The sequence below is a fragment of the Elaeis guineensis genome, chromosome 1 (genome assembly GCF_000442705.2).
Source record: "Elaeis guineensis isolate ETL-2024a chromosome 1, EG11, whole genome shotgun sequence".
Classification (NCBI taxonomy): Eukaryota; Viridiplantae; Streptophyta; class Magnoliopsida; order Arecales; family Arecaceae; genus Elaeis; species Elaeis guineensis.
Genome location: NC_025993.2, coordinates 166,337,934 through 166,398,659, shown reverse-complemented (window position 1 = coordinate 166,398,659; position 60,726 = coordinate 166,337,934). Strand labels below are relative to the sequence as shown.

Sequence of the window (60,726 nt, the reverse complement as noted above, 5' to 3'; positions counted from 1 at the left end):
CTAGAGAACAAAGACTTTTTTGCGATCCGAAAACAAGCTTATGAAAATAGTGCCACAACAAAAATAACTTTTTATGCAATGTACAAGAAATGATTCGGTCCGTAATTAATTTTCTGACTGTTTTCTTGGGCATCACGATGACCAAAAGCAAACGGCCGATACAATGCCCGAAGTTTTTTATTCCATAATAGCAGAAATGGTTCGGTTGGTAAGTAACTTCTGAAAGAGAAGCACAAGAAACAAAAATAAATATACCGGGGTAAAGAAGGTTGAATGAAGGGATTGAGGTGGAATTTGTGGAACTTTTGGCCTTCGAACGGGTGACCAAATGGCACGAGAGTCGAATGCTAGAACGAAAATTAGATAGAATTATTGTGACAATGAAAAGCCGTGTCCGGATTGCCTTCGTCCGGGACTTGGTCATGGGGCTGGCTACCAATTTTTTTAAAACTACGCTCAAAATATCGGGATCCTCTGTGGTCACGAGCCTGTCGCATTCGCTGTGCCCGCGAAGCTACCACCCCCAACCAATCACTGCGCCGGTAGAGCGATCAGGTAAAGCATGGGCAGGATAGTCCACGAGGGGTGAACTATAAATGCAGCCATATCCGCTGCAAAAAGTAACGGATAACATCATTATTTATTTTCTCAAATAAGTCATAAATAATTTTAGTAAATTGTAAAATTTATGAATTTCTGAATTAATTTTGAGTAATTTTTGATTTCTCATGACCAATTCGAGGAATCATCTCGCCAGTGAAAACAAATATGAATAGATTAGGAAGTGGAAAGATATAATTGTGAGGTGTACATCCGCATGCTTCAGCAAAAGCAGCACCTCAAAACAATTCACATGGCTATCATCGTAATACCGATCGCCACATTAAAATAAAATATAACATGTTGGACTAGAATAAGAGTTTTATTGTGGACCTTAAGTAACTCGCATGCTATGCCACGTAAAATGACATTGACTTCCCATATTGGATGGTTCATTGGATCATGTTGGACAAACCCTCCCTGTTGGGCTAGCTGACCTCCAAGTGTTAATATATTGCATCTTACGTGATGCATGACGGCAGAGTTCCTGTTTAACCATTTCTCGGTGGACTCCATCTTACGTTGGAATCAAATCGGATATTATTATATTTATATCAATATTTATTTTATCTGATAGATATAAATATAGATATAAATATTATTTAGATAAAAAAATTTATATTTATATTTACTTTAAATAGATACAGATATAATTTAAATATTAAAAATATGGATATCATTATAAATATTACTTAGATAATTAAAATTTATAACTATATAATTAAAAATATTACTAAATAGATGATAAATTAAGTTAATAATATATTTATATAATTATATATTTTTTAAAAAAATAATAATATTATATAAAATTATATACGATTACATATAGATTCGGATACGGATCGTATATGTTGGTACAAAAATCTGCTTGCGCCGGAGAAGCTGGAGTCGGGAAAGTCGCGGTCGCCGCCGGGACCTGCAAAGGAAGTCTAAACCGGAGGTGGGGTTGCTCCGGCAAGACCCTCCGACGCTCAAGTCAGTTCTCTGCCTCAACAAGAATGGAGTGCTCGAACGGAGAATTTAGCAGAGTTTTGAGATAAGAAATAAGCTTATAGAATAACGTATCTGGATCCCCCTTTTATAGGCGGAAGAGGTAACGGATTGATGGCGACATTTGTAACCGTCTGATAGTGGGCTGCCCATGGTCAGGAAAATTTATTGTGAAGGGTAGTGGAGTAGACCCGTGGCTATTGTCATGGCCTGCCACGTAGAGCCTGTTGCAGGTAGTGGAGCGGCGTCCGTTGCCGCTAGTTGTCAGGGAGTAGTAGAGTCGCGCAGCACCTGCCGCAGGGAGCGGAGCAGAATCGTGGCCGTTGACACAGCCTGTCAGAGAGTAATGGGTCCGCCGCAGGGGGTGATGGAGCTGCGCGGAATCCGCTACAAGAAGTGGAACAGGATCATGGTTGTTATTGTGACCTGCCAGGGGGTGCGGATCTGTTGATTGAAGCTCGGCAGCGGTCGGAGTCCGGCCTCTGAAGAGGTTCGGGAGGGGTCCTCCTTGCGGTTGGGGTCGTGGGTGGAGCCCGGCTTCCGTGGGAGTCCGGGCGGAACCCTCTCGGAGCTGAAGTTGCGGGCGGAACCCGGCTCCTGTAGGAGTCCGGGCGGAGTCCTCTGCAAACAAAGTTAAAGGTGAAGTCCGGCTCCCGTAGGAGTCCGGACGGAGCTTACCAGCAGTTGATATTGAGAGCGGAGCCCGGCTCCCGTAGGAGTCCGGGCGGAGTCCTCTGCAATCAAAGTTAAAGGTGAAGTCCGGCTCCCGTAGGAGTCCGGACGGAGCTTACCAGTTGATACTGAGAGCGGAGCCCGGCTCCCGTAGGAGTTCGGGCGGAGTCCTCTGCAATCAAAGTTAAAGGTGAAGTCCGGCTCCCATAGGAGTTCGGACGGAGCTTACCAGCAGTTGATACTGAGAGCGGAGCCCGGCTCCCGTAGGAGTCCGGGCGGAGTCCTCTGCAATCAAAGTTAAAGGTGAAGTCCGGCTCCCGTAGAAGTCCGAACGGAGCTTACCAGCAATTGATACTGAGAGCGGAGCCCGGCTCCCGTAGGAGTCCGGACGGAGTCCTCTGCAATCAAAGTTAAAGGTGAAGTCCGGCTCCCGTAGGAGTCCGGACGGAGCTTACCAGTAGTTGATACTGAGAGCGGAGCCCGGCTCCCGTAGGAGTACGGACGGAGTCCTCTGCAATCAAAGTTAAAGGTGAAGTCCGGCTCCCGTAGGAGTCCGGACGGAGCTTACCAGCAGTTGATACTGAGAGCGGAGCCCGGCTCCCGTAGGAGTCCGGGCGGAGTCCTCTGCAATCAAAGTTAAAGGTGAAGTCCGGCTCCCGTAGGAGTCCGGACGGAGCTTACCAGCAGTTGATACTGAGAGCGGAGCCCGGCTCCCGTAGGAGTCCGGGCGGAGTCCTCTGTAATCAAAGTTAAAGGTGAAGTCCGGCTCCCGTAGGAGTCCGGACGGAGCTTACCAGCAGTTGATACTGAGAGCGGAGCCCGGCTCCCGTAGGAGTCCGGGCGGAGTCCTCTGCAATCAAAGTTAAAGGTGAAGTCCGGCTCCCGTAGGAGTCCGAACGGAGCTTACCAGCAATTGATACTGAGAGCGGAGCCCGGCTCCCGTAGGAGTCCGAGTGGAGTCCTCTGCAATCAAAGTTAAAGGTGAAGTCCGGCTCTCGTAGGAGTCCGGACGGAGCTTACCAGCAGTTGATACTGAGAGCGGAGCCCGGCTCCCGTAGGAGTCCGGACGGAGTCCTCTACAATCAAAGTTAAAGGTGAAGTCCGGCTCCCGTAGGAGTCCGGACGGAGCTTACCAGCAGTTGATACTGAGAGCGGAGCCCGGCTCCCGTAGGAGTCCGGGCGGAGTCCTCTGCAATCAAGGTTAAAGGTGAAGTCCGGCTCCCGTAGGAGTCCGGACGGAGCTTACCAGCAGTTGATACTGAGAGCGGAGCCCGGCTCCCGTAGGAGTCCGGGCGGAGTCCTCTGCAATCAAAGTTAAAGGTGAAGTCCGGCTCCCGTAGGAGTCCGGACGGAGCTTACCAGCAGTTGATACTGAGAGCGAAGCCCGGCTCCCGTAGGAGTCCGGGCGGAGTCCTCTTGAGGTCGAAGTTGTCGGCGGAGTCTGGCTCCCGTAGGAGTCCGGACGAAGTCTGTCTGCAGTTGTTGGAGTCATCGGCGGGGTTCGGCTCCCGTAGGAGTCCGGGCGGAGCTGTCTTGTAGCTGAAGTTGTTGGTCATAGAGGATGAAGTCCGGCTCCCGTGGGAGCCCGGGCGGAGATTTCTTTTGAGGTTGGCCTTGCTGGCGGAGCCGTTGATTCTGTGGAGGACTTCGGCTGGGGGTATTTTATACCCAACACCAGTCTCCCTACTTCCGAGTTTGAATTTCGAACGAAGGAAGTACAGAGAGATGGATACAGCCGAAGTCGCCCCTTCGAATCCTGCGTGCCGCCGCCCCTAGATATTTGGCATTTAATGTGTGTACGTCAGAGCCCGCTTTTCGGTGAAGGTGACCTGAAGAGTCTTTTCGGAACCCCCGTCGGAACGCGATCCCAAGCACCGTGCCACGGAAATTTGTGAACGGTCAACCCTCGATAGCGATGAAGGGGATAAGCGCGACACGTGGCACGCACCAGTTGGCCCAGAAATACCCGCCGCCATAACTGCGCTAGGATCCGTCGGCTATTTAAACCCTCCTAGTCCTTTCATGGCTTCATCCTGGCGCCTTTCTTTCGCCTGAGAGCCTTGCTTCCCTCGCGCCAGTCCTTGCCTTCCTCAGCCCCCCCCCCAATTCTTCTCTGAGGGTTCCTACGCCATGTCCTCTACCCCGGAGGTCGTTCTTGAGGGGATGTCTAGGGCTTGGAGGAAGGTGAGGAGGAGAACGGCGGCCGGTGAGAATCTCCGTCATTTTAAAGGGGGCTCAAGGAAGAATTCCTTCAACAACAGGGGTTTAATAACGGGGGCTGTCGGTGAAGTTATTCTGCCCGCGAATTTCAGAGTAGCAAGGCGGGGTGATACCGGTCAAGAGGGCAGAGCTGTCGTCATAAGCTATGGCGGGATCCTTGATGCCGTCAGGGCCGAGAGACCAGAGGCGGTCGGCGTCGTCGGTGGGGCAGTGGAACTTGTTGCGGGGATGGTGGAAGTAGCGCATGCCGACCTTGCCGGAGCATTTTGGGTGGCGACTGTCGTGGAGCATTCGGAGATGAGGCACATCTCTGGCATCGTTACCGCTTCCAAGGTGACTCCGGTTCTTCTTAAAACAGGTCTTCGCTACTGCCGCCGTTGTCCTTACCGCCTCCGGGGATCTATCCCACCCTTTTTTCGCTAGGGTTGGGACTTCGGAGACAGAATGAGGCGAGATGGGGCGAGAGCTGTTACACGCACTGGAGAACGCGACTGAGACGGACAGAGACGGGAAGAGGAGTTTGTAGCTCGGAGCGGCCTCCGGTTCATCCTTCCCGAACCGTGTTTGCGAGGCTTGCGATGACGTGTATCTTCTTCTTCTTTTTTTTCCTGACCCACCGGGTCCTGTAACGTATACTCTTGCTAAATGGAAAAGAGATTTTGTTACCTCGTCTGCATCTCGCATTAAATAGTTGTCTGTCGAACTTCTTCATTTTCCTTTCCTCTTTCTTCCTTCTCTTCTTCTTTTCTTTTTCACGTCGTCCCAAGGTCATCGTCGACCTCTTCTGTTCATGTGGGGTTGTCATTTGCCGAGCTCCTTTTTGGCTTTTACGTCGTTCGAAGATACCCAATTGTCATTCCGTTGATGGTTGCAGGTTCACTTGGGGCCCTTCGGGCCCGAGGTCCCTCCTAGGGCTTGAATCCGGGGGTTCGAGCTTCCGTTGCCTTCGGGCACTGTTTGCTTTCCTTTTTTGCTTGGATTTTTTCTCTGCTAAAGTCGGAGCTAAGTTCGGCTCCCTTGGGAGTCCGAACGGAGAAGCCCTCCTGAAGTTGGAGTAGCCCGGCTCTCGTAGGAGTCAGGGCGAAGTCTTCCTGCAATCAAAGTCATAGGCAAAGTCCGGCTTCCATAGAAGTCCGGACAAGGCTTATCGGCGGTTGCTGTTGTCAGCGGAGCCCGGCTCCCGTAGGAGTCCGGGCGGGGTTGTCCTGTAGTTGATGTTGGCGATTGGAGCCCGACTCCCGTAGGAGTCCGGGCTGGGCTTACCATTGGTCGAAGTAGCTTAAGTTAGGGCAAGGTTTTCCTCTTGGGGGGCACATATGGACGTTGCAGGGCCTTCCCCCACCCGGTCTAAAAGGATCGGGCCTTCGACTAGGGCGAGCGTTCTCCTCCTGTCCCTAACAGGGCTGTGGGGGCACATATGGGCGCCGTAAGGCCTCTCCCCCCATCCGGTCTAAAAGGAACCGGACCTTCGACTTTGCTCAAGTTAGGGCGAGGTTTTCCTCCTGTCCTTAACAGGGCTGTGGGGGCACATATGGGCGTTGTAGGGCCTCTCCCCCCATCCGGTCTAAAAGGAACCGGGCCTTCGACTTTGCTCAAGTTAGGGCGAGGTTTTCCTCCTGTCCCTAACAGGGCTGTGGGGGCACATATGGGCGTTGTAGGGCCTCTCCCCCCATCCGGTCTAAAAGGAACCGGACCTTCGATTTTGCTCAAGTTAGGGCGAGGTTCTCCTCCTGTCCCTAACAGGGCTGTGGGGGCACATATGGGCGTTGTAGGGCCTCTCCCCCCATCCGGTCTAAAAGGAACCGGGCCTTCGACTTTGCTCAAGTTAGGGCGAGGTTCTCCTCCTGTCCCTAACAGGGCTGTGGGGGCACATATGGGCGTTGTATGGCCTCTCCCCCCATCCGGTCTAAAAGGAACCGGGCCTTCGACTTTATGAGATTGCCCTTTTGTTTTTGACACAATTTGCTTGAATTGTCTAAAGACACATGGGTATGCGATTTTTGACTAAAACGAAGTCACTGGTAGTACATCCGTAAGTTTTCTGAGCTCCACGGCCGCGGGAGGTCGGCTCCTCCGAGCTCCTTGAGATAATAAGTTCCGGGTCGAACTACTTCTTTGACCTCATAAGGTCCCTCCCAGTTCGGGGCGAGCTTCCCCCGGTCCTGAGGTTGCGAGACAGCAGCTCGTCGAAGCACCAGATCTCCTGCTTTAAAGGCTTTGCTCTTGACCTGGGCGTTGTAATATCGGGCAACTTTCTGTCTGTAGGCTGCCATTCGAACCTGAGCAATCCCCCGTCTTTCTTCCAGCAGGTCGAGGTTGGCTCTGAGACTTTATGCATTTTGGGGCTCGTCGAATGCCACGACTCGTGCCGACGGGAGTTTAAGTTCGATCGGGATGACGGCTTCCGTACCAAAGGCTAAAGCAAAGGGAGTCTCCCCTGTAGGTAACCTCTGGGTAGTTCGATACGCCCATAGCACGTGATAAAGCTCGTCCGCCTAAGTTCCTTTTGCTTTTTCAAGCCTTGTCTTAATTTCCTGCAAAAGGGTTCTGTTAGTTACCTCAGCTTCGCCGTTCGCCTGAGGGTGGGCTACTGATGTGAAGTTGTGGGAGATGTTTAGATCTTCACAAAATTCGATGAATCTTGCTCCCGCGAATTGCCGTCCGTTATCAGTGATTAGGGTTCTAGGTAGACCGAACCTGCACACAATTGACTTCCAAATGAAATCTTGTACTTTTGCTTCCGTGATTTTTGCTAGTGGTTAGCTTCAACCCATTTGGTGAAGTAGTCGATCGCTACCAGGAGGAACTTCCTTTGCCCAGACGCCATGGGAAAGGGGCCAAGGATGTCCATCCCCCACTGTGCAAAAGGCCATGGGGCACTTAGGGGTGTGAGCTCAGTGGCGGGCTGTCTCTGGACGTTGGCGTATCTCTGGCATCGATCGTACTTTTTGACGTATTCGATCGAATCATAATGCATCGTTGGCCAGTAATACCCTTGGCGGAGTAGCTTGTGGGATAAAGATCTGGCACCCAAATGGTTTCCGCAAGCTCCCTCGTGCACTTCCCATAAAGCGTAGTCAGCTTCTGAGGGCCGGAGACACCTTAAGAGGGGCAAGGAGTATGATCTTTTGTACAATTTGCCCTCATAAAGGATGTACCGGGAGGCTTGATTTCGGAGCTTCCGAGCCTCCTTCGCATCCCGGGGAAGAACTCCATCTCTAAGATAGATTATCAGTGGGTCGACCCAGCTGGGCTCATGGTCGATCTCCATTACAGGCCGTGGTTCTTCTGTACTCGGATGTTTCAGAACTTCAAAGAGGACGCCTTTGGGCAATTCGGCCGGGGCCGACGTGGCCAGCTTGGAGAGAAGGTCGGCTCTGGTATTCTCCGACCTTGGAATTTGCCTAATGTCGAAGTTGCTAAAGGCGAGGGTAAGCTCCTTCACTTTCTCAAGGTACCTGGCCATACTGTCCTCCCGCGCTTCATAACTCCCGCAGACTTGTCCCACCACAAGTTGGGAATCACTGTGCACCCGGAGTTGACCTATTTCCAGCTCTTTGGCGATCCTTAATCCCGCAATCAGGGCCTCATATTCCGCTCCATTGTTTGTTGCGGGAAACCCGAAATGCAGAGCGTACTCCGCAATAACTCCCTCCGGGCTGACCAAGATCAGGCCCGCACCCGCGCCTGCCATGCTGGAGGATCCGTCCACATAGAGGGTCCAAAAGCAATCAGAGAGACTGGCTTCTTCGTTAGGGGAGTTCGGTTGAGATTTCAGGTCGTCCACTCTGCTTTGCTCAGGTTCGGGCTCCTCTGGGATGGTGCACTCTATGATGAAATCTGCCAGTATTTGGGCCTTTACTGTTGGTTTGGGCCTGTAGTTGATGTCGAATTCCGTGAGCTCGATCGTCCATTTTGCCATCCTTCCGGAGGTATCAGCTCGGTGCAAGACCGCCTTGATCGGTTGATCGGTGAGCAGCGTTACGGTATGCCCTTGAAAGTAAGGTCGGAGTCTCCGAGCTGCAACCAACAAGGCGTAGGTCAGTTTTTCTAATTTAGTGTACCTGGTCTCGGCGTCCCTCAATGCGCGGCTAATGTAGTAGACTGGTCGCTGGACTTTCATTTCTTCTTTGACAAGAAGAGCCGCGAGGGCCGTAGGAGAGACCGCCAGGTACAAAAATAGTTCCTCCCCAGGCTCAGGCTTCGCCAGCAGCGGGGGTGAGCTAAGGTAGCTTTTTAATTCTTCGAATGCCTGTTGGCATTCAGAGGTCCAACAGAAGTTCTTCGGCCGCTTGAGGGTTTGAAAGAAGGGCAAACATCGTTCGGCCGACCTCGCGACAAAGCGATTAAGAGCCGCTATCCTTCCCGTGAGGCACTGAACCTCCTTGATCGACCTTGGGGCGGTCATCTCCTGGATGGCGCGAATTTTCTCTGGATTGGCCTCAATCCCGCGCCCCGATACCATGAAGCCCAGGAACTTTCCCGAGGTTACCCCGAAAGCACATTTGGTCGGGTTCAGCTTCATTCTATACTTTCGAAGAGCGCCAAAGGTTTCCTCGAGGTCGGCGACATGATTTCTGGAAGACCTGCTTTTTACAAGCATATCGTCCACGTAAACCTCCATGTTTCGGCCGATCTGCTCTTTGAAGATTTTGTTCACCAGTCGTTGATAGGTTGCGCCCACGTTCTTGAGGCCGAACGGCATGACCCTGTAGTAGTAAAGTCCGCGATTAGTGATGAAAGCTGTCTTTTCTTCATCTTTCGATGCCATTCTAATCTGGTTATAGCCGGAGAACGCATCCATAAAAGTGAGGAGCTCATGGCCTGAGGTAGCGTCCATCAGTTGGTCGATCCGGGGAAGGGGGTAGCTGTCCTTTGGACAAGCCTTATTCAGCTTTTTGAAGTCGATACACATCCTCCACTTGCCGTTTGCTTTCTTGACCAAAACAACATTGGAGATCCACTCAGGATAATTGACTTCCTTAATAAATCCGGCCTTGAGAAGCTTATCCACTTCCTCGGCTATCGCCTTCTGCCTCTCCGGGGCATGACTCCGGATTTTTTCTTTCGTCGGCCGATGTTTAGGGTCGACTGCCAGATGATGTTCCATGACTTCTGTGTCGATCCCCGGCATATCCGTCGGGACCCATGCGAAAACGTCCGCATTCCTTCGGAGGAAATCCACAAGACGCGTCCGCACCTCCTCCCCCAGGTTGGAGCCAATTAACACCACATGCTCCGTGTTCCCATCATTCAAAGGGATTGGTATTAGGTCTTCGATTGGACCGCCCCTCTCTTCAGTGAGGTCATCGCGAGCATCCAATCCATCGACCGGACAGAGGTCCGCTTGATCGCTTCTTTGCAAGGCGATGTTGTAGCAATGTCTGGCCAGGGCTTGGTCTCCCCGGACCTCTCCGATCCTCTGGTTGGTGGGGAACTTCAATTTCAAATGGTAGGTTGAAACAACAGCTCTGAGGGCATTGAGGCTGGGTCGGCCAAGGATTGCATTGTAGGCAGATGGCGCCTTTACCATCAGGAAATTCACCAGAGCTCTGGACTGCTTTGGATACTGACCCGCGATCATAGTCAGAGCTATCATTCCTTCCGTCGGAACGGCGTCACCGGTAAACCCTATCAAGGGGGAGCAAATCGGTCTCAGATGACCGCCCAGAGTGGTCATTCTTGAAAAGACGTTGTAGAACAAGATGTTGGCCGAACTCCCGTTGTCGACGAGAATGCAACGGACGTCGTAATTTGCTATGTTCAAGGAAACTACGACCGCGTCGTTATGAGGGAATTGGACTCCCTGGGTGTCCACTTCAGTGAAGGTTATGGGCTCTTCAACTTTTTGTCGCTTGGGGGATGTAGCTGGTACGTTGGTTGCCTCCCGCCGGGATTCCCCCGAGACGGTATTGACGGAACCCGGCAGAGGTCGGTCACCCGGCCACTCCTCATCGGTGACCATAGCCGGAGGCAGTTGCGCAAAGACCTCGTGAGAAGGCATCAGATGAGGGGAGGAGGAGCGGGTGCCGGAAAAGATGGCCGGAAGCGGATCCGTTGAGCCCTCCTTTAAGAATAAAGGTACAGCGAAGGTTCAGCCCCTTCTTCTAGTGCCAATCCTGTTGGTACAAAAATCTGCTTGCGCCGGAGAAGCTGGAGTCGGGGAAGTCGCGGTCGCCGTCGGGACCTGCAAAGGAAGTCTAAACCGGAGGTGGGGTTGCTCCGGCAAGATCCTCCTACGCTCAAGTCAGTTCTCTGCCTCAACAAGAATGGAGTGCTCGAACGGAAAATTTAGCAGAGTTTTGAGATAAGAAATGAGCTTATAGAATAACGTATCTGGGTCCCCCTTTTATAGGCGGAGGAGCCAACAGATTGATGGCGACATTTGTAACTGTCTGGTAATGGGCTGCCCATGGTCAGGGGAATTTATTGCGAAGGGTAGTGGAGTAGACCCGTGGCTATTGTCATGGCCTGCCACGTGGAGCCTGTTGCAGGTAGTGGAGCGGCGTCCGTTGCCGCTAGTTGTCAGGAAGTAGTGGAGTCGCGCAGCACCTGCCGCAGGGAGCGGAGCAGAATCGTGGCCGTTGACACAGCCTGTCAGAGAGTAATGGGTCCGCCGCAGGGGGTGATGGAGCCGCACGGAATCCGCTACAGGAAGTGGAACAGGATCATGGTTGTTATTGTGACCTGCCAGGGGGCGCGGATCTGTTGATTGAAGCTCGGCAGCGGTCGGAGTCTGGCCTCTGTAGAGGTCCGGGAGGGGTCCTCCTTGCGGTTGGGGTCGTGGGTGGAGCCCGGCTTCCGTGGGAGTCCGGGCGGAACCCTCTCGGAGCTGAAGTTGCGGGCGGAACCCGGCTCCCGTAGGAGTCCGGGCGGAGTCCTCTGCAAACAAAGTTAAAGGTGAAGTCCGGCTCCCGTAGGAGTCCGGACGGAGCTTACCAGCAGTTGATACTGAGAGCGGAGCCCGGCTCCCATAGGAGTCCAAGCGGAGTCCTCTGCAATCCAAGTTAAAGGTGAAGTAAGGCTCCCGTAGGAGTCCGGATGGAGCTTACCAGCAGTTGATACTGAGAGCGGAGCTCGGCTCCCGTAGGAGTCCGGACGGAGTCCTCTGCAATCAAAGTTAAAGGTGAAGTCCGGCTCCTGTAGGAGTCCGGACGGAGCTTACCAGCAGTTGATACTGAGAGCGGAGCCCGGCTCCCGTAGGAGTCCGGGCGGAGTCCTCTGCAATCAAAGTTAGAGGTGAAGTCCGGCTCCCGTAGGAGTCCGGACGGAGCTTACCAGCAGTTGATACTGAGAGCGGAGCCCGGCTCCCGTAGGAGTCCGGGCGAAGTCCTCTGCAATCAAAGTTAAAGGTGAAGTCCGGCTCCCGTAGGAGTCCGGACGGAGCTTACCAGCAGTTGATACTGAGAGCGGAGCCCGGCTCCCGTAGGAGTCCGGGCGGAGTCCTCTGCAATCAAAGTTAAAGGTGAAGTCCGGCTCCCGTAGGAGTCCGGACGGAGCTTACCAGCAGTTGATACTGAGAGCGAAGCCCGGCTCCCGTAGGAGTCCGGGCGGAGTCCTCTTGAGGTCGAAGTTGTCGGCGGAGTCCGGCTTCCGTAGGAGTCCGGACGAAGTCTGTCTGCAGTCGTTGGAGTCGTCGGCGGGGCCCGGCTCCCGTAGGAGTCCGGGCGGAGCTGTCTTGTAGCTGAAGTTGTTGGTCGTCGAGGATGAAGTCCGGCTCCCGTGGGAGCCCGAGCGGAGATTTCTTTTGAGGTTGGCCTTGCTGGCGGAGCCGTTGATTCTGTGGAGGACTTCGGCTGGGGGTATTTTATACCCAACAGTATAGTTGTCTATCTATATCTATTTTTTTTTACAGATATAAATACATATACGAATATTAGTCGGATTCTCAAACTTTTATTCATATCCGGATTATTTTGGATACAGATCGTATAGTTGTCTATCTATATCTATTTTTTTTTACAGATATAAATACATATACGAATATTAGTCGGATTCTCAAACTTTTATTCATATCCGGATTGTTTCGGATACAAAAATAGATCCGAACGGATAATATCCATATCATTTTCATCTTTAACTTTACTTTTTTTTAGATAAAATAAAAGACCACACTTAGACGCACTTTTATTATCAAAAAAAAAAACTCTCTCATATTTTGAGGAAATTCGAATAATTGTACCTTTTTTATCAAAAAATAAAAGCCATACCTGGCCATCCACCGTTATTTCGAGCGGATATCCTTCTAACAAGATAACTCATATATAATTACATCAATATATTCTTCACTGTTATCTAATATTTAGTACGCACCAAAATAGAATCTGTACTAGGATCTAGTATTAGAGAAGTTCTTTATGCACCGTCTATGGTATAGAAAATATGACGTGGAGCACACCACTTCATTCTATTGAACCATGTAGCCATCATTTTTTAACATATATTTAATATTCATAATTTTATTTTTTTATTTAAAATTTTAAAAATTTTGAATGATAAAAATGCTCTGCTTAAAAATTATGACAACCTGTCTTAAAAATTATGACATCTCTTCATAAAAATTATCACACTTCTTTTCTTTCAAAAAAATTATGACATTTCTTCGTAGGATTACGATATCCTTTCATAAAAGTTATGATATCCTCCTTCACAGAAGTATCATAATTTTTATGAAGAGATGTCATAATTTTTTTTAAAAAATAAAAATATCATAATTTTTATAAAATAATATTGTAATTAAAAAATATAAAAATTTTAAATTAAAAAATAATTTATAAATATTAAATAATTTTTTTAAAATTATAATTATATAAATTAATCGGATAAGATGATGTATTCGGATTTTTTAAGACGCGTGTACAAAGAATTTTCTCCAGTATTATCTACTGTCTGCCATTTGTTTAACGCACCCTGTCATGTCATGTCAAATGGAAAAGTACCACGCACGTCATAAGACTTTTGAGGATGACAGGTAGAAGCCCTTGCCCGAAGCACGCAAGGGTCGTAGACCAAGTAGAAGGACCCTGCTTATCAAATCCCGTTCAAGCACACAAGGGTGCATATATATATATATATATATATATATATATATATATATATATATATATATATATATATATATATATATATATATATATATATAAGATTTAGAATTAAAAAAATATCATATTTTGACGCATAAAGAGTACAGCCGACCATGGCCGGATGTCGGACATAAAAGAATATCTGTTTCTAATCAAACTTCAGGCCGGACTTACTTAAAATTTGAACTTTTTCCTGTACTCAAACCCGATCCAGTTCCAATGGAAGGGTCCTTGCCATGAAACTTTTTCTGGTGCTCAAACATCTGGAAACAAACAAGATATTCCCTCTTTATTCAAAAAATATATATATATATATTCCCTACTATCTCCTAATATTATTAAAACATCATGTGCTCCAAGATAGATGGTCGTAGTAGCTTTAGACTGAAAGATACTATGAGGTGTCCGATCATGTTTATGATACTTTTTCCCCATATGGACGATGAACCAGTGCAACTTATGAGAATTGGTACGATACAGACTGAATAATAAATTACTAAGTTTGCAATATATGAGGGTATAAGTCGATTCACAATCATTGCAATTTTTTTATTTAATCATGTTAATTTTATCTTAGAGCCCAATGTTTAAGGAAAGGACGCATTTTAGTGCAAAAGTAAAATTGCTGATCTGCAAATGAGACTGTATGCATCTAATCTTTGTAGATCTTGCAATGACAGGGGCGTCACACGTGGGAGCCACGTGCGATTATTTGATGCTTGTTTTTTCTTTTAAACCTCCAAAAATGCTTAACCAACCGCTAACCCTCTTCTCGTGGCTAAATATTTAAATGTTTATTAACTTGACATCCATTACAACATTTAAAAATGGTATCCATCGCCATCGGTGTTTGGAACGACATCATTAGAGCGATAGCCGATGGAAAACCAGTTCTCCTAAATTTGTGGCTGGGATTTGCCGAGCACGACGCATGGCCCCTCCCCGGTTAAACAATTAAAGCACACATTAGGGTGCATGTACCGAGTGAAATGGAAAGTATTTACCACCAGTAAATACATTTCACAGCGTCATCTTAAAGTATTTACCATCCATAAATACCATTCAGTTCCCGTTTTTCCGATGATGGCAACTTCCGTTATTCTATCGAAACAACCACCCCGCTCCCATCTCATAACATATCGAGACCGAGACTGAGACCAAGTGGAGCTATATAAGCAGGTGAGTGGAGGCCACGCTATAGAGTCCAGGGTTTGGGATCCGATATCCGATCCCCTTCCCGACTTGTCTTGGATCGCCGTCAGAGTAGAAGAGAGGTGGAGGAGCGAATTCTCCACCCTCTCACGACTTCAACGAGCTAAAAATCCCCCAAAACGCGGCGATTTCGCCTTCCGGATAGAGACGAACATTGCTCTACCCGGAGGTGTAAGAAAAAAACTCTGCTCTTTATCGATAGCGACTGAAAACTAAAGAAATTGAGGAGTTTCGGCTTTTGTTCTCCGCGTAGGGGTCCATTTGGAGATAAGAGAGCAAGAGAGACTTCAACCATGCGGAAAACTTTTGTCTGAGGACTTTGAAGACGGGAGGTAAGGAAGAGAGGAAAGATTTCATTTTGTTATTCTTTCGGCGTTCCGTCTCTGATTAGCGTTTTGGTGTTGCGTGTCTTAGATTGGGTGATCTAAAGACTTCTCTTGATCGATTTCAAGTGTTCGATGGCTTTTGTAGCTGCTTTTTCTTGATTTTCTTGCCAAAATCTTGTTTGGATGGAACCCATTTCGCTTTTTTTTTTTAACCTATGTCCGACCGTTTCAACAATTTGAATTTGAAATTATTCGAGTGGTAAAGCTCTTGCATCCAGCTGCTTTCGAATTTAAATTCGAACTCATTGCACGTTAAAGCTCTGAATTCGAGATATCATTGTGAAAGAGTAGTTTTGTTGTAACTAGTATATTACTCTTCAGATTTTGATAGATATAAAATTGTTCTTCTAGATTTTTAGCCATGGTCAGAATCCCTGAAGTGATTTTCTCTGGCTTTAAATTGTTCGAATTCTTAGATTCTGAGAACCAAAGTTGGAAACTTCGAGTTAATCGCATCCTGTAATCCGAGCCCATAAAAACAAAATCTTCGTTTGCAAGAGTTTGAACATGGCAATTGGAAGCCTTCCACCGATCGAGAGGAAGGAAGGTGGGAAGAATGAGGAGATTCGAGATGAGACTACTCCGCTGCTACCAATCATCCAGGAGAATGGGGAATTTAGTGAATTCAATGGAGCTTCCTTTCCAGGGGCTGTTTTTAATCTATCGACAACCATTGTTGGAGCTGGCATCATGGCTCTGCCTGCCACCATGAAAGTCTTGGGGCTGGTCCCTGGGATTTTGATGATCATTTTTGTTGCTTTCCTCACCGAGTCTTCGGTCGAGATGCTGATAAGGTTTAGCCGGGCAGGGAAGGCAACTTCATATGGAGGAGTCATGGGAGATGCATTCGGGAGGTGTGGACGAATGCTGTTGCAGATTAGTGTGACTGTGAATAATATGGGCATGATGATTGTGTACATGATTATTATTGGTATGAAATCACAACTTCTCTTCTGTTTCCAAATTTCAAGTTATCATGGGTTGTTTCAGTATTTTACTAATCTGTGGGCACGATGACTGCATGATTCTTTTGATTATATTTCTAAGCATCTGGGTAGGCAATAATTTGATATCCTTACTTCTGGTAATCCCTTTAATAGTTTTTCTTGTTTTGATTCGTGAATTCTTTCCCCTGTGGATTTGAATGAGTTGCTTTAAAATGATTTTTCCGTTGTACTAAAAATATTGAGAGCAATATTAAGCTTGTGAATTCTGTCACTGCTCGTTTAAACATTTAATGTTTGAAATAGTTATGGATGTTTAAGCTGTAAAGTTATTTCTTTCGAGTGCTTGATGCCATCGTGTATAACAATTTTTTTAATAATCCGAGTGTTTACCTTCCTTTTCCGTTCCACTTTCCATCTGCTACTACTCAGCTCTTTTACAGTTCTCTCATTTGCCATGCTAATCTGGCATCCCAGAAGCTATCATATGATCATTTTTATAATTGTAAAAATGTTTTGGAAGATAAGAAGCTTGTATGTTGCTTACTAAATATATTCTGAACAACTTATATATCTTTTTCAGCAATTGTATCCATTCCTAAATTGACTACTGTTCATTATCATTTTTTATGCTATTCTGATTGCATCACGAAATACTCCTACTATGGCTTTAGAGCATTAAGGATGTTTCATTAACCTGACAATTAACCTCTGCGACCAGGTGATGTGCTATCTGGAACATCTTCTAGCAGCATTCACCACTCTGGGATTCTGGAAGGATGGTTTGGAGAACATTGGTGGAATTCCCGTGCTTTTGTTCTTCTAGCAACAACCCTCATCGTGTTCGTTCCATTGACAAGCTTTAAGCGTGTAGGTAAGTTTAATCCGACTATTTGCTTCATGTCATGCCTTTCCAAGTCAATTTTATTTTTCTTTCCCCTTGCTCTTTATTTTCACTTATTGATGCAGGATTTCTGTTCCTTTGCCTGCAGATTCATTGAGATACACTTCAGCCTTATCAGTTGCTCTAGCGGTTGTTTTTGTTGTTATAACTGCTGGAATTGCCATCATCAAGTTACTGAATGGAAGCATTCTGATGCCCAGACTGTTTCCCAAAATATCAGATTTAGCATCTGTCTGGAATCTTTTCACTGCTGTCCCCGTTGTTGTCACTGCATATATCTGCCATTTCAATGGTATGCACTCCCTATCTTGAACTTTCTTCCTTTTGATATACAAACATCCTATGAACTTACTAAAAATAGAATTAATTAGTGAACACTAGTGCTGATTTATTTTTCTTTCTTCTATTATTTGATCTCTTATTTTTTTGATGTAATTATTTGATCTCTTATAATAGTGTATACTAGGACTAATGATAAGTTTCTTTCTTTTCAAATATAAAGCTTGGTTATATGCACCAGTTTATATAGTTTCTATCAAAATAAGTGCATTTTATCCTTCAGGAGGACCAATGGAATTTGATATTTGATACATTTCCAGCAAATTGTGATTAAATTGTATTAATGTGATTGTAAAATATTAATAGAAGTTCTTACGCTCGTGTGATGCAATTGGGAAAGGGCTCATTGTGTCTTGTGCCACTCTAATGTTCAAGATCATGACTTGCAAGGCATTGGGATCTTGAAGTTAGAATTTTAATTATAGTTGAATCAATTACAAGAAAAGGGGGAGAAAACTTTGAGGATGAATTCAAGGATATCGGCATCAGTTTGCATTGTCATATGTTTCTTTTTGTTTTGCCTTTTATGGAGTCCAGGAAAATGGGTACTCTTTAACTCTAGGCAGTTTTTTTTGTTGTTCTGCAGTTCACAGCATTGATAATGAGCTTGAAGACTCTTCGCAGATTCGACCAATCGTGCAGACTTCACTAGCCCTCTGCTCTATTGTCTACATAGCTACAAGCTTCTTTGCTTTCCTTCTCTTTGGTGACTCCACACTTGATGACGTGCTTGCCAACTTCGACTCCTATCTCGGTATCTCATACAGCTCCATTCTTAATGACATTGTCCGAGTGAGCTATGCTGGACACATCATGCTCGTCTTCCCTATGATCTTCTTCGCACTCCGACTCAACCTTGATGGCCTAATCTTTCCCTTAGCGAGTCCTTTGTCTTCAGATAACCGGAGATTTGCATTCATTACAGTGACGCTCCTCTCTCTGAGCTACTTGGCTGCAATTTTTGTTCCCAGTATTTGGGATGCCTTCCAGTTTACTGGTGCAACTGCTGCTGTCTGCATTGGATTCATTTTTCCTGCAGCCATTACCCTCAGGTAAACTCCTAAGTTCCCTGTGGACTTCCAACTCTAAGCTTGATCGCATGGCCATATTTATGGAAATCGAAACATGTCAAGGATGGTTGTTTCACTTCTGATCCATGAGACTGAAAGCCAAGATCCATCTAAACAATAATCCTCTGAAATATAATTTCTTGTATAGATAGATTAACATCGATTTTTCCCCTGATCTTGAGCCATGTGACCTAAAATTATTTTTTCTTCTTCCATTTGTGCTGCATATCATCTCTGTTCCTTCTGATTCCTGATAATGACAATTTTAATTATTTCATCATTTCAGAGATCCTCATGGCATAGCAACGAACCGTGATAGGATCCTATCTGCTTTTATGATTGTGCTTGCGGTGTTCTCAAGTGCGGTGGCTATATACAGTGATGCCCACTCTCTCTTCCAGAAGAGCAAGGAGGCTTAGATAGGCTTTGGGCCACAACAGGACAGCAGTGACTGGAGACTAGTGCGGATAGAGTAGTATTCCCAGTTGGAGTTGTGGGTGGCATGCAATAGTGGAGTCTGTTTGGTGATAAAAGATGTAACTCAAGTGTATAAGTTGGGTTGAATGTATTGCAATTCGTGCATATATGTCCAAAGATATATGTATTGTTGAAGTGTATCATCTTATGGTGGAAGTCGGGCATTGTCCTGGAGGTCAAAAAATAAGAAATGATAAACTTTGAACTGGTTTCATGTCTTCCACTTTCTTTCATGGTGCATACTCTAATGCCCGAGGCCCTGAGAGCATCTGTTTTGTGGGTTTTCATAAATTGTGACGGTAAAGCTGTGGCAGAGGTACTTCCAGTGCTGTTAAATTCTTCATTTTCCAAGGCGTGGAGGTGTTTTGAACTCCATAAAAAGCCAGCAAGCCAATACCTTCGGAGAAGCTTTTCAGCACATCCAGTAGCATGAGAGACATATATGTGATCAGGTACATTCCGGTGCTTAATTTATTCATGCTTATTGATGAATAATCCACACCATAGGCTTCCTTTTTAATTTAAATTGCAAGTTTAACATCTCTCCTGAAGCCATTCATTGAAATACACATAAAAAAGATATTGAAGTGCATCATAGCCAGCAAGCTAGATTCTACACGCTTCTTTGTTGGAGGAACTGGTGGATGGCATAAATGTTCGACACCATTGGCTGCTTTGCATTATCAGACCACGTCACATTATAAAAATTACGACAAAGAGGTCCAAGAGATTGTTCAAGTTGTCTCTATTATGTAATTGCTTTTGGCGTCATTCGCTCAAACAATGGGAAGTTGTCTCTCTCCAAATTGATGCGACGCCTTCGGGCTGGAAGTTTTGAAGGCATATGTGCTGCCAAAAAAATTGGCTGGATTCTGAATGAAACCTGCCAAAGTTGATGAGAAATTTGATGAAGTTGCGGTATGGGAGGTGCCTTAGAATAATCGTTGCAGGTCGAGCTGGAGGCGCTGCAGTAATCTCCCGTGTGCAGTAGAGTCATCATGTCACTTCCCATCATCTCTCTCGTGTTTCCAAGCCCCTGGCCTTCTCTAGGACCTGACATTCCAAAGCACTTCCCTACCCTTCTGAACAGCTCCGGCGGCTCTGATGATGTCCTCCCAAGCCTTGAAAGTGACAAAAATCAACAAGTTTTTCCTCTTCTTTCTCCGATTTGCTTTGTTCCCCTCTCTGATTGATGTTAAGCATGCTCGCTCAAATCTCCATTTTCTAGCTGGTTGAACGAATGTTTACAAAATGTTGCATATCACTCAGAATAGGGTTATGCTCATGATCAAATTTATAGGGTGACTGCATCTCATGTTGTTTCATCAAATCAAATAGCTTCTTTCAACTACGGCCACCCAAACAGAGAAAACAATAATTACACCATCTGTGGCTGCAACCTTTGAAATAGTGTAGGTTTCAGCTAGGGTACAATAATTACACCATCTATGTTGCATCTTCACTCGCTAGGTTCCAAATTGCCTCTTGGACCTTACCTGTTGACGAGATTTGGAGTTATGTGGAACATGATTGGTGGGAGGTCGGTGCTCATCAAAGTATGGACCAGTTTGTCATTTGTCCTGGAGTTGGTCTTGCAAGCTGGTCTTTAAACGGGGTTAATTGCATCTGGATCGGTAGATGGTCATACAATCGTACTTCAACATTTTGATCTCCACCCTCACACCCGAAGCTTTTCAAGTGTTTACCAAGACCTCTTCCACGTCAACAAATTCAACTAGTCTTTTTGCAATGAAACAGAGGTCGAATGAATCAAAGGCACGTTTAATTAGAGAGAATTGGAGTCTCAAATGGGAATAAGAATAAGTGATTCGCATTCCAACCAGTTGATTTGAAAGTGTCTCATTTTCATTCCAATTCAAGATAAGAATAAAAATACCTTAATCTTACAAATCAATCTCTACTCTCTCCTAGTATTCAAATTCTATTCTGATTCCGATCACAAACTAAACATATTAGGAGGTATAGTCATTTTAATTATCATTCCAATCTATTTTAATTTCAATCGTGGAACATACGTGCCCCATATAGATTTATAAATATTGAGAGAATCTAATCAAAAAAAAAAAGAGATTAAGAGAACCGAACAGATCGAGATACGACGTAGGGAATCTTTGCAGTATGATGAACCTCCACCGTATGACTCCAATTCATGTAGTTAAGAAGCATCTTTACCAAATAAAAAAGAAATGCAGTTAAGAAACATTGATGACTCCCTGCAAAATAGCCCAAATGGCTAACTATAAGGTTCGCTACCAATGTGGTCCAGAAACATCGAGACAAGAAAATCATGACAATAAATCAATCAAATACAGCTCTCTATAAGAAATACTTTCTTTCTTTCTTTTTCTTTTCAAAAACTCTTCAAGGAATAGATAGTTTGCCTTTTCTTCCATGCTACGTTAGATCTATGATTACATGATCGCACTAATATTTCAGTTCACTCGGTAACTAGGGTCCAGCCTATCAATTATAACCTTAAGTACTGTCGATAGAAATATTATGGTTGAACTTATGTTATTTGTTTTTTTTTTTTTTCTGATTAGTCGGAATAATCACACAAATCTTGTACGAATACAATCATAAAAGTTAAAAAATCAAACATCACGAAAAGATAAAAGAGCAAATCCAAATGCTCCATGACAAACAAGAAGCTCTAGCCAGTCTCCCGATAAACATGCTGGATATTTAGAAAAAATACACCCTTCATTGCTCTCTAAGCAGCACCAAACAATAGGTGGACATGGCCTACTCCAGTCTGCCCTTGCGGCTAATCCACAATAGTGGTTAAACCCCACTCAATGATGACGTGATCTATCTCCAGAGTCAAGCTCATGTACATGATGCCAGCCCACACCACCCAAAGCTCCATCTCAGGGACGGTAACATCCGCCAAATGACCCCCACAAGAACAAGCCTCGAGTCCAAATCTTGAATCACAAACCCAACTCCTTTACAGTCAGACATGCTGCCATCAAAATTGATCTTAAATTTTATTTTTTATAAATATAAATAGTTACCAACCTCATATTAATATTTCTTTCTTTTTACCCTCATCTGGACTTTGGTTTGGGTCCGGCGTCGGTGACGTTCTTGTTCTTGTAAAGCCCTTTTGGGCCGAAACTGGTCTGATTGGGCCGGTTTGTGTTCTGGGTATAGATATTAATTGGATGGGAGAGAAATTTGAGAACAGATCCAAGGTCGTCCCTTCGGAGCTGCAGAAGGGTTTTGTAGTCGAGAAGGGGCCATGGCGGAGGAGAAGAAGAAGGCGGAGAGAGACGAACTCGCGGAATCTCTTGAGAATCTATTCATCAACGTCTCCACCATGATCAAAGGCGAGCTCGAGGTCGTCCCTCCTCGTTCTTGTTGTGTTCTGATTTCACTTGTTTTAATCTAACAGTAGAAATTTGTCCATTATGACCAGATTTGAGATCGTAGAACTATTTTTTGTTATATTTGAACGAAAGTTGCGATCTGTTTGGAATTGTTTAGGTATTTTAGGTTCGATGGAACTTGAATTTGATCTGGCTGTGAAATCTCATTGGTCGTTGTAGAAGGACTTCTTGTATTTTATTTGATGTTTATGAAATTTTCTGATCGAATTTGATCCCTTTTTGTATCTCGATTAATTTTTTGATGGGCTTACCATCTTTTCGGTAAAAAAAGAATGCTGTTTGTATGTTAGAAGTCACTATCTATGCAGATCGAGACCACGAATTTAACAGCTGGTTAAATTGATGCATTCTTTTTTTTCTCTCGTGTCAAACAAGTTTTAGACCAAGATAGAGAAATTTTGTTGAACAAGGTTAGACGAAATCATTGAGCACAAATTGCAGTGACTTCAGATAAGAAATATTCATAAGATGGGTTTCAGAGATCTAATTTAACTGCTCGTTGGTGTTCTGTCCTTCTTGATCTCTTCCACAAATGCTATAATGTGGATTTATAGGATAGGGTGGTAGATGAAAGATTAAAAGAAAGGGGATTTTGTAAGAGCAACATGGTTTCATCCCAGGAAGATTGACTCTAGAATTGAATGAAGAATGATGTTAAGTTTTTCAATATCATAGAATCTATCTCAAAGAAAGAGGAAAATAATGCTGTAGAATCTATCACAAAGAAAGAGATTGGACCATTGCTTCTGTATGGACAATCTATAGACTGTAATAGATCCTAGTTTTCTAAATTTTGTGATTTGGGCATTTAGGTGGTTGGTATTGATGCTTAATCAAGCCTTAAAGTTCTTCTGGCTTCGTATTTAGATTTTTGTTATCTGAAATAATGCGACAGACATGAATAAACACAATCAAATTAAAGTATCTGGTGTAAGATCGTGCTTCTTATGTGTCAAATGTTCCTTGTTGTATACAATGTCATACTTATTTATTGAATTATTAAAAATCATTGTGGTCTTTCTTCTTGTAGCCTTCAGATTTTTGGTTGTTCAACCCAAGATACCCTCATCTTATAAGATTTTCATGATAAGCTCTTGTCATGAATGGTTACAAAAATAAATTTACATCAAATGCTTAATTAAGTTCATTTAATCAGGACCTAGTCAATTCCCTTAAATATGCTGTTTCATTCTTTCTCCTTGGACTGTTTATTTGTGGAGAAATTGTACTGAGTACTGGCAACGTCCTGAAACTTTATATTAACTCTTCGCAAGAAACTTGACTGCTCAATTCATCTCCTTACCTTCCTCTTTGTCCTCCATCTTTCAAGCATGAACTTGATTTTGAAGCAGAACTGCATTATTGATAAATTTCTATATCATTGTTGGAACTGTCATTTATTTCCAAAATCACATTTAAATCTGCAGAACCTTTCTTATTGTGAACCTGCAGCTGTGGCTAAAATATCAATTGTTATGTGCATTATCCTCTTTCCTTTTTCCAAAAAAATAAATTTTGCTTCAAGCGACATCATGTTTTCTCTGAAATGAGGCACTTTCTGTTTCAGGGAACTAATAATCAACTATCGCTTCTGGAGAAGATGAACCAAAGGGTGGCAGAGGAATACAATGGTTTCAGTGACGTTGCATCTGGACTAAGAGTCTTTGTGGAGCAACTTAGTGAGAAAAATCAGGGCTTTGATGAGTATGTGAAACAAATTGATGTGATAGACCAGCAAGTTACTGAATTTGAAGCTGTTGTCTCGATGCTTGATAAATATGTCTGTCTATTGGAAAAAAAAATACAATCTGCATACCGTAACATACCCACTTAATATTTCTTGTTGATAAATTTGGGTGATTTTTTGTTCTTTCAAACCAATCTCATAAGTAAAAGAGCTGATTGGTAGCTGCCAATCTTTTGTCATTGATTCCAATTAAAGCATTTTGAAGTATTTGTTGTTACCAAAAAAAAAAGTACTTGTTTGATTGCTTATGTTTAAAGAAGGAACCAATAATGTGGCTGGTGGGTGGTAGGGGTTGAAGTCTGGTGAAGGTATTGAACAGAGGAGAGTGAGGTTGTTGCTGGCTTTGTTAGAGGTGAATGATTTGCTTCTGGATCCAGATCTTCAGTAGTATGTTAGCAAGTTATTAGAACTTCCTGCCACAATAAGCTAGCGTGCTTCTACCATTTGCTCAAATTTTAATATCTGCTTCTGGTATAAATAATAAGTTTTAATTGACCCTGCAACCAAAGGCAGTATGGCCGTGTTTATAGACATTTTAGTTTGCCAAAGTTAACCTTGCTGTCAAACTTAACCTTGCTGTCAAACTTAACCCTGCAATTAAACCGCAAATTTCTTTTAGTCACCAGCATTCACCAAATTTGGCCACTATGTTCACATGATCTTAATTTCCAGCGTTTGAGCAAACCAAAAGGTTTGAACGTGGATAGATGGTCAACTGTGGTTACCCAGCATTTCTTGTTATTATTGTTTCAACCTTTCCAAAATTAATTGAACTGCGAGGTGTAATTGCTTCAGGATGAATCCGGTGACAATGCAAATTTGAAAATTGTGTCACATCTTTGTCATCTAATAGGCAGGGCCCACCATGGATACTCTCTCTCTCTCTCTCTTCAAGGATAAGGAGAGGCAAAAAAAAAAGACGCCAGTTGCAACTTGCATGGGACGATTCTCAACAAGTCAATACTAAAGGGTTGGCCTTTTACATGGGAAAGGGGGCAGGACACAAGGATACGAAGATGATTCTTAGTACGCTTAACCAATTTTAAAGTGAAGAATAATTGGATGTTTAGATAGGAACCGGACAATGATATCCCCGAATGATAAAAATTGTTCAGACTATGCATCATAATTGAAGATCTTAGGGCCTCTTATTGGATGCAAAGCATAAGTAGATATATTCACTGACTAGACTGCTAGACCGTGTTCGCCAGCAACCATAATTCCTTACTGAGATGCCATCCATCCTTACAGTCATATCCAACAATAAAAAAATATGGACTAACTAGTGGCAGGTAAAATTCAAAGCCTCAACCACTCAAATTTCACAGCCCTGCTAAACACTACCAAATGGACCTTTCAATATGCATGGAAAAGCATGAAGGATGGTTAAACCATACTCAACCACCAATAGGGTTCAAACTGGAATCAAAGGACACGCAAAAGAGATAAGAAAATTTTGAAGGTCATATAACAGAAATTTTTGGATGGGACTTTCCATACATATGCAGTTCCAGCAGAAAATTTGAAATCACTTCTGGCCAGCATGATCATTTACCGGGATTATAAACCTGATTAAAATTGACAAAGTTGGTACTTAGACCTGACAACAAGAATCTATCAGGCTGAAGAACACTAATTTTTTGTCATCACCAGCTGAATTTAATTCTTCTTCATGGTACATTCTTATATTGCAGTAAAACAAATGGCTAGAAGTACCAATAAGGGATTCTGCTAAGTTACAACAAGCTAAATCACAAATCAAGCAAGAATATCATCTGCAATAGCCAATACAAAGATCCTTTTTTGGGTCGAGATCCATAATATGCAGATACAAATGTCCGTTTGATGCTTGAACACTCCGCTTGCTACTTTGAACCGGCCTCTCATTTATACATGCTCAGCTTTGTTCTCAATGACCATTGGTGCTTCAATTGAAGCAGGGATTTAATCACCCTGCCTGGACTAGTTATTAGACCATCTTGCCAGTTAGCATAACATTTTTTTTTTTTCCCTGACCATCAACCTAATCATCTCTCCGCATCTGGTCAAGCCTCAGCCATAAAATGCGTCAACCAATTATATGGAAGACTCCAGTCTAATTAATACAGGCTCATTGCATATGATGGTAACTGGGTCCAAGAATTCTGTCATCAGCACTTCAGGGCAGTCTTTGACAATATATGGAATGCTGTCGCTATGTCTGAAGTGAGGCTTTTAAGCTGCACAGGAGAGCTCCGTCTTCCATATTGCCATGCCCACCAGCAAAAGAATTAGCTCTGCCATCATGCAAATTCATAGTGGATGAAGAATATCATACAGAGCCACCTCTTGAAGCGAGGCCATTGAAGTGAGGCTGTTGGATGTAGGAAAGAGATGGCCAACATGCCAAGTCGGTTGAAGAAGTACAGTGAGTCCAGGACATCTTTTAGATTGAAATCTCCTCACTCTGGCAACAGTGGGAAACTGGATGTAGGGAAAGATTACCAAAAGCTCTCAAGTAACTGCAAGGACATACCAACATGAGAGGGGTGGTGGGGGAGAGAGACATGGGATTAACAATGAGCATCATATTTTGGTATGCCTTCAATTGAACCAAACATGGTCAATCACTTCACAGGTCAGGTTGTTTGAATTTTTATTTGTTAATTGAATATTGGAAATTATTACATTTTCAAGTATGGGTGTTTCAAAGAGTTCCACAAACTTTTCCCCAAGAATTTTGTACATCTGATCTGCATCGCGTGCATGTGTCCACTATGAATCATGGACTCCTGCAACATTAGAAGAATATTGAGATAAAAATATATATCACATAACAGTACGAAAATCAGCCAAAGTTAAGCAACCTGCTAAATTTAATGCTGCTCTTTTGCAGGCAACTGCAGTCATCATCAGGCTGAAACCATCAAGGGAGTGGACAAAAGTTTGGAGGAGAAGCTGTTCTCTGCCGCTATACCATGACCTAAGAATAAAACAAATAGGTTTAGGGATTAAAACTTTTACATTGCAATGGAATTCTTCATTTTCAGATTTACAGCTTCAGTATTTGGGCAGAAATGATCAAAAAGGAAATAGTTACTGACCTTGTCAGTTTCCTGTTGTAAGGTTAAACTTGAAGAGAAGTTTTAATCTATGAGAGCAATTCAACAAGCAACTGTCAATTTCAGAGACAGTGAAACATCAGACAATTCCTTAATTTCAACCAAAAACAAACAAAATAAACAGAATAGGTTTAAGAAGCACTTATGAGATGCCTTCCCAATTTGCGGTAAGGTTGAACTATTGGAAGTCCAAGAGAGGTAAGCTACCTTACAGGATGGTTCTCTGAACTGATAACCTGGTAGATATATAGAAAAATTGAAAGCAGTGCTATATCATGATTACAAAAACTAGTTATTCTTCATGATGCACAATGGATAGGGAAAATTAAAAACAAAAACAAAAGAAAGAAAGAAAGAGATGTCAGTGCTTTTCGTCGAATGTGTGTGGACATTATTATGCACGGTAATAAAATTATGTTTCATGAAAGGGTCAAAACCTCTTGTAATTATATGTATTGGGCTATTGCCCCTTGTACTACAGCTTATTTGCAGCCCATCCAACATATGCTCCCAAGAGTCATGGTGTAAGAGCACCATGGCTGAATTTCCTAGGCTCAAAGCAACAACTTCATCGAGTTTTCTCACGAAGATCATCTCAATGGTCTTTTTTTTTTTGATGTAATGATCATCTCAATGGTTATCGATCTCCATCATAGCTGGGACCATCTTGGCACAGAATTGAAGCTAGTATGCCATCAGCTTAGCATCACTGAATATTTGGCTCATAACCAATTCTTAACAACTAGCCATTTGAGAAATCATCCAATCTAGGCAGTGGAAGACGACTACCCGGCTAGAAGTTAATGGGTCCACATCAAATACCGGTTAAGCGGGTCACAGAAGATCACTGAGTATTCCAAATTCCAGTTAAGGTGGTCTGCACCAAATACCTGTACTAGAAGGGCTTTTTGCATAATGTGTGTGTGTGTGTGTGTGTGTTCTTCACAAGCAGGAATTTCAAAACAACCTGATAATCATTGCTAATGGTTAATGTGCACAACAAATGAAGAAGCTTTTATTTTAGGTTAACATCTACCTGGCTTCATTTACCTTAACTGCTTTTATCCGCACCTTTCCTCTTCAAAGACCAAAGTTTTCATCTCAGCCTAGACATGACACACAAAGACCATATATGTCATTGATTCATCTTATGTCTTTTCCCAGATGCTGTCCTTTACATATACATAATTCAGCTCTAAAATCACCTACAAGTCTATTCACTTTCTCTATACCTGTTTTCAAGGATACAAAAAGAACATGTGCCAGATTTTGGTTGTGATCCTTTCATGGGCATATTTGTCATTTAGCTTACAATGTGCACTGATGGAAATGCATACCTTTGCAGAGTTCCCAGGCCAGCTCATGATGCCACATACAGCCTGAAACATCTCTCCAAGTGCAGTTAATGTAGTCTGTTAAAAACTTCAAATGGTTAAAGATTCTCCAGTTGAAAAACATATTCTAATATGAAAATTATATCTCATACAACATAACTGCAACTATTAAAAAGAAAACAAGGATTGAAAAATGGAATTGTATTATCCCTTACTTTGGCTGCATAACACGATGCACCCCATAGATCTGCATGATCTGCAATAACACTCTGTCCCTTCAGTCGTCTTTTTATTTGCTCACGGACGCCAACATAAGTGACACTGTACATAGATGTCATGACAGTCTGCTTCACCAACTTTCTGTCCACCTCCTCCATTCCATTGATATCAACAATTAACAAGAAAAGTTGACAGTACTTTCAAATTGGCTGTTGAAATGAAAAGAGAGATATAGGAAGCATTCCAGGTTTCCACATTGATTTGAATAGACAATCAGATGCTGATGGAACATAATCTATATGTAGGATTTTGGCATCATACCGCCGTGAACAGCATAGACTGACTGGATCTGCTATCTAGGCCATGCAAGTATAAGTGTGATAACAAAGGTGTCAGTAAACAAAATTACTGTTGATAATGGAAATTTTGCAGCAAAACTCATCATTTGAATTTGCTAAAGCATGAAAATATTAGAAAGTATCATCACATAAATATGAAATAATGATATCAAAAGTTCCTTATTCATAAGACATTTAAATCATCAAATATAAATATGTATAGATGGTAGGGAAAAGGCACTTATTCATAAGATGTAAAGTTCCACCACCATCTAACTGACAGAGACAGGTCACCTTTTTCTAGTAATGGAAAGAATGGTTCACTCAATCAAGATTTTAAATTCCACGGGACGAAACTGTCCTGGTTTTCCCATAGAACGGGATGGCAGTAGGGATGTTAATGGGTACCCTACCCGGTGGGTACCCGCCCCTACCCACCAAGTAGGGTCGGTTTTTTTTTTTTTTTTTTTTGAAATACCCACCAAGGGTCGGGTTAGGGTCTTGATTTGAAAACCCGCAGCGAATAGGATCGGGTTGTGAATTTACCCCCAAACCCTTTCCTATCTGACCCATTATGTATATGTATTTACTAAATACCCCCCTCCATAATAGAATATTTATAAATATACCTATATATATATATACACACACACACACATACACATATATACCAAATCTGTTAGGGACTTGGGGTTTCTTTTGCTATAGTATGTATCTGTTTGTATTGTACAGATTGATGATTGAAACAGGTTTTAGAACTTGTTTGATTTAAAATAGGGGTGAAACTTGATAAATTTGAAACATGTTTAATTTGATGGTGTTTGCATTGTGCATTTGCTTTGGTGGGTTATGGGTGGGGAAGGGTACTACCCACCACCCACATGGATAGGGTAAGAATTTAAAATCCCTATCCACCATGATGGGTAGGATCGGATGATGGATGGGAGAGGGTAGGGGATGGATAGGATATGGATTTAGCAAAATCCATATCCTATCCTACCCATTGACATCCCTAGACGGCAGCACTGTCCCGCTAACGGGACGGCCCTGTCCTGACATATGGGATGGTATCCCATCCCGATATCTCATAGAACGTCCCAATGGGATCTGAATCCTTGCACTCAATTAGATCATTGAATATCTTGAAGAATTTTGTACTATAAGTAAAAAGATGCAAGATAAAAGATTAACCTGATTAATTAAAACCCTAGCACAAAGGGCATTTAGGCCTTTAGCTGGGTCATTTTGTGCATCTCTTCACATAATTTCTAGTACTCTGGATTAAAAATTTATAATAAAATCAGTTCAGCAATCTTTAGAAAAACATATGATGCTGCCACTATTAAAAATGTACCATACATAAACATGAATGCCATTTTTATTGAATTAGCATCAGATGATTAGAAGAGTCAAAGTAATTGTCTACAGAAGTGATCAACCAGCTAAATAAACCATCTGTAACCTTCAATTGAAACAGCACTAGTAAAATCCCTTAAACATGGACTATAATAATAAGGATTTTACTATTGATTTTGCAGCTAAAATGAAAGCAAAAGAAGGTTAATACTGAATCTGCACTTCAATGTCCATTCTTTACAGTCAAGTTTACATTAGAAAACCTCAGGTAACACATGAAGAATGTCTTTTGATCTGTGGACGAGAGGACCTGGGAGGTATCAGAGAATGCAGTTAAAATGTTTGTATTTAACATGATATTGCCTATACTAGACATTACAGCAATGCCAATTTAAATTGATGAAATTTACAGCTTAGATTTAAGAGGAATGTCACTTCACACGGTCCTTGCATGATGTTAGCCTGCTACAATTTTAATGTCTTTCTTATACTTTTAGTTTTCTTGTTCTTGCCTGTCCTTTCCCCTATGGTAAGTGGAAAGCAAAAGTTTAAGAGAAACTTGCAAGTGCTTACATGTATCGCATATGTAAAACCCACATCTCTGACATCCGTATTCATAAAGTTATTAGTTTAGTGCAGTGCCTAACAATGAAATACTTATCAAGCATGAAAATTAAAGATTTTAGTACATCATATTTATGAAGCTTGAAAATTAAGGATTTAAGTACACTCATCATCATACACACCATAAGCTATGTATTGAGTCAACAGATCACTGACATGGTATCTTTAAACAGTGCAAGCCCAATTTACCTAGTGGATGACCCTCTACAGACTCTAAATTTCCTCGACATAGATTTGAACCAAGGTAATTCGGATAAGGGTGCATGGGATAAGAACGGCCTCTGAAGTCTAGGTTGTGTGGATGATAGAATCCCTCATCATCTTTCATTTTTCCAGCTACCTTCTCCCAAAAGAACAAATGGCATCATGTTGCACTGAAAAACCCTGTTATCATAAATTGTAATATAGAAATAACATGATTGATAATGTGTTACAGCAAGTTCAATTTCCACACCACACAGCTGAGAATGTCTTTCATTGTTTTCCTTTTTCACTGACTTCACTTTCCACTTCCACTTCCTAATTTCAGCTTCATCTTCGGTGTCAGGCTTCTCTGGCAGAGAAATCTGCAAAAGAAAAGTTTAGCGGAAAAACTGAGCCAGCTATTCAGTGACAAACATGGCTTTTTCAACCAAGAATGTATAAGTAAATCGATACAAGAGTTCCTTCATCCTAATATAATAAAATTTGAATGTCCGAAAATTCTATGAATTCGACTCACATCATCATGATCAACCAAGTCAGTAAGATGACCTGCACTAGACCATATTCTGCCAATGAAGCACCCTCTTTTTAACCCTCCGTTTTGCACTACATAATGCATCCAGGGCCTGGGGAGTACATAACGTTGTTGGTTACAGTACGATTAATAAAGCAAGGAGGTTTGATTTCCAGGTAAAGAGTTAATTGATATATCTAAAAATAAAAGATTACAAAAAATACAGCAAAACCAAAGCATACATTTTGCAAATCGGGTCAGCCATGCAAAACTTGAATTAGGACACTGGATAAGTTCCGTACAAGGACCCAACGGTGGACATGCAAATGCATATATGCACAAAGTAACAACACATTAAAGATAACAAAGAACAGCCTTAAATATGGCACCAAATGTAGAAGCACTAAGAAGGACTTGTAATGATCACTTGGATGCGGCAAATTAATCAGAAAGGACGGAAACTCTCTCGGTCAATATTTACTTAAGCAAAATAATCAGCATAAAGTTTTGTTGAAAGTAATTGGCCGCCTTGATTCAGCTATCAGACCAAGGAGCTTTATCTAATAAGCACACAAAAAACAACTTCCTAAGTTACCCTTGTTACAATACTAGCACAAAGCAACTAATCAAGGGTAAGATAGATAAAATAAATAAAGCAACATAAAGTAACTAAAATAATTAAGTCTCAACACTCCCCCTCAAGCTGGAATATATAGATCTTGCAGACCCAGCTTGAAGTAACAACTCTAAAAGGATTGTTTGGATAGTGCCTTAGTGAATATATCTGCAGTTTGATCGGCTGAGCGAACAAATAGTGTAGTCACCAGCTTCTTGAGAACAGCATCACAAACAAAATGGCAGTCTGCTTCGACATGTTTAGTTCATTCATGAAAAACTAGATTTGCGACAATGTACATAGCTGATTGATTGTCACAAAACATTTCCATAGGTGTAGAATGAGAGAAATCAAGTTCAAGCAGGAGATTTTTTAACCATATGAGTTCTCTAACTATATAAGCCATAGCACGATATTCGACTTCTGAGCTGAAACGAGCAACAGTACTTTGCTTTTTGCTTTTTCAAGTTACTAGATTGCCACCTAAGAATGTGCAATAACCTGTAGTGGAATGTCTATCTTCACACAAGCCAACCCAATCAGCATCAATAAAGGCTGTGAGCTGATAATGACCACTTTTTTATAAGTAAACCCTTTTTCGAGGCAACTCTTTAGATATCTTAACACCCGACATGCAGCTTCCCAATGACAAACTCTGGATGCATCCATAAACTAGCTCAAAACACTAACAGTGAATGAGATATCAGGCCAAGTCACAGTAAGATTGATTAACTTGCCAATCAACCGTCTATAGCATGTACAGTCTCCAAACAAGTCACCCTCTTCAGTTGTCAGCTTAAGACTAGAATCCATTGGAGTTTCAGCAGGTTTGGAATCTAGCATACCAATCTCTTGTAATAAATCAAGGATATACTTGCATTGAGATAGATTTAGTTTGTTCTTGGTACGGACAACTTCAATACCAAGAAAGTAGTGCACTGATCCAAGGTCTTTTATCTGAAATGCATCCTTAAGCCATTGTTTAGTCTGAGTAATCATCTACAAGTTATTCCCTGTCACAATAATATCATCAACATAAACCACAAATATAACCACACTATTATCCCAACAACATATAAATACAGAATGATTAGAATAGCACCGGATAAAACCATATTGACCAATGGTCCTACTAAATTTATCAAACCAGGCCCTTGATAACTGCTTAAGACTATAGATAGCTCATTGCAATCTACAAACTTTTCTGTCCTCACCCTGAACCACATAACTTGGAGGTTGGTCCATATACACTTCTTCTTCTAGTTCACCATAGAGAAAGGCATTTTTAACATCTAGTTGATGAAGGGGTCAATCCAGATTTATAAAAAAGAGAGAGAATTACTCTCACAGAGTTTAGTCGAGCCACAAGTGAGAAGGTTTTAAAGTAATCCACCCCATATGTCTGTATGAACCCTTTGGCTATAAGTCTTGCCTTGAGTCTCTCAACTGATCCATCAAATAAGTACTTGACTGTATACACCCAGCAACATTTCACGGTTTTCTTTCTTAGAGATAAAGTAACAAGGGTCCAGGTATTTCTGGACAGCAAAGCCTTCATCTCATCATCCATCACGACCTTCCACCCTAGTACAGTAATGGCCTCTACAAAGATCTTGGGTACAGAAATAGAGGATAGAGATGATATAAAAGAACTAATACTTTTGAGCGGATGTGATATAGAAGTGAAATGGGATATAGGATAAGAGGAGGTTCCTCGTTTATCCTTTCGTAGTGCTATAGGCATATCAAGATCAGATTGAGCTCGATTTATGAGACTGGTAGAGGGATTGATGGAGGTAGGAGCAGGTAACTCAGGTCCAAGTGATCTACCATAATCAGTTTTCATGCACCTAGAATAAACCTGCAGGGGGTTTTTAATCTGACATGATGCATCTGCACACTTTAAAGGTGGCCCGTCATCTGTCGAGACAATAGGTAAAGGAGTAGAACCTAAAATAACAGATTGGCTTAATGATTCTCTTAGACGAATAAAAGGATGCGGCTTCGAAAAAGTGACATCTGAACTTACAAAGGTTCTTCTACTAACCAGATCATAGCATTTATATCCTTTTTGAGTTCGAGAATATCCAATAAAGATGCACTTAACAGTCCTAAGGGATAATTTATTTTGAAGATGATAAATATATACAAAGCAACAACAGCCAAAAATTTTAGATGGAATAGAAAACACATTATCATTGGGAAACACAAGCTGGAATGGAGATTTACCATTCAAAACTTGGGAAAGAGCATGATTGATTAAAAAACATGCGGTAAGGAGAGCATCACTCTAGAATATTTTTGGAACAAATATATGAAGTAAGAGCGTTCATGCAACTTCTAAAAGATGACGATTTTTATGTTCAGCTATCCCATTTTGTTGTGATGTATACGAGCACGAGGTTTGATGGATAATCCTATGACTAACACAGAAGTCAGCCAATTGTGTTTGAACATACTCTAATGCATTGTCAGTTTGAACGATCTTGATAGGCACACCAAATTGGGTTTTTATTTCATTGTAAAAGGACGTGAATACATCGAATACCTTAGATCGACTCTTCAGAAGGTAAAGCCACATCATCCGAGAGTAATCATCAATGAAGGATACAAAATACTGAAAATCATTTATAGAGGGAATCCATAATCGACCTCAGACATCAGAATGGACAAAATATCAAATAATGCAGAACTTCTAGACTGAAATCTATTGGGATAAGACTGACGTGTGTGTTTGCCTAGTTGACAGGCTTCACACTCACCTACGAACTCACTGGACAGAGAGGGGATCATCTGACGAAAAATACAGAGTGAAGGGTGTCCCAGACGAGTGTGCCATTGAAGAGCAGAAATATCATGAACAGAAGCAGATGCGATAGCGGTAGATTGAGGTGGAGAGCTCATGAAGTCATCGAAGTAGTAGAGTCCTTTCTCAAAGCCTCCAACAATCATCCTCTTCGTCCTAAGATCTGGAAGATACAAGAATTAGGAAAAAAAAGTCACACTACATCCTAGAGATTTAGTCAGTTGGCTCACAAATAATAAGCTAATAGAAAATTTAGAAACAAAAAGAACAGAGGGTAAGGATAAAGATAATGATAAAGAGATGTCACCACATCCAGTTACAATGGAGGTAAATCCATCGGCAAGATACACAGATTGATGAGTAAGACTAGGTTGAACAGAAGAAAACAGGTTCTTTCTACCTGTCATATGTGAAGAGGCTCCAAAATCAATGATCCAGTTTGATGACGATGGTGTGGCACATAGGCCAGCTATACTTGAGTGGGCAACTATCGCTGAAGAATTCTGAGAGATGGATATTTGAGTCGAAGTCCCTAAACAATATTGTGTACTTCCTCTCTGGTGACATAAGTGGGAGATGGCTTTGTAGAGTTATTAACTGTAGCTGTGTAACCACTAGAAGAGCCAATGAAGTCACCCTCAACAACAAGATTTGCCCAAGAGGGTTTTTCATGTAATTTCCAGCAGCTGTTAACTATATGATTATTTCGATGACAATGAGAACAGACACGGGTTGTTCCATTAGATCTGCCTTAGCCTCGGCCTCTTCCACCTCTGCCATGTGAGGAAGTTGATCCAACAAGTGCAGAATTTTCTCGTGAAGGAAAGGATAAAACAGAGGATAATTTTTCTTGATCCTTAGCTACTCGCTGTAATCTAGCAAAGGCTTCATTCATAGAGGGAATAGAAGATTCGACCAAGATCTTATCTTTGATAAAGTGTAAATTTGGATTCAGTCCATGCAGGAAAATAGATACACAGTTCAGATCGTTGTCGTTTTAACTCTTCCAAGTTGCTGGTCAGAGGTTGATAAAAATTTAATTCATCAGTAATACTTTTGATGCTGCTGAAATAATCAGTTAAGGGTCTGTCTCCCTGCAAGTTGTTGAATGCTTTTTTATATAGATCAAAAATTTTGCTCTGATTTTTTTACTGAGCAAAAGTTATTTTCAGATCTTGCCACAAAGATTTAGCAGTGTCATGGAACATAAAAGAGGCAGCAATATTCTGTTCCATGCTATTCCCAAGCCAAATAATTATCTGATCATTCTCTTTCCTCCATTTTTTCTAGATTGGATGAGTAATGTCTAGAGGATCATCATAGATATAGTCGAGTCTGTCTTTAGCACTCAAAAATTTCTCCACAGCCTTAGACCATAGTAAAAAATTTGACATCCCAGCAAGCTTAATGGTTGTAATCTGAGATATCTCATGCTGTTGGGTAGATGGCTGAACAATAGGTGAAGTAGTTTTGTCATCGGCCATGGTACTCACAACAAAGATCAATAAACTAACAACAAACACACCAGAAGTCAAAGAGCTCCACTTGGGTTCAGAAAAAAATAGCTGTGGAATCAAGAACACGAAAAAAAAGAAAATATACCAGGAGGCACAAGATCTGAGCAGACGAGCAGCAACTTGATACCATAACTTGCGATGCTTGATCAAAAGCAAGTGAGTAGATAATTGTTGATGATTAAAGAAGTCATCTTAGCTAGGAAAAAGGACTCACCATTTAGGGTTTGTGATGCTAGTTTGATAAGGACAGTAGCAAGAAAGATGGGAGAACTGTACCTCCAAATTAGAACACCTTATGTGCTTGAAGAGGACAGCAGCAAGGAAGATAGGAGAGAAAAGATTAGGTGCAGAAGGTGGGCAGTGGCAGCAGAAGGTGGGCAGCAGCAGCAGCAGCAGTAGCTAGGGAGAGGAGGAGAAGTTAGGGTTTGGAAGAGAAGGGGGGGCAGCGATAGCTAGGCTAGGGAGAGAGGGAGGTATCTAGGGTTTTGTTGAGAAGGAGGAGAAGTTAGGGTTTGGAAGAGAGGGAGAGAAGGGGGGGCGGTGGCGGTGGCGGTGGCTGTGGCTGTGGCTAGGCTAGGGAGAGAGGGAGGTATCTAGGGTTTGGCGAATCTGCTCTGATGCCATGTTGAAAATAATTAGCCGTCTTGATTCAACTATCAGACCAAAGGGCTTTATATAATAAGCACACAAAAGATGACTTCCTAAGTTACCTTTGTTACGATACTAGCACCAAGCAACTAATCAAGGGTAAGATAGGTAAAGTAAATAAAGCAACATAAAATAACTAAAATAATTAAGTCTCAACATAAAATGGAAAATCAAAATTTCTTGAAAAGCTAAATCATCATGAAAATCAATAATTTGACATATCCAGGATTAGAGAGAGAGCTTTTGTGTGTATAAATTTTAACAAGTATTTTGTTTTATTAAACTTGTTCTCTAGTTATATTCAAGATTTTGTAACCAAAAGCAATCAATAGCAATTGACAAAGCTCAAAAACAGCTTGCATATGCTTTCTTGGAGTCCTTTTAACTGCTTCATGTTGCTATCGTGCTCCATGTGTGCACATGATGTAAGATGGTAGAAACAAGTGTACCCCTTTGTCATACCTGTCAACACTCAACAAATGATATTAAAGAAAGTGGAAGTACATTAACAAGACATCGATTTTTTTTTTTTTTTGGAAGAGAAAATCAACTGACTAGATTCACCATTAATCCACACAGAAGGATCAAATTAGCTGTACGAAAATCACTGTTCATAAAGGCAGAATGATACTTAACAAGACAAAGAAGTCAAAAAGCATCAACTTAATTAAAATTGATTAAGCTATAAGTTGTTACAGACAGCAGTATAAAGAAAATACAAAACTGAAAGGCATGGGCATGATGCATTGCACACTAGAATAATTAGGGTCAGTTATAAACATTCAGCACCACTACTTATGAGGCCCAAACACAAACAGTCAAGATTTACCACTGAATTCACCCACTTAAAACTTCAAATGGACAAGTCGTGATTGCATACCCTGTCCAATTTACTCGATCCACCAACATTGGCATGTAAGGAATAAGCTTGTTTCTTGCCTGTTAAAACTTAAAAAGCAACTTCTTTTGAGACCCATTTCGAAAGAAACATTGACATAGAACAAAAAATACACTATTTAAAAGTCACAAGATTTCAACAAATAATAAACCATACTCTCAGTTCTATCTAGCCCTCGACGGACTAATGAATCGCATTCAATAACCCCATATCACCTGCTAAGTTTTCTGACAAGTGATACATTGTTATCAAGATATATAACACTCTCGGTTGAATGATGGTCAGCCTTCTTATTGCTGCTCCTTTGTGACAGTTCTGAGCAAGTATCTGAATGCAGGTTGAATATCAGGTGGATCATCTACTGACTGACTAACAGGAGGTTGTGCATAAGATGTCTCCATTAACAGCTCAATCAAATGGCTCCCAACCCAAATATGAAAATTGAAAAAAAAAAAACAAAAAACAAAAACAAAAGAGAAAAGGGGGAAGGAAAAGCGGGAGAAGTCTATCATATGCAACAGCAAAAGATAAAACTGAAGTAACTGGTTCTGGGAAAGGGAAACACAAACCTTGGCCTGAGCATCTTGGCCCCATAGCTTAGAGTCATCTTGGCCCTTCATTATCTTCCTTACCTAGTGTACCTTGTGCTTTTTCATCAAATTTCTAACCTTCTTCCTTAGAAACTCCTGCTCTTTGGTTAAAATAGCACCTTCCACATCTTCATTCTTGTTATTCCTATCAGTCTTTTTTCTTGTTTTCTCCAGAGACCTCTGAATCCTAGCCTGCTTCAAGCCAGAAATATAGCCATAAACACTAACACGACAAACTGAGGCTGCAGATTATATAAATGTGCAAGATGACACCAGAAATGTGTGACAAACAACTGCTTGAGTGTAGAATAGCAACATAAGATGAATTGCAGCACATCAAGCAAGATGGTAATATCAAGACCATGGCAAAACATGACCAATTAACTTTAAAAAAAAAAAAGAAATGATTACAGTGAAATCAAGATAGAAGAAAGTGACACAGTTCAGTAATCAAAATCATGCTGCTAGACCCACAATCTTGAGAGAAGTAGACAATTGCAAGCATGTTTACCGTGAGGAATTATATGAACTTGCAAAAATCTATCAGTTGCTATAACCGCCAAAAATCCCAAGATCCCCACCCACCATATAACACACAAAACGGTATACTGTGCAAATAACCAAATCAAATGCTCTAACAAAAGGTATATCTAGATTCTTCACTGGCCCTTGATTTCCAAAATGTGCCAGCCAATAATAAAATATTATAGCTCCATATCAAGAGCAGGTGCCATCAGTAATAAACAAAATCTGCAAGATCTTGAATGTGAATAATTATGACAGTTTACCTAGCTCTGCATATGAATGGATGATCTGCATTAAAATTTTAGAAAAAAAATTCAATAGAAAGGGTATATTGTGCAAGCACACTTTGCAATCTATTGGTTCCTTGGATCCACTATCTCCTCATAAAGGCATAACTTGATATACCTTTAGTTCTTGATTTCCCATGTGCAACCAAATAATGGCAAACTAGCTACAAGTGCATAGCTTTCTTAATATGAGTTGTTTTCCTCAAATTGCAATAGGTGCAAAAAAATTGCTAGAAGTACAATCAAGTTCTGGGTAGTAGTGAGTTTAACATTTTAGTTTTCTGCAGGCCCAAGGTAAGGAAAGGAAGCAAAGATAACAATAACCAAATGAGAAGCCAAACAAAAAAAAAAAGGAATGAAAAAAGCAGAGAATAACTCCAAGTGTTGACTGTAGTAGCAAAAGAAGAAAAAAACATAAAACTTTAAGGAAGCCTTAACAAATCCAGAATGACCTCAACATGTGTCAGAAGATAATTCTATAGATACAAAAGTTATGGTCATACTTCTTCAAAATTTCTTGATGGCAAAGCCACCAGGAGCAGTGTCAAACACTATGCATGTGGCCAAGTCAATTTTTAGCATGGCATCCATTTCTTCATTTGGTGGTTGGAGATATCCAGGTTCCCATAGGGCACCGGTAAAGGTCCATGCTGGAGATTTCACAATTTACCACTTTGTCTTCTATGTGTTAGGACCTTTGGTGTAATTTGCATTATCTGGCATTTTCTCAGGTTCAAATATAAAAATCTTCTAAGTTCTAACTTCATCCAATCAACAAGCAGCTACAAGCAGACTTCTATGTTGAACAGACCTAAGACTCGCAACTACCAAGCAAAAAAGTTGTTGCATTAGAGAATAAGACAAATTAAGAAGCTGAAGTCTTAAATATGATAGATGGTCATCCTTCATGACAGTCCATCATCAACAAGTGCTCCTGAAGGTACCTCTGTTATAGGGGTTGACTCTTAAAAAGTCTATTTCTTCCAAAATAGTACAGGCAAGTCCATAAATCATGATTCTCCAGAAAAAGAATTCCACATATGATTCCAAAAATTGTTGAAGATTTCTTGTATTCACACTCAGCCATTTAGTAGAAATTAAGACTGTCGTCATATAGTTAAAAATACACATGATGAGATCCCTAACTCGTGCTTATGATCAGGACACTGCAGTGTTTTCCATGTCATCATACGCAGGCTACTGATGGCATTCAACATAGTGGACAGCCATATAGTAGAAAGCAAACAAATGATTAGTCTTAAGGTGAGAAGGTTTACAAAGTTTGAAATCCCCAAGTCCTATGCAAAGGCATAGTTGCAACGTCTTGTCAGGTAGCATCACATACATGAGGTACAAAATAGTCAATTCATCACTACAAATATCCAAACATGTTAGCCTAGATGCAATAAATGAGGTAATGGAATTCTTACATAGGAGACAGCCAGAATGCATAACATGAATTGAGATCAATGTGACATCAATTGCTTGAAACCCAAAAAAAAATAGTAGCTATGCAAATTCAAATGTTCCATTTGTTAAGTAAATGAGCACCACACCTTGTGTAATGCATGAATTTTATATCCCTATGGTCAATTCATAAAGATAAATCAAATCTAAATCATTATAAAGGAGAACTGAAATAGACCACATTGTCAATAACCTCACCAATTTGGCAAGCAGCCTGGTCAACACGAATACTTCCATCTCCACTGCCTCTCATCGGGAGACTCATCAGCTTTTGATAGTAATCACTGTCATCATGTCAGTTGGAAGCTACACTACTCCTGCTCCGCTGCAATCTGGCCCTTCAACGGCTCACACCGACCCAAGAACAAAGATTTCACGTATGGCAAGTTCAGGGGTAGCTTCTGCTCAAACATGTCCATCAATAACTGCTTTTACTTCTTCACCGACTGTTCCCAGGCCTCAGTCTCTATCTTTATCTGCCTCTACCAAAGCATCGCATACTTGCCCGAACCCATTAAGCACACCATCCTCAGCTTCTCCGACTGTGTTTTTGGCTGAAACACTTTAAGACTGCCGCCTATCTTACTGCCTTCGCTCACCTCGATTTCTCTCATCTCCTCCAGCATTTCTTGAATTTCTTCTATTGAAGAAGTGTCTTCATCCATGTCGGTGGAAGAAACAGCATCGGCGACGCTAGAAAAGAACCTGGAATCGCTACAAAACCGCCCAATGGAGGAGTTGGGATGCCAGAGGAAGGACGACGAGTATCCATTATGGCAAAAACCCATGTCAAAGAATCGATAGCTGAAGGGTGTTCTGGTGTTCTATTTTTCTCGCAAGAAATTGAATCTGCGGCGGAACCAAGAAAAGTGGAGATGGAGGGGAGGGTGGGGATGGATGACGGCTGGCCGGCGAAGCTCAGGTTTTGCGAGAGATACGATGCATTTCTTGCAAGATTTCTCCACATTTCTTTGGGGATCGGTGCATTGTTAGAGTCGAAAACACCGAGGCTGCTCTGGAACTATACAAAGAGAGATGATTTAGGGTTTGCGAGGATGAGAGCGGCGTTGCAACACATCAAACTGTGGATTTCGAAGGGCAAGAAGGGGAGAAAAAGAGAGTCCGGCAATGGAGAAAGAGGTGGAGAGAGGAGTTCGTGCGATCGAAGTGAGGAAGAGAGCCAAGAAACCAGAGAGAGAGAGAGAGAGAGAGAAGGGGTTTGGCGGGGGAACGGCACCTGTTGTACCGTTTATTTTCTGGGTTTCAGGGAAGGGGAGAGTTTCGAATTTGTGCGAGCGTCCTAATTGGACTCCACGGAACTGGGCGCGAAGTGAAACTTGGTCTGACCGGTTTGGCTGAGTTGGGTTTGGAGTAAATAACAAGCGTTCGGATTTCGGGGGCAACTTGCAACCCGGTCTGACCATCTCGGTGGGGTTGGGTTTGGAGCAACCCGGTCTTCCTCTTCCCAATTGCTGATCTGAAGCTTAGACAACAGTTGACAGGCCTTCTGGGCTCAGCTATACTAACCCACCAACAAAGAAGAGATGCTCCGTTCGAGATCGAGATCGAAATCGAAATTGAAATAAAAATTAAAATAATCAATTCTTCCAAAATACTTTATTAATAATCAAAATTGGAATCGGAATAAAAATTTGAATTCATAAAAAAGAATAGGAATTGAGTTTTAGGTAGATTGGACCATTTTCATTCTACCTCGAAATCGAAATAAGAGTCTTTCCAATCAAACGACTGGAATGAAAGTCATCAATTTCGATTCCCATTCCAGATCTTAATTCTTTCCAACCAAACACTTTCTCAACATAATCAAAGATTTTTGATTTCTAATTTTTCTTCTCTCTCTCTTTATAAATTCGAATCCCTGAACAATTAGCTAACAGACCATGGTCATGTTGCAATGCATGGATGGTCATGATTGCCGAACCAACCCATCAAATTTGGTCCTGCAGTTAAAAGGACCTGAACTCTCTTTCTCCCTTTCAAAAATCTTATGATATAATGGCAAATCTCTCTCCTTATCTAGATCTTTTTACGACCATGATATCATGCTTTAATTTTGCATTAGAAAATACTTTAGGACAAACATTTGTGCATATAGAAAGCTCATCACATCCATAATCATTGACTTGGAAACTCCATGATGATGGGGAATGAGAATCAGAACCATATTGGCAATTAAAATGAAAACAAGGCAAAATTGGAGTCGTCCAATTTAATTTGATGACTACGTGATGTGAAGTCATCAACAAGTTTTAATTTAGTTTAATTTAATAATTTAATCTCACGTGGGATAAATAGGTTTTTAGTATTCTTTTATTTTAGTATAAAAGAGATGTTTAGTCCCACATCTATTATTCTATTTTTTTGTTTTTCTTTATTTGTTATATAAGAATGATCTAGATCCTGAACAAAGATCATGCTTTGATAAGTTAATAAAAACTTATGCTTGGCCCCTAATTGTTGGTGTCCAATTTTCTCTTATGTGCGAGCATCGACGTGATGTGAGACAACCGTCGAAGCGAGTTCCATAACTCTATTATTTTCTCTCTCTTATCTTCGTTCTTTTTACTACTTTACTTATTCTCATGATCCCAAAACTTATATAACCTATCCTAACCATCCTCTACAGCCTACCTTCTTCATCCCATACTCATTAGCCATCAATACTCGTTCCCACTTCTTTCACCATTAATATCCAAATCAAATCAGTTATGCCTTGTTAAGCGTATAATTGCTATTACTTTATTTGTTATTTTGAAGTACTTGCGAACTGATTAACTTTACAATAGTGCTAATAGGTCCTAATAGATTGTGTAAATATCATTGCTATGTCACTCAACTGAATAATTGAAATCTAATTTGAAATCTATTTTTTTCGTATTATTATTTATTATTATTCAATTCTTATTTCAACTATATTTTGCATGCCCAGATAGACAATTGTAAAAATATTAAAAAAAAAAATAGTTGTCACCCTTCATTACTTGTTTATTCTGCCATATAGTTGCATTATTAGTTTGCATTTCATTGTATTTGAGGTCATCATATTAGGTCGTCCGCCGTCAGTTTAGTATAAGAACAACTGATATTGAAGACCTTACTCCATACCATGAGCCTTACATTGATCCATTTACTGGCCGTCCATATTCTCCTACTATATTTCCTACTACTATTCCACCAATACCCATTTTATCTCTAATTCAAAAGAAAAGGGAGGAAATAGAGGAAATTGTGAATGATCACATCATTTCGATGAACGCCGGAGGAGAAAGGATCTTTTTAGTCAAGTAGAAAGATCAATCTATTAAAGATAGCATATGGATCACTCAGGACCTATAACAACTAAATCCAGAGCTCTACGATGAATACATCAGTCAACATTCGTCGGGAAGAGATGATGGAGAACGAAAATCGAAATCGAATTGACAATTGGCACAAAAATCAAAGTGCAACAGCAGTCGTCCGATTTGGTTAGATGACTAAGTAATGTAAAGTCATCAACAGGCTTTAGTTTAGTTCAGTCTAATAATTTAATCCCACATAGGATAAACAGACTTTTAGTATTCTTTTGTTTTAGTATAAAAGGGATATTTAGTCCCACATCTATTATTCTGTTTTTTTTTTTGTTTTTCTCAATTTGTTATATAAGGATGGTCAAAACCCTGAGTAAAGATCATGCTTTGATAAATTAATAAAAACTTATGCTTGGCCACCAACTGTTGGTGTCTAATTTTCTCCTATGCGCGAGCATCGACGTGGTATGAGACCACCACGAAACGAGTCCGGTAACTCTATTATTTTCTTTCTTTTATCCTTATCCTTTTTATTAATTTACTTATTTTCAGAATCCCAAAACTTATATAACACATTCCAACCATCCTCTAAAGCCTACCTTCTTCATCCCATACTCATTAACCATCAATATCCATTCTCACTTCCTTCACCATTAATATCCAAATCAAATCAGTTATATCTTGTTAAGCATGTGATTGTTATTAATTTCTTAATTATTTTGAAGTACTTACGAACTGATTAACTTTACAACAGTGCTAATATGTTCTAATAGATCGTGTAAACATCATTTCTCTATCGCTCAACTAAATAGTTAAAACCTAATTTAAAACCTACATCTTTTTTGTTATTATTATTTATTATTATTTAATTCTTATTTCAACTACATTTTGCATACCCATACAATCAATTGCATAAAAATTTTAAAAAAAAATTAATCATCACCCTTCCTTGCTTATTTATCCTGCCATATAGTTACATTATTAATTTATTTTTCATTGCATTTAGGATCATCCTATTAGACCATCCACCGTCACATGATCAATCATCATGCCTGGCAGCAACTATGCAAGTTGCATCAATCTCGCCTAATCACATTGCCAGAGTATCATTCATGTCCACATAATAAGAGGGGCATAGCATTGCTCTTTTCATTTTACTTGATTCATGGTTATTTTATCTAATAAACTGCACCCTTCACGTGCTAAATTTTGTCACACTTTTTTTTTATATTCATTTATTGTGGACCCAACTCATAATCTAACACAAGTGCGTATCCAGGACCAAAATTAAATATAATGTTTCATAGAGAATTTTCCTCCTGGGTAGATTTAGAGAATTTTTAAGTGGGTATTTGTGATGCAGTTTATTTTCAAATTTTTTTATGTAAATAAGATTTTTTTTTTCTTTTTTTGGGTAAGCAACATGAATGGAGTTTCACTTTTTTATAATAGAAGAATAGAGTTTCGTTAAATACTTCCTAAAAAGAATAATTTCACAAGCAAGTTTTGGTGTTCATCTGCCCCCTAGCCCCATGGTCGTGGCCGCCCTCACAAAGCAAGGAGGAAATGCAGCAGTTCCTAAGTAGCTTGATGCAATTTGACACGGTTTTGCCCTGCTTTAACACAGTTTCTCACATGTAAGCTCATCATGCAAAAAAAAAAAAAAAAAAAAAAAAAAAAAAAAAAAAAAAAAAAAAAAAAAAAAAAAAAAGAAAGAAAGAAAAAGAAGAAGAAGAAGAAGAAGAAAAGAAAAGCGATCCAACCAAAAGCTTGCACTTCCATCATGGTTAGAAATTGTGCTATTATAGATCACAGACAATTATAATAATTTGGTTATGGCTCAGCTATTGATGTTTTAGTATCTAAGACCATATTATAAAACAACTGTAGGCAATGATCGATAAGAAAACAGCCTCTAACTTGGAAAATTCATTGACATTCGAATATACATAAATATAGAAAATAATGGTTTTATTTGAGGAATTATTGACATTCATAATGTAACATGAATGTGGTTTTTTTTCCCCCTTTTTTCTGGTGCTTGAAACTATGCTACTCTGATCTTATTTTGAAGAATTGTGTTGATGGTTTTGTTTGGATGCTTGTCATATAATCCATCAGTCATCTACTACTACAGCCAAGTGGGAACGGCAACATCAGCTCCAGCTTTTTGCCATATAGAGAGCATCTAAAATTGAGGTTCCCAAGTTCTCATGTCTCTAAGAATCTTGAGATGGAGGTACCTAAATGGACTCCTACTTGACCCACCTAAGATGCCTTTCCTTGGCGATTTTGTTACTTGACCCCCCGCCACCCCAACCCACCCGCCCCCAACCCCCGGTTCTCCTCTCCCTTCGAGGACCTGTAAATACTCCCTTAATTACTAAATATACCTACTTTTGTTCAGCTCCCTACTTCAAATTAGATAGCGTGCAATTTTCGATGGAACAACGAGAATAAAAAAATCTTGAATCTAAACAAAATCTCAAGCCATTCCTCCTACTTCTTGCATACATTCCATATGCTTGATGGTAGCATTAACTCGAGAAATTGTAAGAGAGATGTCTAACTGCAATCATGATTAAATGACTTAAAAACAACATGAAGTAAATAAGATTCATGATTTGGAACTCATAATGAAGAAGGTCCTGTCATCTCTGTTCCTCATCATCTTCTTTAAAAATAAGTTTAGGATTACACCATCAAATCAGGAGCTTTAATGTGATAAAAATTCAATGAGGTAATCTATTCCTGGTGATATATGATGGGGATAAATTGAACAAAACACTGACATATTGTCAGATATTTGATATTGTTTATTACTTAGCAAAAGAAACGCAAGCTTTTGTAAGTAACAAGAATTTTAGATGACAAAAGGATATTTGTGAAGAAAGTAAATAAGGAGGATATTTGTAAAGAAAGTAAACAAGGTTGTGATTACTAGGCCCCTAATTTTTGCTGTAACGTATAATATCATTTCTATAAATGAACATATTAGTTTATCCTAGGCTCCTCATACATAAGTTGACCCTATCCAAGCTATACTGGTTAGCAACCCTCCCTTATGTTTTTGGAGGTTGACTAACTACGAAATTTTTCTCCCTCTACATATAAATTGGAGTTCATTTCTTGTTTCTTCAGTACCCTGGATCAGGTGAGTAAGATTTACACAAAAATCTCAACCGCCAAAATGGCAATATATATACATTTAGTAGAAGATGTCCATATTAACTTGAGCCTCCTTCCTTCCTTCTTAAGATGAGTGGAACAAGCAACTGAAAAGCCATTAACTCAAACGCCCGCCCCCGCCACATACCCAACCCACCCCCCCCCACCAACACTTTTTTTCCCTCAAATGAGTACAAAAGGATATGTTTTCCTTCACCAAAATAAATCACTCACCCAATGAAACGGTCAATGCTACAACACGAACATTAAAAAATACTAAAAGACTGACCTTCGTATTCCTCAGCCCCCCGAAGCTGTGACTTTGAAACAGTCGATATTGCATAACCCGACCGACCTCATCATCCCTCCAAAGCTGCCACCACATGATTACAACAGTCAAGAAAAAAAGAAAACATAAGGCAGCATAAAACCATGTAGTTTAGATATGTGATTATACATAATACACAACAACAAAATGGATGAGGAAAAACAAATTTAGCCAGTCTTTTAAGTTTTATCAGACCGATCAAAGCTCTTCCTTGGCTTCTCAGGCTGGTCCATATTGTTCCTTGCCTTGTCAGCATGATCAGCGCCCTTCTTTGACTTCTCTTTCCTATCAGTACTGGCTCTAGACTTATCTCTCCTGTCTGTGCTGTGCCTTGGCTTCTCCCTATTGTCAGTGCTCTGCCTGGACTTCTCCCTCTGATCAGTGCTGTTCCTTGGAATATCCAAACCATCAGAGCTTGTCTGAGGAGGATCTGCAACACCTGAGCAGCCTGCGGATTTGTTTCTATTAGAAGATGATTTCTCCATGGCCGTTATGAACTTCCTAAGATGTCTTATGTACTCCGGGTAGAGCTCCAAATTGCAGTGGCTACCTCCATTGATCCATAGAGGCTCGTATTTTTCTTTGCAAAGCTCCGAGAGCCTCTTTCCATGCGACCAATCTACAACCTCATCAGCCATCCCCTAGAACATCAAGATTGATCAATATTCAATAGAGTATGATTATATGAGAATGGTAAAGGATTTTATCTAATCCTGTTAGTTATGCTAAGCAGCAGTTTGATACTTCACAAGAGTCCTATGTATAGAAAGGCGGTCCATAATTCTAGAGGAAGTGAGAGAAAGCAAGTTTTCACTGCAAAAAGTAATAGTACATTTTTAAAGCACTTCTTCCTAAGGTCATACATCGTTAGTGACAGAAACAAGAAACTTGAACACACTTTGTCATGAACTGAGAGAGATTCCTTTGCTCTCTGCTATAAATGCTGAAGTTCCATGGTTTTCCTTTCACATATGATTTTCTATTCAACCATCCTACATTTTAGCAATCACAAGCCAATTTTTCTGTTATATCAGCACTAGATGCATAGATGGATTACCCAGGAATCATTTCTGTTTTCTGTCCATTACGTCGTATCACTAGGTCATACAATAAACATTTCTAACATGATTCATTATTTGGACTATGTCTAATAGACTGGTATTTTTTTTCCTAAAATTGAATAAAATGACATGGCTAAAAGAAAAGGCAATCAACAATGCATTGGACGCATACAAGAACATCAGACAGAATGGAATACCATCCCCAATGCTGAAAGTTCAGACCTCTGGTGTGGGCCATAAAAGAGGCTCAAAAATTCATGGCAAAGAAGAGAATGGTGAGATAAACGCACATTAAAATGTGTGAGATACAGGTACATTAGGACACAGGTTATAGGTGTGGTACTCAAATTTATGTTAAGGTTTAAGAAAAAGTGGAGATCAACTTGATGGTCCATTTGGCCATGAATTATGAACAACCATTCAATAAGTCTCATCTGGTGACATCGATGAAGTGTTCAAAACCAGACACCCTCTCAAATCAACTATGCTGCACTGATGTAGAAAGAAGATTGTTTATAATGGTATTTGGAGACATAGGAAAGAGTGTTAGGTCAAAAATTTCAATGCAAGATTTCAAGTATTGGTGACCATGGACACTCTAGTTACCATGGTGCCAGCATGGTAACTAGAGTGACCATGGACACTCTAGTTACCTTATTTTGAAAAAAAAAAATTCCTTTTAGATGACAATTATTTATTTAAAAAAAAAGGTAAACAGGCATCATGCCAACTAATGCTGGTACCCATACTATACCAGCTGGCATGGACTGGCACAGCTGACACCTGAAACCACACTATAGCATTAAACAAAGAGAATACCAATCATTACGCGGAACTTGATAAGCTAAAACGAGTCATATTTTTGAAAGAGAGAGAGACATGGTTGAAACTAGTGTTCAACTTCCTAGAAAATTTTTGTTAAGTTTTTGTATAAAACAATTAAATTAACAACTATTACAATCAACAGCCTTAGCCATCTCAATGCGAGTTTCCCACTTCTCATTGTACAGAGATCAGCAATTCCACTGATTTGAGATAAAATAATGAAATCAAGTACTTAAAACATGAAGAACATTTATTGGACTTTACTTTTCAGAAAGAAAAATCAGCACAGCCAAAAACAAATATACAAGCTGCACAGACCAGCGATGACAAATAGCTGAAGAACTTCAGCAGACACTTTATGAAAGAAGACCAAAGATGGAATTTGAACTGATACTTACATGAATGACCAACACAGGGCATTTGACCAAAGGAATTTTATCAATGTTCTGCAGAGCAAAGGCAGATATCCATTAGGTATTAGCATACAGGAAGAATATATTCATATGAATAACAGAAATAAAAAAGGAACCTTATATATGTCAAACCAGTATGAATGCTTCACAGGGTACATGACCCTCAGGCCAGACAAAATGGGACTATGTAGAACAACCGCTCGAAAATTTGCCAAGTGAGTAGCTAATTCCAAGGTTGGGCCACTGCCAACTGATTGGCCATATAGAATGATGTCTTCTGCATGTGTTCCATAAGCTTCTTCAAGGCATCTATAAGCAGCCTCTATATCTGCATAGGTATTTTGCTCACTCGGCTACCAGCAGAGAATGGCAAAGACGAGGTTCTCAGTTGTCTTAATAATATCAATGCCAACCAAGGTAACAAAATCAATTCCTACCTTTCCAGATGACTGCCCATATCCAGAATAATCATACCTGCAGAAAAAGATGTATGAATGAAATGAAGCAATAACAAATAGAGATATATAAAGTGATTCCGCAGCAAGACAATAGCCAAAGAAGCTCTGATTCAAAAAGTGTTCATTTTAAGCTTCAGAATCTGACATATAACATAAAACATGAAAGTCAACAATAATAAATCAACTGAGTTTGTACAGTAAAAGAAATAGGTGTCTTGAACTATAATTTATATCTCTCAACTTTCCTTTTCATATCAATGCAAATTTTGAACATTTTGCATTCTTAGTCAAGCACACTCTAAGTTTTAGCTGTCCGCATCTACTTGATTGAGAACAAATAAGGGGAATACATTTTGAAAGGAGGAACAAATATCATTAAACGTTCATAATAATTCTTATGCATTATTTTGTGCATAGAAACAAAATATATAGGGTCATCCATCATAGTTTACAAACTAAGTCATCCTATTGTGGACAGAAAGTATAAAATGAATGTGCATTTTATACATCTGCCAATGCTTAGTTGACCAATCTAACAAGATTTAAGTGCTGATGCTGGTGAGTGTTCCACCAGTCACAAACTGGCACAGCATGATTAGTGCTATGCCATAACATGCTGAAATGAAAAAATTAGAAAGAGCTTTATAGCCTTGTTTTAAAAAATATTACAAAAAGAATTAATCGGTTATCAGTGTGTGGCTGGCTGCTGGTACTGGCCTGGCATGTGATGCACCAGCCACCATCGACAGTTTATGGACCAGCACTAGAAGCCCTGACCTAAATATAGCCCACCTGCATTTTCTTCCTCCCTTAGCCTTTCAAGTTTGCTGATTGTTTTGCTTCTTATCATTACTGAAACATTTGATGAAAGGAGAAATTCAAGTTGGTCAGACTTAATAAATCCTCTATTCTAGATTGTCGTATTAGTTCCTATGTGTTGCCACTAACAAAATACATCATGATTTTTTTCATTTGAGTTTTATCCAATTGGAACTATTCATGCTTTTACATTTTTCCTTATCAGGCCATGTGTCCAAATTGCTTTGCTAGTATGGAGTTTATATTTCCCTTTATATCGTACCTTGTATGGTCATCTGACCATGTGCAGAATTGTACGTTTCACAAAAGTAGTAGTCAGTCATGAGTCATCTTTCCTGTTTATTTTAATATGCATTGCAGATATTCAAATGTGGCATTTGGAATCCATTAGAAATTCAAGATTCAAGACGTCTGGCATTGTCTGTGGAGCTGTTTGCACATAACTGTTGCTGTACATTTTGTGAATGCCCAGCCCGCTTTCAAATGAATCCTATTTACTTGGTTGCCAAGGGCTCCAATGCTTTTACAAAATGTATTCATTTCTATCATGGTTTTTGAGAATCTAGTGAACAACATAGTGAGACTGCAATAAAATACTGCAAAAGCTGCAATAATCTGAGAGATGCACTGTTGGCCTTTACATTTGCATGACATTCTTATGACGGAACTTATATTCCCATTCTACTTTTTTCCCTTGATAATTGAGGCATGAAATTAGCAGGGCGACTTTCGAACGATCAACAAATTCCATTCAATGCAGTTGCTAGATTAAAAACCAGGAATTGAAACAAAATTATTGAAAATTACAAAAAAGTATTTTGCATGACCCTCTCGTATCAGTAGTGGTGTCAGAGCAAAATCTTCCAAAGGAGGTAAACACAAAGAACATAGACATATTCTACAAGAATATAGTTTGCCTAATTCAACACATCCAAATTCATGATGATAATGTCAAAAGCTGCAGATCTGGCTTCTAATCTGGTCAGGTCAAATCCAAAAATAAATTGAAATTTATATGTATGTATGTGTGTGTATGTGTGTATATATAGCATGACCCTAACTTTTATCAATAGTGGCATAAGAGCAAATCTTCCAAAAGATGATGATCATCATCATGTTAAGAGGTAAGCTTTTTCAAGGTCAACCAGATTTGGCCTTAAATCCAATAAGGTCAAATTCAAAAATAGAGGCTCTGAAGTAAAAACCCAATGTATTGGTAAGATCTACAACCTTTAAACTATTTAAAAACAACAAAGATGTTTTTAGAGATTCTGAGTCATCCTATGCTTGAAGGTGCAAACAGAGCTAGTGAACTAGAATGTAACATAGGCTACATGAATTAAGAATCAAAACCATTGTCCTTGACACAGGCAACTCAAATTACACACCAATGAATTTCAGCTAGTTTGGAAGTTTCTAACCTAAAGGCAAACAAAAATAGTTTTCATCTCAGAAGCATGGTACTTCAAACCACATGCCATGTCATGTCCATATCAGATATATATCAGATGTCAATATTTATTGGATGCTTCTCGATCCACGTTCAATGCTTATCTAAAGTATCCTATTTTTCAAAATTAGAAAACATTCTAGATACTTCTCAAAAACACTCAAAATACTTCTCCAACACCTCCAAAAATAAGTGGGAGGGCATGTCCTTTCTCTTTTCCTTTTTTTTTTTTGGTTGTTTTGATGTTAACCTTTTAATGATGAATAGTTAATTTTGTGGTCTATGATGTTAATATTTAAATATGAAGTATGGATTGAGGTTAGGATTTGAAACATGACTAGATATTAAGCTTGTAAAAGTTGATACTATCATGAAAAGTATAAACTGCATTACTTCGATAGCCTACTATGTTTTTTTCCTTTTTTTAAAAAAAACATACATATATTTGCACATATACTTGTCTATCCATGAGTGAATGCTTGAACATAAAAATGCACACACATATATATTCACTGATTTATCCTAGCTGTATCATGACCTACTTTTCAAGATTTGTCATATCAACATATCCATATCACATGGTATCCATATCCGATATCTATGCCCATGCTTTATAGTTTTTTCATATTATTCAAACCAGCCATTAGCAACAACTTGATATACAAACTAGGGGCCTCTACAAATAATTTATTTTTTGTTTTGCAGGTCGTTTAGAAGTACTAGATCATATTCAACAGCTCAGATTTATGTTATGGAACTCCCACCTTCAAATTTTAGCCAACCAGATTTGGCCTCAAATCTGATCAACTTTATTGGAGCATACCTAAGGATGATGGGGGCGGTAATGATGATGATCATAAAACTTAACAATCAATAACTTCCAACACAACATTATACAAACTCTAGGGATAAAAATATTTTTTAAGAAGGGCAGAATGCAGAGCCATCTTTTTATGCTCGTTTCCATTTATCATCATTATGCAAAGTTGATTAGAGAAATGAAACTTACCCCAAAAATAGCACTTCTGATATCATTTTGACACTACCTAAACTGAAGGTGAGACCACACAAAACTACTTCCCCTCTTATTTTACATATTCTATAGTTCCATTCTCCCCAACTCTTACCGCCCCTCTTATTTTCTCCTTTTCCTCCCGCCTTGCATAACATTGAATTTGCCCTAGACTCATATCATAAAAAGCAACTAAGCATATCTGATAAACCAATTACCTAATTCATCATGTGGTTCAAGATCAAGTTAACAATTTGCAACCCAAGCTTTTTGAACACACTATTATCATTCAATTAGGATGGATGACATGATTTGGATTGCCAATTAAATGCATTTTAGAAACCACTGCACATTATACCATAATCACATAACAATATATGCTTACAAATATTAGAACCAGATATGGAAAAATAAGTGGGAGGACCATTTCTACAAGAGTTATTAGAAGAGTGAAAATTACAAACTCATTTGATACAATAAGTTTTAGGGAAAACACTGAATAAAGATTCTTTGTTAATTCATTTTATATGGAATGAAATTTCATAACAAGTCTCCAGGTGTCAAAGAAAGTTTCTGCTCTATGGGAAACATGATGAGGCTATACTGGTAACAATAAAAAAATAATGTTCGAGTCCTTTAGCAGAACTTTCCCACGAGAACTTGGGTGAGGAGCAAGCAGAAATAGGAGGATTTGAGGAGGTGCATTTCTCTTTCACCCTCTTAAATGCAAGAAGTCTGCCAGCTCATTGGCGCTCATACCTAAATGCTTAGGAAAGTGTCCTTTGTCAGTAGCAGCATTCCTTGTCTACAAGAATCCTTCTTCAGACAAAAGCTCTATACATTTTTAGTATGACTTATTATTCATTACATGTTAAACGTGCTGATATTTTATTAAGAGCACTGTCTTTTGTTTATACAAATTCATGAATAATTATTCAACCGATAAGGAAACAAGTTTATTGCAGTGAAGAAATTTAAAACAGAGAGAGAGAGAGAGAGAGAGAGAGATTGAGCAAAACATACCATGTTTTAGCTGTAATCTTGAAACCCCCAAAAAAAAAATCTAGGTAAAGACCGACAGTCTAACCTCTCTATAAAAACCCATCTCAGTAATAAATTTACCAACCATGAGAGCAAAATATTGGAAAAAATAAGCAGTCAAAAAAAAAAATCAGAAGTTACAAGTAATCATATCAAACTAAAGTATGCCCACTCCGTCAAAAACATATAGTCATCAGAAATTCCCAGAGCAATGCACGGAAACAGTCAATACAGAATCTCAGAACCCATGATTTTTATTAGTTCTTGAAAATGGAGTACAAAAATTAAACTTGAAGTAAGCAAATGCAGCCGCTCATCTATTTTTCCCCAGTAGTGAACACAAAAGGGATTTCAGCGAAAGATCTTCCCCATGGTCATCTTCCTTTAATTAAAGTCTAGACCTTTTCTCCACAGACCAGCGAACAGAACCGATAATGCAATAAACTTCAATTTCTAATAAAAAAAAATTGTCAATTAAAAGAAGACCTCACCCCATCAGGTTGACACGGAGGTGGAAACTGAGCTCAGTAAAGAGCTCGTACATCTGTCCAAGGTCAGCAGCGTTGCCATGGGAGTAGAGCACGGTGAGTCTCGCCGCGGGGTTGGTGACATACATCGCGACAATCGCCGTTCCCCGCTTCGTCCGCAGCCGCCGGACCTCGACGTTCTCCCGCCGCGGCACCTCCGTCATCTCCAGCCGCCCCGCCGCCTCGTCGACCACCACCACCCCGTACGACGGCGGTCTCGGCGGGAAGAACGCGAACTTCGCCGCCACCGCCGACGTCACCCCTCCCATCTCCACCCAAAAATATCCCCCAAAACCCTAAATTTCTGCTCCTCCCTTCGACCTCGAGCTGATATCAGATCGTGTGGCGGAAACGGCGAGAGCGGCGGCGGCGGAGACTCCGATTTGACATAGGAGGATCAAAGGTAGGGTTTTGGATCGGGGACGAAAAGGATTAGGGCGGTGCGAGGGTTTTGTTTTCCGTTTGGGATCGGAGGGAGTTCGAGTGGAGGAGACGAGGAGGAAGAGAGGGAGAGGGAGAAATATGGGCATTTATTCCTGATTTTAAAAATTAATAAATTAAAGATTTTTGGGGGGAGGGTAGAAAGGGTGAGGTCGGGGATTTTTTTAATTAAAAGAGGGTTGGGGAAAATAAGGAAGGAGGGAAGCGTAAACGGGGAGGCTCTCGGTGCTGGAGAGAAGCATGTGATTTGGATCTGTAGCTCACGTGCTAGTCGAAATCTGGACGTGCTACAGAGTTATATTTATTGTCACTGAAATCCAATCCGATCTACGAGATAACCAATAAAATTAATAAGATAATCAAAAAAAAAATGCAACTCAACTCTTAATCATCCACCAACTAAAATATAATTTTAACCTTTATTTTTATTAATTTAATATAAAATATTTATTATAGATTAAGTTTACACAAAAATTTCTTCCGACGTCGACATAGAGTAGATTGCATGACTGAAGAGATCCATCTATTTAGATTGTCAAGATCGACATGATATCATTATTTCTCTTTGTGCTATAATAGAAAAGTTAGAAAATATCGATGATATTGGATTCAGCTTATCAGAAAATATCCGATAAAGATCTTCTAATACTTGAATCAAATACGAATCTCATAAAATAGAAAAGGTTTAGGATAGCAAAATGACAGCATGGTGGAGAATTCAACAACAAAAAAAAAAAAATCCCTAGCTTTGTTTTAAATAAGTGAGAGTTGACCTTCATCATCAAGCAAATCAGATATATATATATTAATCTATTATGGTAACAGTCTACACATCTCGTAAGAAAATCATGACTATGTGTTTTGTTTGCATGAATAGTTCACATAGAGCTGTCAAAATGGACCGACCCAACCCATGAAGATTTAAAATTTGAAGGATCGGGCCGGGCTAGGCCCGGCCAAAAAATGGGACGGTATATAACTAGCCTAGCCCAGCCCTTTAAGGGCCAGTCCATTAAAATATTAAAAAAAAAACTGATACGGCTCGGGAGAGAGAGCTTGGAGCGAAGCCTGGAGAGAAACCAAGAGAGCCTGAGGCGAGGCAGAGATCAAGCATCGTCGATGTCGTGGCCAAACCGAAAAGCCTGAAGCGAAAGGGAGGAGGGGGCATACGGCGTACCTCGTGATTGGACTCCGAGACAGCGTTGCCGGCGATAAGGAGGAGGAAGGAGAAGAGCCAGGAGGGGAGGACTAGGCAAAGAAATACATTGGAGGGCATCACCACGCCTGGATCTGACTTGAAGGTGGCGGCACCAGCGACGAAGAGGAGGAGGATTTGGCTTCTGAGAGCCCGGAGGTTGAATGGGGCATTTGTCGACGGAAGGGAGGAGGAAGCATATCTTGATTTGTGATCGGACTCGGAGGCGACGGCGCCGGCAATGAGAAGGAGGATGGGGGATCTGAGAGCCCAGAGGCCGGCGGTTGGATGGGGCGTGAGATAGAGATCGACTGATCCAAAGCCAAAGAGAGAGGAACCGATGATCGTCCTGCGGGTCTGCGGCAGCGGCGAATAATAAAAACTGAAAAAAAAAAATTAAAGATTTTTTTTAATTTTTTTTTATCCAACCGGGCTAATCCGATCCAACCCATCTTAGTCCTTGGGCTGATGTGGGGTGAGCCAAAAAATCTAGTTGTTATTTGGACTATTAATATGATAGCCCAATTTATCCCATTTATAGAAATAGGCCGGATCGATCCTGTGTGTCAAGTCCATGTTGATAGCCCTAAGATCACATATCATGCACGTTAAGAAACTGTTCATACCCGTCAAGTGAACTACATCAATTGGAGAAGAATTTGAAATTTAAAGGATCCTTTGCGTGCCTTTTAGGTCGGTCACATAGCTAGCTATTAACGGTTGGCCTATGGTTATACAGTGAGTTCTCATTGATTGGCATGTCATGTCAATTATAGTGGGTTCCAATGCATATCCATATTAACTAAACTCAAAGCAAACATATTGCAAAAACAAAGAGAATTATTAGATAACAATATATAGTTTGGAGTAGAGCAAAAGGATATGGTTTGAAGATCCTCGGTGTATGCATTGAGTCAAGTACATAAGGAATCTTCAAATACATGATATTTTTTATGATCTATGAACTTTTATCGCCTGTAGAACATATCTTGCTGTGTAGATTTGTCTACCGCTCCATGGAGCCCACATGAATTTAACAAATTGTGCCAAGAAGGTTTTGCTGAATTCTACTTGGGATTGAAAGCACTTCCACAGGCTTCATCACCAAAGGAGTGGACCGACAGAACGGGCATTTATTTTCATATAAATGATCTGGATCCGAATCTTGATGAATAATAGGGCTTCGATTAAATGGTAGGACATCCAGAAGGGCAGCCATGTTTGGATGCCCCCCCTCCAATCCATTTTATCTTATCAAAAAAAAAAAAAAAAAACACTTCCACAGGCTTCATAATTGAGGGCTCTAAAAAAGATGTTAGAGAAGCATAGGATCTGGCATATGTAAACACTTGACACAAATATTCGATTGTGATTAAAGCGACTAAAGAGGCTGCACTGGTTGAGAAATGATAGATCACTTACGTATTCTATGGCTTTTCATCGGAATGCATCCTTTTCTTTTGCGTATTGGGGAATAAAAGTACACAATCGGATATAGATTTCATAGCCATGCACAAAGGACACCATGAGAATTGATAGAGATGTTTGTTTGGACACAGAATTTTTGGAGGCACGAGGTCGATCAAATCAGTCATCCGCATATCAAGTGACTCAAAAAATTAAGAGGTTATTGGTGAGATGGGCAATAAACAACCATGTTACCGATAGAGATAGCAATTTTAATCGATCCATCGGATATTCGATCCGATCTGAATAAGATAAATTTTATATGATCGATTAAAATCTAAAATAAATATAAATTTCAGACAAAATATTCGAAGTGATTGAGATTGAATATAGATAATAATATATTTCACTCTGAATTTGATCTGATATAATCATAACGTATAACTTCATTTCAAAATTATAATTATTTTATAATACTTACATGTATCTGATTCGATTCGATCTAATCTCTCTTATTTATCCGATGCGATATAACTTGAAGCATATTTATAACAGATATAGGTATAAAATTTTTAATTACAGAATTAGTATGGATATTGACTGAAATGACTCATATCCGATCTATTACCATCTTTAGCTGTCAATATATACAAGAATAGGATGTTCCATCCCTGGTCCTAATTCACCAACCATTTGGGCAAACAACCATCGGGACATGATTGCATCTTTGGTGCGAAAGAAGGTTTCATCCACACAAATCTACCACTAGATCATCAAATAGTCGCTTTGAGATCTGCACAAATAAATGGATGAGAAATTTAAAATACTTTAAGATTTATATGGAGTACGATCCGATGGGCGCAAGAAAGATGCAACCTAAACCCATGAGCAGGACAACTCTTTTTGGTATTCTCGTTCTGCTAAAATAATATAAGTGCTCATGGGCACCTAGTCATATTTCCTTCAGTCCAATCCAACGTTTGGATGCAACATCAGGCCATCCCGTTAGAATTTTAGGTCTTCTTTTTGGTGTTTGCCTCAGTTCTGTCACGCTCCTGTTGGCTGAGAATCGAGGCTTCGCCCTGCATCAAGTATAACTGCGTGACCATTTCGTCGGTGGGCTTGCATCGAGTAGACCTACGAAGGACCTTATCATGCAGTTGACGAGCATGATCAAGTTATCATTCGAAGTTTGCACGCTCTCCATCTCGGGCGTGAACAAAAGAGTTCTGAACTCCTGATTATGGATATATTTGTACTTTGCAATGATGATGACAGGGCACTGCATAGGATCTTCTCAATCATGGGCATTGCGTGGTCCAACCATGTCATTGAATTGGGCTAAGTTCAACTTGGATATTTTGACTTGATTTAGGTTGAGTTGTTATTATTTTGCGAGCATTGCTAAAACTGATAAAATATAATTTGATCCGTTAGCCCCGGTCTATATTCAACCAATCATAAGCAAATATGGATTTTGGCTACACAAGTTCGGATGAAAAATAGATCTATCCCTTTCGAGTTGGGTTTTAAACATTTGAGTCATTTAATTAATCTAATATTTAGATTTAATTGAGTTAAATAATCTGTTTAATCCATTAAAATTTTATTTTAATCTTTTTAAAATATACTTTCTTGTCATATTTAATCCGATCAACTTAACCTATTCAATTCATTAAAAATCTGCTTAACCTGTTTGACTTATGCAACCCAATTTGATTCGTTTAATAAGTGGGTTATATGAGCTGGATCAGGTTACCTGTTTAATAAGTCGGGTTGAGATTTAAATTTTTGATCAATTTAATAAACATATTAGTTTTAGATTGATAATTTTTTAACTTGATCTACATCTAATCCAACATATATTTGATTTGATTCGTCTTGATTGCCACTCCTAGTATGGGCATACAAGGCATGTCATGCCTTAGATATGAGCTCAATTTTTTTATACAATAAAATCTCAATTTTTTCTCTAGGCCTATCTCATGATGATACAGCAATAATGCTATTTGATAAGAAAAAGCTGCCCAACTTAAAAAAGAAAAAAAAGATGAGCAGCCTATTGAGCATCATGGGCCTATCTGGCCTTTGTTTTTGAGATCATGATAGTCATCTAAAGATGTATAATTATAGGGATGTGTGCGGATATGTGTTTAGTGTTATTTT

At 40.4% G+C, this 60,726-nt stretch overlaps 3 protein-coding genes and 1 pseudogene across 4 annotated transcripts; 2 read left to right on the top strand and 2 right to left on the bottom strand.

Moving 5' to 3' along the window:
* Positions 1 to 14,733: 14,733 nt before the first annotated feature.
* On the top strand, positions 14,734 to 19,119 carry LOC105060295 (amino acid transporter AVT6A). The gene is made up of 6 exons (XM_010943946.4): positions 14,734 to 15,112; positions 15,583 to 16,097; positions 16,832 to 16,984; positions 17,103 to 17,306; positions 17,940 to 18,405; positions 18,710 to 19,119. Exons 2-6 carry the CDS (start codon positions 15,674 to 15,676, stop codon positions 18,840 to 18,842), a joined length of 1,380 nt encoding a protein of 459 aa, XP_010942248.1. The 5' UTR covers positions 14,734 to 15,112; positions 15,583 to 15,673; the 3' UTR covers positions 18,843 to 19,119.
* Positions 19,120 to 22,084: 2,965 nt separating this feature from the next.
* LOC105060296 (biogenesis of lysosome-related organelles complex 1 subunit 2) lies at positions 22,085 to 24,239 on the top strand. Its single transcript, XM_010943947.2, has 2 exons — positions 22,085 to 22,264; positions 23,881 to 24,239. Exons 1-2 carry the CDS (start codon positions 22,166 to 22,168, stop codon positions 24,145 to 24,147), a joined length of 366 nt encoding a protein of 121 aa, XP_010942249.1. The 5' UTR covers positions 22,085 to 22,165; the 3' UTR covers positions 24,148 to 24,239.
* Positions 24,240 to 25,604: 1,365 nt separating this feature from the next.
* LOC105060328 (DNA-directed RNA polymerase 2B, chloroplastic/mitochondrial-like) lies at positions 25,605 to 46,082 on the bottom strand (annotated as a pseudogene).
* A 1,769-nt stretch (positions 46,083 to 47,851) lies between these two features.
* Positions 47,852 to 56,136, bottom strand: LOC105060298 (uncharacterized). Of its 2 annotated transcripts, XM_010943951.4 has the most exons (7): positions 55,482 to 56,136; positions 50,648 to 50,684; positions 50,327 to 50,563; positions 50,196 to 50,243; positions 48,462 to 48,552; positions 48,107 to 48,359; positions 47,852 to 47,956 (listed from the first exon to the last, which is right to left on the bottom strand). In XM_010943951.4, exons 1-7 carry the CDS (start codon positions 55,784 to 55,786, stop codon positions 47,884 to 47,886), a joined length of 1,044 nt encoding a protein of 347 aa, XP_010942253.1. In that variant the 5' UTR covers positions 55,787 to 56,136; the 3' UTR covers positions 47,852 to 47,883. The 2 variants fall into 2 exon arrangements, with proteins under 2 accessions (XP_010942253.1, XP_010942252.1); XM_010943950.3 differs by having other exon boundaries at positions 48,107 to 48,552; positions 55,482 to 56,133.
* Positions 56,137 to 60,726: the final 4,590 nt, after the last annotated feature.

Bases quoted from the DNA above. Each gene is read 5' to 3' on its own strand.
- LOC105060295 (XM_010943946.4), top strand. From the start codon at position 15,674: ATGGCAATTGGAAGCCTTCCACCGATCGAGAGGAAGGAAGGTGGGAAG. The intron at 16,985-17,102 runs GTAAGTTTAATC...CTTTGCCTGCAG, and splicing joins GACAAGCTTTAAGCGTGTAG to ATTCATTGAGATACACTTCA. The intron at 18,406-18,709 runs GTAAACTCCTAA...TCATCATTTCAG, and splicing joins CCTGCAGCCATTACCCTCAG to AGATCCTCATGGCATAGCAA.
- LOC105060298 (XM_010943950.3), bottom strand. From the start codon at position 55,786: ATGGGAGGGGTGACGTCGGCGGTGGCGGCGAAGTTCGCGTTCTTCCCG. The intron at 50,564-50,647 runs GTAGGAATTGAT...CTCTGCTGGTAG, and splicing joins ATGGGCAGTCATCTGGAAAG to CCGAGTGAGCAAAATACCTA. The intron at 50,244-50,326 runs GTTCCTTTTTTA...TTTGCTCTGCAG, and splicing joins ACTGGTTTGACATATATAAG to AACATTGATAAAATTCCTTT.
- LOC105060296 (XM_010943947.2), top strand. From the start codon at position 22,166: ATGGCGGAGGAGAAGAAGAAGGCGGAGAGAGACGAACTCGCGGAATCT. The intron at 22,265-23,880 runs GTCGTCCCTCCT...TTTCTGTTTCAG, and splicing joins TGATCAAAGGCGAGCTCGAG to GGAACTAATAATCAACTATC.